The sequence below is a fragment of the Rattus norvegicus genome, chromosome 2 (genome assembly GCF_021556685.1).
Source record: "Rattus norvegicus strain SHRSP/BbbUtx chromosome 2, alternate assembly SHRSP_T2T, whole genome shotgun sequence".
NCBI lineage: Eukaryota > Metazoa > Chordata > Mammalia > Rodentia > Muridae > Rattus > Rattus norvegicus.
This window is the reverse complement of record NC_141535.1, coordinates 193,381,133-193,452,398: the sequence shown is the minus strand read 5'-3', so window position 1 is coordinate 193,452,398 and position 71,266 is coordinate 193,381,133. Positions and strand designations below refer to the sequence as shown.

At 42.9% G+C, this 71,266-nt stretch overlaps 4 protein-coding genes and 1 long non-coding RNA gene across 28 annotated transcripts in view; 1 reads left to right on the top strand and 4 right to left on the bottom strand.

Moving 5' to 3' along the window:
• The window catches only part of Ptpn22 (protein tyrosine phosphatase, non-receptor type 22), a 47,862-nt gene extending 42,755 nt beyond the window's left edge, over window positions 1-5,107 (bottom strand). For 5 of the 6 annotated variants that reach the window (XR_015661428.1, XR_015661429.1, XM_087620041.1 and 2 more), the window contains exon 1: window positions 4,897-5,107. Coding sequence is in view for 4 of the 6 variants with exons in the window: in XM_087620041.1 (XP_087476167.1) it covers window positions 4,897-4,983 (87 nt within the window). In the remaining 2 variants the exon portion in view is untranslated. 6 annotated transcript variants of the gene reach the window in all.
• A 22,661-nt stretch (window positions 5,108-27,768) lies between these two features.
• Window positions 27,769-32,901, bottom strand: Bcl2l15 (Bcl2-like 15). Its single transcript, NM_001106459.1, is given in 4 exon segments — window positions 27,769-27,879; window positions 29,257-29,481; window positions 32,016-32,137; window positions 32,510-32,901. Coding segments are annotated over 4 exon segments (501 nt in total). The 5' UTR covers window positions 32,646-32,901; the 3' UTR covers window positions 27,769-27,861.
• An 8,429-nt stretch (window positions 32,902-41,330) lies between these two features.
• On the bottom strand, window positions 41,331-53,339 carry Ap4b1 (adaptor related protein complex 4 subunit beta 1). 13 transcript variants are annotated; one of them, NM_001439510.1, is given in 11 exon segments: window positions 41,331-42,062; window positions 42,440-42,721; window positions 42,923-43,130; window positions 44,823-44,926; window positions 45,589-45,672; window positions 47,523-48,019; window positions 49,493-49,640; window positions 49,994-50,124; window positions 50,584-50,808; window positions 52,765-52,954; window positions 53,224-53,339. In NM_001439510.1, coding segments are annotated over 10 exon segments (2,220 nt in total). In that variant the 5' UTR covers window positions 52,878-52,954; window positions 53,224-53,339; the 3' UTR covers window positions 41,331-41,634.
• Window positions 53,340-53,413: 74 nt separating this feature from the next.
• Window positions 53,414-61,903, top strand: Dclre1b (DNA cross-link repair 1B). Of its 7 annotated transcripts, none has more exons than XM_087624542.1 (5): window positions 53,414-53,484; window positions 53,608-53,910; window positions 54,600-54,765; window positions 55,243-55,425; window positions 58,341-58,558. In XM_087624542.1, exons 2-5 carry the CDS (start codon window positions 53,722-53,724, stop codon window positions 58,412-58,414), a joined length of 612 nt encoding a protein of 203 aa, XP_087480668.1. In that variant the 5' UTR covers window positions 53,414-53,484; window positions 53,608-53,721; the 3' UTR covers window positions 58,415-58,558.
• A 299-nt stretch (window positions 61,904-62,202) lies between these two features.
• On the bottom strand, window positions 62,203-64,073 carry LOC147996470 (uncharacterized). Its single transcript, XR_015676700.1, has 2 exons — window positions 63,974-64,073; window positions 62,203-62,687 (listed from the first exon to the last, which is right to left on the bottom strand). It is a non-coding gene; the product is annotated as an uncharacterized LOC147996470 (long non-coding RNA).
• Window positions 64,074-71,266: the final 7,193 nt, after the last annotated feature.

The following is a 71,266-nucleotide window of genomic DNA, read 5'->3' as shown; positions in this document are numbered from 1 at the left end:
CAAATCTGAAAGGCATTTTCTTGATTAATGATTGTTGGCAAAGGCCCCAGTGCATTATGGATAATGCCACACCTGAGCAGGTGGTCGTGAGTACACCATAAGAGCAAGAAAGTAACAGTGTCTTCCCTGGCCTCTGACTCAGTTCCTGCCTTGAATTCCTGACCGGCCTTCCCTGAATGACGGCTGTGACATGGAAGCTCAGTCTAGGTAAACCCTTTCCTCCCCAAGTTGCTTTGGTCAGTTTTATTATAGAGACAGGAAAGCTAATTAGAACAGCCAGTAACAATACTCTATGATCACAAAAAGAATCACATCTATGGGAGCAGAGACTGAAGAACCTGCCCCACTTGGGGCCCATATATATACCGCCACCAAAACTAGATAAGATGGATGAAGCTAAGAAGTGCAGGCCGACAGGAACCAGAGATAGATCTTTCTTGAGAGACACGGCCAGAGCATGTCAAATAGAGAGGTCAATGCTAGCAGCAAATCACTGAACTGAGAACAGGAACCCCGTTGGAGGAATTAGAGGAGGGATTGAAGGAACTGAAGGGGCCTGCAACCCCATAAGAACAGCAATGCCAACCAACCAGAGCTTCCAGGGACTAAACCACTACCACAGACTATACATGGACTGACCCAGGGCTCCAACTGCATATGTAGTAGTGAATAGCCTTGTTGGGGCACCAGTGGAAGGGGAAGCCCTTGGTCCTGCCAAGGTTAGGCCCCCAGTGTAGGAGATTGTTTGGGGGGGCAGTAATGGAGGGTGGATGAGGAAGGGAATACCTATATAGAAGGGGAGGGGGAGTGGTTAGGGGGCTGAAAAAAAGAAATGTAAATAAAGAAATATATCTAATTATAAAAAAGAAAAAAATCACATCTATGGAACTTTGACAGAATTCACAACAACGACTAGAAAAAAACATGAGATCCAACTGCATGCAACAAAATCGAATAGCTTTTCAAATCAGACACAAAACACGACACAATTTCATCTGCATGTAGTTAAAAAAAACAGGTTTTAAAGCTATTGTTTAGTATAATAAGCAAAGCAATGCAGAAAAACCAAAAGGTATACAGATAGTGTTGACTTCTGTCTTTTGGGGAGAGGGGTGGGGTGGAGGTCAGGGCATTATTATTAGGAAGAATACCCAGGGGCTGTCTGTGCAGCGTGTGTGTGTGTGTGTGTGTGTGTGTGTGTGTGTGTGTCCGTCCAGGCATCTCATGAACACCAGGCTGAGAATAAGCTTGAACCCCTGATCCTGCTGAGTGCTGGGAACGCAGATTTGTACCACCAAGCCTGTTCTGTGGATTAATCCAGGGCCTCCTGTGTGATATGCAGTCAATGGACCAACCATGTGAGCACCATCTATAGCCCAACAATCCTATTTCTTGATCTAGGGGTACATAAGCCTGCTTTATTACTATTTATGAAGTTGATGTCTACGTTTAAAGCATTTGTTGTTTCTATGTTATATTTTAAATTTTTTCCAAAAGTTTAAAGCATTAAGGCCAGTTGATCAAATAGAGGCAGGAGGCGACAAGTAACAAGGGCAGGGGTTGTGATACTAGCTGGTGTATTGTTTGAACTTTTAGTTCTATGACTGTGAGCTGTGTGGCTTTCTTTTTTGTGAGTGTGCGGTGCTAGAGAGTTGAGTTCGGGGCCTCGAGTGTGCTAGTCAGGCACTGATATATGTCCTCTGACCTCCATGCATGAGCCATGGCATACATACCTTACCCCCTACTGACTAAACAGATGCATAAGTGTAATTTAGAACATTCTGAAGGGAACTCAATCTCCCAAGGTGTTCTCTGACTTTCACACTCTCGCTGTGGCACCTACATGTGTGTGAACACACACACACACACACACACACACACACACACACACACATTTAAAAATATAAAAATAAAGAAAGGTCTGGAAAGATGGTTCAGTAGATGGCTCACTTGCTGCTTAAAGCTGAGGTCCTAGACTCAGTTCGCAGCATCCACCCAGTGATTCACAACACCAGTTCCAAGGCATCCAGCTCCATCTTCTGGCCTCCACTAACTCCATGCTATACACATGCAGGCAAAACAATACGTATATACACACAAAATGCAAATCTGTCTTTAAGGGAGCATAGTACGCTTGGTGGCACGTGCCTTTAATTCTGTCACATAGGAGGCAGAGGCAGGCAGATTTCTGAGAGTTTGAAGCCAGCCTAGTCTACAGAGTGAGTTCCAGGGCAGCCAGAGCCACATAATGAAAACTCAACAACAACAAAAGTCAGGACAGGAAATCTACATTTAAGTGTAAATGCTGTATGGTAATTGCCACTAAGGCAGTTACCAGTGCCCTTACGTCACAGAATTCATTCTGAAATCTCATACACACAAGGGCTTCAAGTAGACTGGAGGCAGAAGTCAAGTGGGAACCTTCCAGTGGGATGGCGGCATTTCCCTGGCCAATAGCTCCTCTCTCTGAAAGCTATTTTTCTTGTGTCTCAGTTGAGCCTTTAGGTGGGGCTTTAGGGTAAAACTCTTTGTTTTTTCCACTGGAGGACATGAGTCAGTGAACAGTGAGGTTCCACTTAATCACCTCCCCAAAAGAAGGTTCTTAAACATAAGGAACTAGAAGGGCAAGGAAATGATTAGTATAAAACCAGGACAGTGATTTACCCTTGAGTCGGGTGGGGTGAGGGTGAGGTGGGTGGAGAAGCCATCTGTAGAAGGGACAGTCGGGAATCTCTCGGAGTTAGACAGTACTGCAATTATTTTTAATCTGGGCAGTGACTACATTGGCAATGGTTCCTTTATAACTTCATTCACACATTTCATGTAGTTTTCTAAATATATATCGTAGTTCACAATTACAAGCAGCTAGAAAATACAAGCTATAAAAGGTTCTTTTAAGCTGAGACCAATATAACCGGATTTATGTTATTAAAAAAACCACTTTGGAGCCTGGCGTGGTGGTGTACCCCTTTAATCTCAGCACTCAGGAGGCAACAGTAGGTGGATCTCTGAGTTCAAGGCTAGTCTGGTCGGCATAGTGTGTTCCAGACCAGCTCTGACTACATAGTGAGACCTTGTCTAAGAAATTAACTAAGGTGGGACAAGGCTAGAAAGAGAGGCAGGAGGTAGCTGCCGGTTTGGTAAGAAACTATCATGACATCTACAAGTGGTTAAAATATTAGAGATATAGTCTGCTCTGTTTTGAAAAATACAATCAAAATAAGACAAAGCGGGCACTGCCTCTCAGCTCCCGTTCCCCTCTGTATCTTATAAATTGTCACAAGAATGTCTCAATAATACAGTAAACAGGCATGTTTGTATCTAAGCAGACACATTGGCAACTCTACCCTGTGGCTAATCTAACCTGAGAACTTGTGGCAGAAAGAAAAGATTTTAATGACACCATGACCTTATGCAAGTTGAGCTGGCATAACATTTTAGCATCGAAGTTGAACCACTATACACTAGCCTGCTGTGATATCTAATCACACTATCTGTTCAGTGAAAGCATCTCGTCTAATTTATCTGGTGCTGGAACGTTAGCGCTGGAAAGCAAAGACATTTTGTTTACTATTGTATCTTAGCGTGAAGAAACAAAGTTGGTACACAGTAAGTGCTCAGTAAATATTATGGAATGATCCCTTTTTTGAGACAAGTCCCTCTAAGCTGCCTGGGCTAGCCTTGAACTCAAGATTTAACCCACCTCAGCTTTCCAAGTAAATGGGTCTCTAGGCGTCTCCATAGTACTCATTTAATTATTATAATTATTGATATGTAATCATCACAACAATCCAAAATGAGGGTAGATAGGACATAAATTATTATCCTTATTTTTTAAAAGCTAGAAAACAAAGATTTAGGATGATTTGGGAACATGTTAAATACTTGATATTTGGATGATGGCCAAGTCAATTTGCTTCATTTTTCTCAATTCAAGGCTGAAGGGCTAAGGCTTAACATTCTTATAGTTCTGAAATACCAATTAGAAGCATTTTAAAACACAAAAGGCCGGTGTGGTAGATGCCTTTGATCCCAGCATTCTGAGGCAGAGGCAGGAGGATCTTTGAGTTCAAGGCCAAACCTAATCTACATAGTGATTTGTAAGCCGGGCAGAGCTAGGTACCGATACAAACAAACAAAACAAGCAAACCCAAAAACCAAAAGCACGACTGGTATGCCAGTCATCACGCTATCCCGCACGCCTGACTTGGACGGAGCATGGCCTACCCAGCTTCATTGCACTGTCAACTATGGCTCCCTCCAAGTGGATTCATTGTTCTGGGTAATCAAGTCCTCCTGCTCCCAGGCTGCCTTGCTCTCCGTGTCCCTCACTCCTCTCTACTCCCTACTCTACCCAGTCCACTTCTCCAGACAGTATACGTTAAAGAAACCCAGTTACTGTAAAAAAGGAAAATGCCCGTTCTGATAATCAACTTGTTACAAAAGGGAAAGGAGGAAAAGTGGCAAAGGATAGTTTGGGTGATTTTTCAAAAGCCTGTTATACCAACGATATCCTACCAGGAAGCTAAAAATAACACTTAACATGAAAAGTTACTCTTTCTTTTTAGTATCAATTAAAATTAGTAATTTGAAGCATAAATCACAATGCAAATGCTTTCTCCAGATGCTCAGAAAGCATGAATACTCATATATCTGTCTGGACCTTCTATAGGATTGTTACACTCAAAGAACACGCAAACCCCGCATTAACACCAGCATACCTGGAGAAAACCCTGAACACACAGATACAACAAAACCCAGAGAGGTTATGTCTTTAGTTCACCTTCCTCCCTTCTGTGTTCATGTTGTCTCTCCAGCAACTGAGTCTAGGCAAGCTCCATCCCAGCAGACTGTTACAGTTTATCCAACTGCTCTTAAGAGCATTACAGAACTCACCAGAAATTCATTGGCAAACTCCTCCCTGTTAATTTTCTTTTTCTGGGCCTCTTTCAGTAGCTGCTGCAGAATTTCTCTTTGGTCCATGCCGTAGAGCAAGAGTCTGTGAGTGGGTTAAGGGAGGGCATGTCAAATATGTGTCATGGCCAAGACACCACCAAGAAGCCACCACTGCTGCATGAGCCGGGCGTGCTGGAGGCTGTGGTTAACTGACTTCATCACAAGCCCTAGAGGAAATTAGTACAAAACTAGCTTCTGTGGTCACACAACAAAGCCATCCTCTCCCTGCAGGGCCCTAGCGCCTTCCTTTCTCAACAAAGAAACTTGGCTACTGTTCAAATGTAACAAACAAGAGGCTAACCAGAACACAAACTGTGGTCTGCTTAGCTCAGAGTCTGTTCCACTCTGTCACTCAGACAGCTCTCAGCTCTCCTTCGATTCCCAGAGGAGAGGCAGAAAGTACAGTTCCAACCTGGGAGTTCGGCCTTCCACGTTCCCCCAGTGAGCAAAGGCCTGGGTGACACCCGTGCCTTGTTGCTGGAAAGGAGACAGACTCTGGAGTTACCTATCTTCTACCTGGACGATTATCCCCAAAGTCTCTGGTAGATATGATCATGGCAGACCTCTTGCTTATCAAGTGGGCATTTTTATTTCAGAACTTGTCGAGCCTCCATTATAAACCTCACATTTTCTTTTAGAGGAAGCAAAGTCCACTGCTTCTGACAGGTCGTCTCACCCATGTCTGGGGAAGTAAGTACTGGCCTCCATTAAGGGAAGTGTTGGTCTCTGTACCTCTTCAGACCTCCAGTAGCTTTGTAAACATAGAGAGCACTGCTTTCGGTAGGATGGGAAGCACCCGGCAGGCAGTTAGCACAGTACCCCCAGAACGCACTGCAAGTAAACAGCGAAGGAACAAAAACTAACTAAAGCTAAAATCTACCTTGCTGAGAATCTACAGTTTCTAGGCCAGCCTGCCTCGAGAGAATTGAGGAGAGCGGTGCAGTCTGGAGTCCCAGCTACTCAGGACTGTCTCAGCTGCAGGGGCACTTGAGTCTAGGAGTTTGAGATACCAGGGAAACAAAGGGATCTCTCTCTCTCTCTCTCTCTCTCTCTCTCTCTCTCTCTCTCTCTCTCTCTCTCTCTCTCCGAAACTGAAGAGGGAAAGAGAGGGGAGGAAGAATGAAAGAAAGAGAGAAAGCCTTTTTGACATTTTGATCCTACAGCCCCTGTCTTGGAAAAGACCCCGTTTCAGGGAGCCATCCATATTTGTGGCATTTGTGCCTTGACAAGGCAGGTTGTTCCAGAGAGCACTTCCACATCTCGGTTTGCATAAATCCTCTCCTCAATGGTTGCATATCAACCCACCCAAGATCTGATTCAGTGTGAAAATGCCCGCAAATGAGGAAGTTGAACAAACGATATGTTACAAAATTAGTTTCAAGTTTAAAAAAAAAAAAAAAAAAACCTGGGAAAGGTGTAGTTTGGATACAAACTTCCTCTGTTTAAGATATTAGCAATCCTTTCTGGTATTGCACTATTCAAACTCCCTTCAGAAAATCATGATTTTGAACACAAAACGCACTGTACCCTCTTCATTGAGCCCTTGGTAGGCAACTTGAAGTTAATATTCCACATAAAGAATTTCAATTGTGGTTCACATAAATTAAAATTAACCATAATTCTCTAGCAATATTTCCTGAGAATAAAACAATATCTCTGAGATTATCCTCATCTAGCATTAAAAGGAAATGTATTGCTACTGTAAATAATGCAATATCTGACTATTTTAAAACATACAAAATATGGGGAAACTTTATTTTTAAAAAGAATACAACATTCTTCAGGGCATACTGGCATATATGTGTAACACTAGCACTCAGGAGGCTAAGATAGGAGAATTGCTACAAATTCCAGGCCTATCTGGGCTACATACCAAAACAATCTCAAAAATAAAATAAAATACTTTAAAAATCCTAAGTTAACTATAAATAAAATTATATAAAAATATGAAATTTAAGCCAGACTCAGGAAGGCAAGTTTTACATGTTTTTGTTCCTCAAACAGGGAATCTAGGTTTAAATGTGTGTGTGTGTGTGTGTGTGTGTGTGTGTGTGTGTGTGTGATGAAACTAGAAAGAGGAACACTGTTATCATATATTAGTCACACATAATGGATTACATGACATTTTCATATTGTAGTTAATGCATTCTGACCACACTCTCTACACATTCGGCCTGTCCTCCCTTGGCCCTCCTCACACTTAACTCCTCTCCTCTTTCCAACTATCTCTCTCCTGCCCTCCATTTTCATGTCCTTTTTAGTTTTCAGTCCCAGTGAGCTTCATTAGGGTTGTTTAGGGGAGCATGCTTCCCAGAGTCTGCATACTGAAGACAATGTCTCTCCCTTCCCTACCAACCATTAACTGCATAGAAGTCTTCAGGCTGGGGTGGGGCTGCACGAATCCCTTGCCCTCCGTGACAGAGTGTTGGCATCCTCAGGTTTGTGTGGGTCCTGTGCAAGCAACACAGCATCTGTGAGCTCGAGAATGCAATGCCCAAGTCCCACTCAGAGATCAGCATCCCTACCTCTTCAACCGCCTGCGCCTGACTTTAAATCCTCTCTGTCCCTTCTCTGGGGGTGCACCCTGAGTTTTGGGGTGGGGAGAGGTGGTGTAGATGTCATTTATTCCTGAGCACTCCCCAGTCCTTTATTCTCAGAACTCTGATCGGTGGTCTCTATAGTCACTGCCAACCCCTGCAGAAAGAACATTCTCTGACCAAAATTGAAAGCGCCACACTCTGTGGACAAAAAGGTATGCAGAAGGCAATTAGACAGGCACATCACGTCCATTTAGCAAAACGACAGCAGTGGGTGCTCTGCAAGGGCTGTGACCGCCCAGCCAGAGCCTTTGACCAGATTCATAGAACCATGGATATGGCCGGGGCATTACATCCAATCAGAAAGCTGCTGTTCACCGGCTTCAGAGACCTTCAGAGACCTGCTGCTGCTATTGCACCGGGGCTCACACTGCCCGGCCAGTGGGTATTACTGCATACAATGTCCACAGCGTGTCTACAGCTAAATGACAGTGTTGGTCACAAACCTCCCCCAGCAGCCTGCAGAGCACCAGTTAGCCACCAGGAAGGAAGCTTCCTAGCACCAACCTGATTCAGAATGTCCTGCAACCAAAACATATGTCACCTTTGGCAGCAAGGTCTTCGTTCTGATGGAAACCCAGCAACATTGGCGATTGCTTGAAGTGTGTGTGTGCGTGTGTGTGTGTGTGGTGAGGGTCAGAGGCCTACCTATCCTCCTACCTAGAGGTAGACTACTCCTACCTCTGACACTGGGATTTTCATCTAATAGCCTATGGTTTTGGGGGATGGCTTTAGTCACCCCGGTAGTCATATCTGTTCAAACTATTTTATTTTATTATTTGTTTTCCTTATGACTTTTTTTATACATTCTTGGCTTTAAAAAATGTTTATTTCGGGGTTGGGGATTTAGCTCAGTGGTAGAGCACTTGCCTAGCAAGCGCAAGGCCCTGGGTTCGGTCCCCAGCTCCGAAAAAAAGAAAAAAATGTTTATTTCAAAGGAATATAAGCCTTTAAATCCCAGCACTCAGACAGACAGGCAGATTTCTGTGAGTTTTAAGGCCAGTCTGGTCTACATAGTAAAATTCTGTCTAAAAAAGAAAAAAGTTAAAAGAAAAAGTAAATAAGTAAAAATAAATAATTTTGTTGGTGTTAAAGGTATTTTCTTTAATTTTATGGAAATGGATGTTTTGCCTACAAGTATATGTCTGTATGTAAACCATATGGACACGTGGTATACAGAGAAGCCAGAAATGGCTCTGGATCTCCTAGAACAGGAGTTACAGATGGGCTGGGCAGTGGTGGTACATGCCTTTAACCCCAGCACTCAGAAGGTAGAGGCAGGCAGATCTCTGTGAGTTCAAGGTCAGCCTGATCCACATAGTGAGTTCTAGGACATTGAGGGCTACATAGTGAGACCCTGCCCTGAAAACAAACACACAAGAATCACAGATAGGTGGAGGGAATTGAACCTGAGTGTCCTTCTGCTGAGCCACCCCTGTAGCACACTCTTTGTCACTTTCTGGTGGTTCTCCTCTCCCCTCCCTTCTGCCACCTCCCTGCCCTTCCCAACCCCTGCTTAAGTGGCCCCACACCCACTTCATGCATTCTGCTCCTCCCTACGTCTCAGAGAAGATTTTCACGGTCTCCTGGACCCTGTCTAGCCTCCCGAACTCTGAGCACTCACTCCCACATAAGTAATAATTAAAAGCTGACAGCTGCGTATGAGAGAGAACATACAATATTTGTCTTTCTGAGTCTGAACTACCTCACTTAATACAATGGTTCCCGGTCCCTCTTCCTGCAAATGGCACTGTTTCATTTTTCTTTGTAGCTGAATGAAACTCCATTGAGCTGCTCATTCACCAGCTGGTAGCGTCTAAGGCGGTCTCATGCCCTTGCCATTGTGGATCCAGTAGCATTAAGCATAGATGTGCAAACCTCTGTGCGGCAGGACATCCAGTCTTCTAGGCATATAACTAGGAGCAGTATAGCTGGGTCACAAACCAGTTCTATTTTTTAATATTTTGAAAAACCTCTACACAGATTTCCACAATGCCTGCACAGTTTACGCTTCAACCAACAGTGGGTACCTTTCCCTTCCCCGCATCCCTGCCAGCACTTGTTCTCTGGATGACAGAGATTCGAACTGGGCTGAGACAAAACTGCAAAGCAGTTTTACTTTATATTTTCCTGACGCCTAAGGATGTTGACCATGTTTTAAAATATTTATTGTCTACTTGTATGTCTTTTGAGAACACATTGTTCAGTTCCTTAGTCCATTTTTGACAACTGAGTTATTGTTTCATTGTTGTTTAGCGTTTCAAGTTCTTTGTATCTTGTGGATTTTATATCTTCTGTCGGATATATGGTTGATAAAGTGTTCCTCCCATTCTATAGGCTGTCTCTTCACTCAAATAACCATTTACTTTGCTATACAGAAGTTTTTAATCTTATGACATCTCATTTATTGATTGTTAGCTTTTTTTTTCTGGAAAACTAGAGTCCTATTCCAAAATACTTTACCTATGCATATATTTTTCTAAAACTTTGTTGTTGTTGTTGTTGTTGTTATTATTATTATTATTTTATGTGTCATGATGTCTGTGTGTCTGTCTGTGTGTGTGTGTGCGTGTGCAAGCACATGGGTGTGAAGGCCACATTAAGTACGTGAAGGTCAGAAAACATCTTTTATGGTCTTGGTCTTCTCTTGGGATCAAACTCAGGTCACCACGTTTATGTGGGCAAGCACCTTTACCACTAAGCTGTCTCACCAACCTCCAAAGCCTAGATCTTGAAGTGTTTTTCTTGTTTCTTTAGTCTGATACTTTCAGAGCATCAGATCTTATGTATACTACTGTTTTCCGACACCCAAGGAGTCTTTTCTCCTTCCTCGTTGTCCCTGTCTCGGGACCTGTGCTCTATACACACTCACTCCTACATAAATGTAAATATTAGAGTTTAAAGGCTGAAACCCACATATGAGAGAGAACACATGCTATTTGTCTTTCTGAGTTTGAAATATCACATAATATAAGGCCTTTGACTCATTTGAAGCTGATTTTTGTGCTGGGTGAGAAATAGGATCTGGTTTCATTTTTCTACAAGTAGGTATTCAATTTCCCCAGCACTAACTGTGAATGTGCATGTATTGGTCTCTCTGTAAACACTCAGGTGGCTGTTGCTGTTTGGGATCATGCCTCTATTTGACTCCGTTAGTCTGTGTGTCTGTGTGTCTGTCTGTGTGCCAGTCCCAAGCTGTTTTGCTTTGTTTAGTTTAGTGTGTCTCTGCTGATGAGCCCTCCAGCACGATTCTTTCTAACTGGGACTGCTTGGGATACCAAGATCGTATGGCATTCATGAAAACACAGTAGAAGATCACTTGGGGAGAGGAAGGAGACAGACAGAAGGGGGCATGGCAGGTAGGAAACGCAGCAGTGAAAAGGGTGGATGAGAACAAAGTCACATGACATGGGTATAAAAATGCCTCAGTGAAGCCCATTGCTGTGCATACTAAATTAAAATATCCAATTAAAAACAAGGTAGGATCAAGGAGCTATAATTTATATTACTTTAATGAGGAAAAAAAAAACAATAAAATCCAATTTGTTCAACAGAGTTACCTACCACCTACAACGTACAAAGCGATAGGCTAGGGATTGGATTTACCACGTAAGGGAGCCAGAGTATGGTGCGAACCCTGGGGAAGCTACTAAAGCATCTCAGAACGAAACAGGTAGACGTGAATATTGGTTTTTTAAAAAACATTCTAAACTAACTTGCTTAATGTAGAATAAGAAAACAAGGTTCTAAAAGGAAGATTATTTTCTGTGTTTGTATCAGCGAGAGATAAGGTTTCAAATGCCTCTGGTTCTTTAGAATGGCCTCAAACTATCTACACAAAACCTTTGTTAGTTTATCAACTAACAAAAAATTCCACCCCACCCTAATTCTATCTTACCACTATTTTTCTCTTATTCTAAATCCCTAAAATATACATGTTTAGCCTGGGAAAATATCTAATAATGCTTAAATCTATTTTCCTCAGCCACAGAGTGTATCTCACTAACTTTTTCAGCTCTTCCCAGGGAAGGAGCTATAAATAAATACATAAGATAAAACTGGATTAGAGAGATGGCTTAGCACTTAGCAGAGTCCAGTTCTCAGCACTCACATCAATTCGCCCACACCTGCCTGTAACTCCAGCTCCAAGGGGGATCTGAAGCCTTGGCCTCTATGGGCACCTATACTCACCTACACATACACAGACACATATACATACACAGACACAGACACATATACAGACACAGACACAGTCACAGTCACAGACACAGACACATACACAGACACATATACAGACACAGATACAGTCACAGTCACAGACACAGTCACAGACACAGACACAGACACAGACACAGACACATACACAGACACATATACAGACACAGACACAGTCACAGACACAGTCACAGACACAGACACATACACAGACACATATACAGACACAGACACAGACACAGTCACAGACACAGACACAGTCACAGACACAGACACAGTCACAGAATTTAAAAAATATTTTTTTAAGAAAGCAAAACTTTCTCAGATGGTGTAATATCTTTTACCAAAAACCTAAATATTTGTAAATAATGCCCTATTATAACTTCATAATTGTTTAAATTAAAATATAATTATATCACCCACCCATTCTCTTTCCTTCCTCTAACCCCACCACTCGCTCTCAAATTCCTGTACACACACACACACACACACACACACAGACACACACACACACACACATACATACATAAATACAACTGACTGAGTTAATTTAGTGTTGCTTGTATGCATGTGATTTGGGGGCTGCCCACTTGGTATAGAATAACCTATTAGGATGCTTGTCCTCACACTACTTCCTCAGCTCTCATCACCCCTTAGTTGCCTAGAGTTCTGATCTAGGGATAGGTCCTGTGAGACTTCACATTTCCAGGTTAGCCTGCCTGTTGGTGTTGCCATTGTTCAGGTCTTGTTTGAGCACAACCATGTTGTTGAAGAATCATGGGGGCAGCTTCCCTGTCACTTCTCAGAGACACAGTTTCACAGTAGATTTCCTGATCCTCTGACTCTTACAATCTTCCTGCCCCCCTCTTCCATAATGTTCCCTGCACCTTAGGTGCAAGAGTTGTGCTGTAATGTATCCGCTGTGGCTGGATATCGCATGATCAGTTGTAGAAGTACAAACTTTTTTAAAAAATAAACATCAATCTCAAAAGTTTGCTCTCCTGAAAAATCTAAAGATGTAGAAATACTGTAAGAAAATGAAACCTCACTTAGCTATAAACAGTTTCCTGAGAAGACCACTTGAGCAAGCAGAAATCAAACAGAAGGAGAAAAAAAATCTTGTTTAATTTTAAACAAATCTACTTAATTTCCACAGGGCATACTGCTACTGGATCAAAGTAATGTCGATTCACAGGAAAAGTGTGAGCTGGAGAAGGGAGCAAAGGTCACACAGAAAGAAAAGGTCAGCAAGTATTTAAGAGTTTATGAACTTGCCACGAAATACTTAAACCAGGGTGGCATAAACCCTGAGTGATTACAGCAATTCCAAGCAACAAAAGACTCACAAACACCATGAAAAAAAAGTGTCAGGAGTGAGCACCTAAGAAAGGAAAAGTCATAGTTCACCACTATCTCTCATGTTCAAAGGAATCAGCTAAAGAGAAACTTCAGTGTGGTGAAGATTAGGGAGTACACACACACACACACACACACACACACACACACACACACACACACACATACACACACACCTCTTTTGGGATGAGGACTAGGGCAGGATAAAACAATGTAAGAAAAGCAGGTACTTCAGCTCATCAGAACCACATTCTCTCTCTCTCTCTGAGGGGGTGTGAGTTTACCCTGGAAAATTCATTCATTCAATTTTAGCTTTTGTTTCACTCTTCCTGTCTTCTCCTGGGCCAGGTGGACTTTGCGTTGTGTTACACAGTCCTTAGTAAACATTCTTTTGGTCATCGGGTCAACTCGCTCCTTTCTTGTTAGTGTCTTTGTCATTCCCGGGTCACCCCCCATTCCCAGTTCCACCTCTGTTTTGTGGCACTGATGAGCTCATGGGTTATCTTTGTCTACCTACGCATCTCCCCTGCTATAGCGTCTAGCAGCAAACGCTGGGTTGAAGTGATTTAAATGTTGCTTTAATGCTTTAATACAGAACCAAAATGCAGGGCGAGGGAGATGATTTAGGTGATGCAGTACTCGTTGCACAAGGGTGAAGACTTGCGTTTGGATCCCCAGCACCGGGTTAAAGGCTGGATACCGTGGCCTGGGCCTGTGCTCTTAGCACAGGGAGGGTGGAAGAAATGCATGGATCCCTGGCTCTCACCTGCTCTAGCTGAGTGGGTGAGCTCTCTAGGATCAGTGAGAAACCCCTGGGGTGGAAGGTGATAGAAGAGGATGTCTGATGCCAACTTCTGTAGTCATATACACAAGCATGATTATATACATGCGTATGCAACACACAGACACACACAGACACACACACACACACACACACACACACACACGCGCGCGCGCGCGCGCGCGCATCTTTTGTAAAGAATGAGAATAATTAATAAGCTATGGGAACAACTGGAAATAAATCTGCTGAGCTTATCAGTATCAGCTGCCGTCCTCAGCAGCCGGCCTCACCCGAACTACCCGACCACATCACCACAGACTGTTCCGTTCCACTGCCACTTCTTTTGCTGTTTTTACCCATACCCCCAATTTTCACCAAGAAGAAAATAAAGCCATTACGCCTACTACTTTTTCTTCAAAACTCTTTCCTGTACCGTCTTGCCACCATCTTCTGAGTCTGACGTTCTGTAATATAATTGCGTTCCAGCTACATACATGTTCTGAGTTTCTTCATCTTTCTTATTCCTCCTAAGTCTGAGAGTTTATCCCAAAGAGAGCATATAAAGCAGACCGTGTACTTCTTGCTTCTCAGAGGCAGGGACGCTGTCTTCTAGGCATTTGTGAAACACGGTATTCAGCATGGTTTTGAGTCTACCTACAAGACTGAGTGATAGAGTGAGTGCCACACCAGTGTCCGAGCTCCGCCACCTGGTACATCTATATTTGTACCTTCTGGGTAGGCATTTTCACTGTGCCAAGAGCAGATGGACCCTCGCTGTAGGGAGGCCCTGGGAACCAGGCAAACAGTAACTTCCTCCCTGAGAGCCCAAGCAGCGGTACTGTTGTAGAGGGAACGATGTCCCTGATAGTGTTCAGAGTCCTACTCAAAAAGGCCACCACAGACACAAAGTCCTTATGCCTCCTTTCTTATACCTATACTACTGTCTCCTTTTAGAAACATGCAGAAGAGGCTTCTAAAATCCCACCGGTGAAGCTTGTGTGATGCGTCATGTCTTCATCAGTTTCTCGTTTCTACAATATTCTGAGACCTCATCAAGCTGTTCGGTTACTACTGCAGACTTTCAGTTGGTTACCCTCCCCCACTTACTCCGCAGACAGTCACAGTTTGCCTTTGGTTTCAGAATACTAATAGGCAAAGGTCAGCTGGTAAGTTCTTATAGTTGAAGCAATTTACCCTTTTCTTAAGAGAAAGCGTCCTTCGTGAGGCTTGGGTCAAAGGAAACTGGAACTCGTTCACTTATTCACTCAATAAATGTTCATGCTTTCCTCAGCCATGCAAGAGAATCAGAGGGAGGCCAGGGACATGAACAACAGCCACAGATGTTAAGAATTCTTCAGCTGGGGATAAGCAAACTGACAGCTATGACTTAAGAGAACTCATGGCAAGAACCACAAAAGGAATAAAAAAAAAAAAAATTCTAGGAAAAAAAGCTTAGAATGGCTATAATGACCCCAAGTCTCACTTAGGGATTTTAAGAACATGGCAATCAAAACAATGGTTTTAGAAAGTGTTTTTCGATTTCTTCTGACTTCTTTTAAAAAGAGTAAATGCTGGCTTGAGGGTGGTGGCTCAGTGGGGAAAGGCATTTACAGCCAAGTCTGATGACCTGCATTCAATTCCTGGGACCCACAACTTGTTCTTGCAAGTTGCTCTCTGACTTCCACGGGTAGGTCGTAGTACACTTGTGGACACACACACACACACACACACACACACACACACACACACACAAATATATATTTTAAAAGGAATAAATGTTCCTTTTGATAACTTTTCTCAAAAGTGTCATAATATCGATGCTAAACTTTAAAGGGATTGGTGATGCTATGAGGGAGAGATGACTGGGCAGTTAGGATTACTTGCTGCTCTCTCCCAGGGGAGAGCCAAAGTTGCCAGCATCCGCTTAGGTGGCTCTCAACTACCTGTAACTCCAGCTCCAGGAAACCCAGTGCCCTCTTCTGGCTTCTGTGAACACTTACACCACACATGACATGTAGACATAGATATACAGAAATACAAGTAATCCTTTCTAAAAGTCAATTACAATCCTAACACTTAGATGACTGAGGTAGAAGGATTTAGTTTGAAGCTAGCCTTATCTACAAAGACCCGAGAGAGAGAGAGAGAGAGAGAGAGAGAGAGAGAGAGAGAGAGAGAGAGAGAAATGTGTGTATAGAAATGAAACAATGGGGCTGGAGAGATGGCTCAGTGGTTAAGAGCACTGACTGCTCTTCCAAAGGTCCTGAGTTCAACTCCCAGCAACTATATGGTGGCTCACAGCCATCTGTAATAAGATCTGATGCCCTCTTCTGGTGTGTCTGAAGACAGCGATAGAGTACTCATATACAAAATTTTAAAAAAAATGAAGTGATGGATAAAGAAGCTTTTTTTCAACCTCATGGTAATAGATATGACCAGCTGGAATAGGGCGGGACAACGCTGGAGAAGAGAAATCAGCCAGGGCCACTGAGGCTTCACCAGGAGCCAGACAGGTGTCAATAAAACGCTAGGAATCTGGGTGGTGGTGGTGGTGGTGGTGGTGGTGGTGGTGGTGGTGGTGGTGGTGGCGGCGGCAGCTCACACTTTTAATCCCAGCACTCTGGAGGCAGAGGCAGGCAGATATCTCCGTGAGTTTGAAGCCAGTCTGATCCATAGAGTGAGTTCTAGGACATCCAGGGCTACACAGAGAAACCCTGACTGGAAAAACAAACAAACAAACAACAACAACAACAACTAAAATGTCTAGCAAGCATTGAAACAACAAGGAAGAAATAAATGACAATGATAATTGAATGACTGTGATTACAGGAAAAGGATAAAATAAAACTAAACAAATTAAAAGGCTGTGGTTTTGCTGTCAGAACGGCAATCTGCAAGACTAGGAAATAAACAGTACACAGAAATGAGCAGGAGTGGGAGAGGCAGGAGGTGTCAGCCATGTCTAACAACATGAGTTGCACCAGAAGTATAATGTTTCATTTACTTTCTCAACAGCCCTGTGGCTACTCTTTTAAAGTCTCTTTTAAAGAAGTGGAGACGAAAGAACAGAGAAACTAGGTCTTTTGTCCAATACTACATCATTAACCTATAGAGAAACCAGATTGTTAAAATCAGGCAGTCCAAATGATTTCCACCCAAGGGGTAAAAATACGGAAAAGCTCACCACCCTGAATTTGTAGTAATGTAAGGGACAAAGAAGCACATCGGTCATCTTAAATATTGGCAAACGCGCTAACTTCTACCACAGAGTAACAAGAATCTCACTTCTGGATTACTAGCCTCTGGTGATCTGTCGAGGCATCCCGGAAATCAGCCTAGGCTGATAAACTATTCCAGCAGCAGCACCTACTCACGCTCTGCAGATGGCTGACCCAGGGAGGGGAAGTTGTCAGCCTTGTTCGGCTTCAGCTAAAAGTCACAGTGCTTTACTTCTTAACACTCAGGGGAGTGCTCTCTTAGGAATCTTGGTTGCTGCCTTCTGATTTGCCAGGTTATTGAGGACACGATGAGATACGCAGATCACAGTAACTTTACGCTTTGCTTCCTGTCACTCTTACTTGTAAGACTGGTAAAATACATACTCTCCATTAACTGCTCAGGACTCAGAGGTTTCTGACTGGCTGCAGACTCCTGAGGAAGCATGGACTGTATAAGAAACAATTCTCCAAAACTAAGCTCTGATAGAAGGAGTTAGGTATGAGGTGGCTCAGTGGGTAGAGGTGCTGGCCTCACCTCCAAGCATGACCACCCGAGTTCAGTCCCTGGAGTGCCCTTTGACTTCCACATGTGTACCGTGGTATGTGCCCACTCCCCGTAATTAAATATAATTTTTAGAAATGTAAAGGCTTTAGTATCTTTAAACCTAAACCCTATTACTATCTTACAGAAATTGTCAACATTATAATAGAATTTTGGATGTTAAATTTTGCTTTAGATCCAGCGACTGAAGGAACGGCTATTCAGAACCTGCCCCACAAGTGGCCCATGTAACCCATATATATACAGCCATCAAAACTAGATAAGATGGATGAAGCTAAAAAGTGCAAGCTGAAAGGGACCGGATATAGATCCCTCCTGAGAGACACATCCAGAGCATACCCAAGACAGAGGTCAATGCTAGCAGCAAACCACCGAACTGAAAACAGGACCCCCTTTGGGGGAATTAGAGGAGGGATTGAAAGAGCTGAAGGAGCTTGCAATCCCATAAGAACAGCAATGCCAACCAACCAGAGCTTCCAGGGACTAAACCACTACCACAGACTATACATGGACTGACCCAGGGCTCCAACTGCATATGTAGCAGAGAATAGACTTGTTGGGGCCCCAGTGGAAGGGGAAACCCTTGGTCCTACCAAAGTTGGACCTCCAGTGCAGGGGAATGTTGGGGGGAGGGGGAAGGAAGTGAATGGGGGGAACAACCATATGGGGGAGAGGGAGGTGATGGGGGGCCTTATGAACAGGAAACCGGGAAAGGGAATAACATTTGAAATGTAAGTAAAAAAATATATCTAATAAGAAAAGAAAGAAAAATTTTGCTTTAGATCAGGGATCAGCAACTGTGTCCACAGAAGGACAGGTGACAAATATTTTAGACCTGATCGGTCATATGCTATGTACTATGATGATATTCAACTCTGCTGTTGCAGTGTAAAGACAGTTAGGAATAACTGAATATTGCTGCATTCCAGTAAATTTTTATTTACAAAAACAGAAAATAAGAGCTGAGGAGACAGTTCAGTGGGTAAAAGTGCTTGATGTGAAAGACTAGGATCTGAGTTCAAATCTCAAGAACCACTAAAAGGCAAGCAATAGATGTAAGTGCTTACCTGTAAACCCAGGATTGGGGGGCCGAGGAGGGTAGGGCCCTAGAAGCTTGAGTGAGAGATCTTGTCTCAGAAAACAAGGTGGGGAGTGATAAAAAGATAATCAACCTATCCCTCTATCCCCACTGTGTGTTCAGGGGTACCCACTCAGTGCATCCACCATACACACAACAGACAACAGGCCAGATGTAGTCTGCGGTGCATAATGCATGAACTCCTGCTCTAAAGAGATGTTCTCACATTGTATGTATCCGACTTATCTGTGCGGTTGAAAATGTAGGTTCCTAGGCTCTAATTAGCCTTAGAAAACCAGTCTCTAAGGATATGTTCTGGCAATGAGAAGTTCACTGAAGTCCACGGGCGGTGTGCAAACCATACTTCAGAAAGAGTTTTATTGTGGGAAATCCACCAAAATAGACTGCTTTGCTACGGGTTAAAGCCCCATGTCTGGCCAGTGACTACACTGGGTGTTCAGGTACAAGGAATCTTCGCTCTAGCTGCCTTGAGAGGCATGTGCCAGATTTTTCAGATTAGAGTCTATGGCTCCTGGGGCACTGTGAGCCTTTCAGTTCCTGAGAAACTGAGTCGCTCCCTTAGGCAGTGAAGTATTCAGGCCACCCACGTTTCTGTGTTCCCTAGAAGTCAGCAAAGCATGAGATCTGACAGGACAATTAGTCTTAGATATTAATCTTGTATACCCTGTATAGCTTGTAAATGCCATATTATCTTGACAACTACAGTGGTGTTAGTCCTGGCAATTTCCACTGTATTCTGTTACTGATACAGTATAAAAAGTCTGATTGCTTGCAATAAAATTGTTTCAGCCATAGTCCATGGTTTTTGATTTCTTACCCAGCATATCAGGAAACACTGGCTTGGTAAGTAAGTGCTGCTACTTACATTCAGGATCCCAGTGTAGCACCAAGCCTTTCTCAGGGTGAGCTTTTAAGCACAACACAAAACACATTCTGAGCTGGCATATGTACTAGCTAGTTTTATGTCAACTTGACACAAGCTAAAATCATCAGAGAGGAGAGAGCCTCAATGAGAACAAGTCTCTGTAAGATTTGACTATAAGGTATTTTCCTAACTAGTAATCAATGGGGAAAAGCTCAGTCCATTGTAGGCAGTACCATCCCCGAGCTGTGGTCCTGGGTTCTATAAGAAAGCAGGCTGAGCCATCCAAAGATAAGAAAGTCAGTAAACAGCACCCTCCATGGCCTCCATCAGCTCCTGCCTCCAGATTCCTGTCCTCACTGCTTTTGATAATCAACTGTTGTATGGAATTGTGAACAAACAAATCTTTCTTCTAAAAGTGGTGTTTCATGACAGCAATTGTAACCCTGAAAACAACATATGTTGGGGAGCAAGAACAGTTAGCCAGAAGTGGAACTACCAAAGTAGCTTACCAAAAAGCAAGGTAAGAACATTTAGAGACTTTCCCAGAGCTACGGACTTTGATGGACTAGGTGTTTGTTTTCATTTTGGCAGATGATACTGTCTACATGCTGACTTTTATGGCTGAATGGTACTTCCCATGGAACCAGTTATGTTACTACTACACCCCCACTGGTGAATCAGACAAATTGGCTCATCTTGCTATGAAGAGGTGTAGTTCATCCTAAGGACCATTACTTTCACTGACCCGAAGATACATAATTGATCACATAGTTTAAGATGAGGACCCCGATATTAATGCAGCTAGAATGAGAATTAAAGGTCCAGCCAGTGCTGATAGCAGAGTAACTAGCCATAGGGACCAGGAGTCTAGAGGTTGGTACCAATTGTTTGACTTATGTCTTTGTCTTGTTCTCTTTGTTTTAGTTTTTCAAATTAGCTCAAAAACAAATTTCTCCTAAAACCAGACATAGTCCCTTTTCGTCTCATGAGAAGTCTAAGCTTCTTTTGTAGGACTATTTCTGTAAGGAAATCAACTGTTGCTTTAATTTAGAAACTGAAACCTTTAATACTTCTAGGTCCTGGCCAACCTGTCTATTTATTTTGGAAAACATCAGAAAAGGTGCATTTAGTCAAACTATTAGTACATGTTCACTGAGTAGTGTTAGGACTTCAGTAATATTGCTGAATAAGGCAGAACAGCAGATGTCAGAATATGTGGAAGTGTATAGTTAAAAGCTCTAGATATTAGAAAAGTTTCAGCCCTCTGTAGGTCCTCTAACATTAATTTGGGCTGCCCCCAGTTACACTGAATTTTGTCAGTCAATGGGGTTTGGTTAGTTCCTACCCCTATGTAGTTAGGGGGCCAGGGATCTAAGTAAAACCAGCAATCTGGCCAATTTATAACTGGGAATAATTAATCAAGTGGTGGATCTTCTCAAAAGTGGAAAGTAGAATTGGGATCTCTCAGCTTTCTGGACATCAGTGGGTGGGACTCTGACCCTGACTTTGTTTAGGATCCACGATAAAGGTCTGAGGACCTGGCAGGGGGAGCAGTTTCTAGTAAATCTATCCAAAGTCCCTCCCTATGACATAGAGTCTGATTCTCCAGGTTTTCCTTGTTTCTCAAACATCAGAAAAATTATTAAAAAAAATTTCCGTGAAACCTGTTTCACAACCCCAGTTTTTGCAATAGAAACTCTTTTGTTCCTAGCAAGAGGCCCAGCCATAAGACATGCAATTATAAATTCTGTATTCTTATCTCAAAAAGATAAACTCTCATATCTTTCCTTTCCCCAATATAATCATACATTTAAAGTAGGCATTAGTGAGCAGAGGTCAAGATGAATATGAGTTTCTGGTCTGTAGTCACGCTAGGTAATACCTTCCCTGTATCTGTCTTCTTCAGTTCCCAGGTCCAGGCCTGAGAGTAGTGGTGGGTGGACCATAACTCTGTATTCATAGCAAACAAAAACCTCAGGAAGAGAGGAAGGGGCAGACAACTGAAGGGCCTGGTGCCCAATAAAGCCTTGACTTTAGTGGCCCCATAGTCGGCAGACAGTTCATTTGGCAGCAGCGACTGTGGCCTCTGCAGTTTCTGCTTTCTTGACCTGGGTGTGATGATCTGTGGATCCGTCTACTTTCACAGCCATAAGCATGGAGAGGATTACCATATGGTCTCCTTTCCAGGTTGGTTCCAGCTGCCCTTTGGCTAGATACCAACTCAGACGATACACTGGGCTTGAACAGGGGAAACCAGTGGTAGATTTGGAGGTTGGCTGAGTCTCTCAGAGAGTCCAATGAGCCTGTGTGGAGAATTAGAGGGCCTGCTGCGACTTGAGAAAAGAATGTTTAGAGAATTCTACTAATTGCTGATGTTAGCCTGGGAAGTCTTCCAAACATAATCTCATAGTGGGTAAATCCCTTCCTACATGGGGTACAGCAGGCCTGAAGCACAACAAAGGAAAGACATCTGTTGACTCTAGTGAGAATTTTATCAGGGTTTTTTAAAATGTCCTATTTTGTTGTGGTGGTGGTTATGTTGTGCTGTTTTTAAGCTGCCCAGAACTCTGAGGTCTATATGCACAATGACATTTTCAATCTGTGTCTAAAGCTATTGAGAGGTTTTGGCTATGAATGTTGGACTCAATTGCTAGGGGAAGGCCAAATTATGGGACCAGCTCCTGGAGGAGCTATTAAGCTACAGTTTGAGCAGTTTCAGTTCAGGCAGGAAAAGGCATCTATGAAAACTAGCAAGAAGTGTTAGTTACCCTCTTCTTGCAGGCCAGATCTTGGTCAAGTCAGTTTTCCCAAAGTTTGCCTCTGGTTTGGACCCCTTCTTGGATAAGGGCTCTCTGCTTTAGATTTACTTGAGCACCACCCTGGCACCTGGCTGAGACATGCCATTCATGGTCGTATAACATAGGTGTAGCTAATATGTATTTATAGGCTAGGCATGACATACCTTGGTCTGAGCAACTCAGAAAGTTTTGTGGATAAGTAGCCTGGTGAAGGTCAGTTACCATGAAACCAGAGTCCTGCCGGTTGTTTCTAGGAGAATGGTCTTTCCCTCTGGCATCCCCCACCAACCTGTGGTTCAAGCTGTCCATTGAGTTCCTCTTGGTTATGCCATAGAGTCTCAGGCAGCCCAGGTTGGGATATGTCATCTGTCAGCAGCCAACAAGCTAATAACTAGCAGGTAATCTTCCTGAGATGAGTCCATCATGGATTAATAAACCAGGAGAGATTCCGGTTATTAATATGCTTTTCCTGTTATTATTAAATACATATTACAATCACTATGTACTAGCCCACCCTTTTGAGTAGATCTCTGCAGAACAATGAAGATGTATTGTCTTGTAGTGAAGCTATATAGACAAGTAGATGACTTCTCAATTCTTAATGATGATCCTATAAGAATTCCTAAAATTTTATCAGTATTTATTAAGTTCTTTTAGAGTGGGACTGCTATTAGACCCTTTTCTGCTAGTCAAAACTGCAATGAGAACTCTGTCTGTCTCCCATATGTTACCAGTTAATTGCTTCTAGATAGTAGTCAAACTTTTATTACTCAGAGCACATCCTAAGAGGTTGTAAAACAATTGACCAAAGGTCATAAAAAGGGGACTAATGATTTATTACAGGTGCTAGGACAGAAGATAAAATATTGACTGGGGTTATCTATACAAAACTTCACTAATCACTTAGCTATGGTTTTTAATTCTCCAGGAAACTGTTAAGCTTGGGACAGACAATGAATGTTTAGGCAAATAATTACTCCTAATGGATACAAATGTAAACATTCTCTGTTGTAAACGTTTTATTCAATATATGGCTTGAATTTATGTATAAAGTTGTATTGAACTTTTTACCATGTGGTCATGTATTCAAAAGGATATATAAGTGCTGAGGACAAGACGAGGACACAGTCTCTCCCCTTATCCCCCTTTTCTTAGAGAGTTTTCATAGGAGAAAATTTTTACAACTTAGAAATAGATGTTAAAATCACTTTTCAAAGTGTCCCTTTTTCTTCTGGTGACTTCAACCAGCAGGCTGAAAGTTAGAGCTGCACAGTCCCTGCTGAGATAGAGTAAAGGCCACACTACTTCATCCCCTGCTGTAAGGCTACAGATGTCAATCATCTAAGCCAGCAGCTTTTAACCCTCAGAAAGAGCAAGAAAGCTTTTAGGACCTTTTAGAAGTTATCATCAGCATTCAGTATAGTTAGAGAGCTAAAAATGTCCAGAGCCCGTCAGTCTTTAAAGCCACACCTGAGTCCTACTCTGTGTCTCATTTCAACCTGCTCCAGACCATGTGAAGCCCCTGGAGTTATCAGACTATCAGTAAGCCCCACTGGTCTTAGGGCCTTTTGTCAGACAGCCAAGCCAGTGAGTGCCCCTGTCACCTCTTGTAGGAGTTTCCTTTTTTATGTCCTTGAAGTAGACCAGTAGTTGATAAGGGAAGATTTATAAGAGAAGCCAAATAGACTCTGTCTGGGTGTGTGGGGCAAGATTTTCTTTTTGCTTTTAATATTCTTCCCCCCAGTAGTGAGAAGCTCTCTCTTTCTCTGTATGCATGCACAGTAGTAAAAACATAACAACTGTCTGTGTGTAGTAGTGCACTCTTCTTTTCTCCCTTCTGAGAGCCCAGGTAAGATCAATCAGTTCTGCTTTCTAGACTAAGATCCCTGGCTCGGGCCCACATTGCTTCAGTTAAAGTAACATCTTTATCCCCCATGTGTCTTATTTTATTCCTCATCTCATGACATTCATGGATAAGCACTTACAGGTCATCAACAGGCAAGAAGACAGGATGGATGGCAGTGGGTTTCTCAAAAAGCACTCCAGGGTGGTCCAGGAGGGGGACAGGTACTGGGTCACACAGGCATCACACAGCCAGCACTCTGGTGTTCCTCAGAGGAAGGCCTCAATGGCATGGTACGTGAGTATAAGATCTTGACTGAGAGGTAACATTTTTCATTAGACTAGTGGTAGCTGCCACAGCTCTTAGATAGGTGGGCAACCTTGTGCTACAGGGTCTAGTCTTTTCTACAGGTTGTCACAGGGTGTTTCCATAGCCCCAAAGTTTGGATCAAAACTCCTTTTGTAATGTCTTGTTTCTTACACAAACAAGAGACCCCTGTAAGTTCTAGGTCTAGAGCTGAAGTCAGAGCTGTTTTTAAAGCCTCAAATACCTTATGTTTAGTCTCAGATGAGAGGCTCAGTGCCCTGCTCTGTGCTGGTGTATAGAGGCCTTACTATTCTACAGACTCTGGTATCTAGAAGCAGCAATATCTAGCTGCACCCAGGAACTCTAAAACCTGTCCCTTAAGTCTTTGGAGGTGGGATCTGAAGGCTGGCAGTGATCCTACTGTGAGACAGACTCCTTTTGCCTCCCCTCAGCTGGTAACCAAGATAGGTAGCCTCTGATGTACAAGTTGGGCTTTTTAGCCAATACTTCATAGCCCAGAGTCTATAATTCTTGCAGCAGTCCCTCAGTGGCCCTTATAATCTATGTCTAATCAATCAGAAAACCTCTGATGAAAGATAGGAGGCCAGCATTTAGTGTCTCATCAAAGTTTTAGATCCAAGGGAGTATACAGCTATTTCTCTGGAAGAATTAGACTCATGGAATCAAAGGCCCCACATTTCTTCACAAGCAGGAGAGTAGTATTCCAGGGTGACTGGCACTAGGCTGCCTATCTCTCTAAGCCAGGCAATGAGGATGCAATTTTCCTTTTTGTTTAATCTAGACTTGGGTAACTAAACTGGTTAGTTGAACAACTATAGGAACTTTTGTTGGACCAGTGGTTTCTGCCCATTCCCCCAGGTATCTTTGTTGTCAATGTGATAGTCCAAATGTATTTTATTTTAAATTGTGGGTAGGACTTTCAATGAGGAGATAAGACACCAACATTTACTGGTAAATCTAACTGTGTCCCATATCAGAGAAGGTGATGGTGGCTTTCAGTTTATGCAAAAAGTCTCATTTTACTCAGTTCTCTGTTGTGAAACACCTTTTGACCTACCTCCAGCAACTGGAACTTACATATACCTGTCAACATTTTTAAATTTTAATTTTTTTAACTTTTATAATTTTTTAATATCTGGGGCAGACTGGATAACAAAGGGAACTTTCTTCAGCAGCTATCTTTAATTCTTATAAAAGGGACCTAGTGAAAACTGTTCAAACTCTCCTTGGTCAGTGTTGGACAGAAGAGAAACTCTGTTCTGTCCAGGCTGCACTGTTCGTCAATGACCACCACTCCCCCAGTCAGAGGACAGTTTTCCTAGATTTTTTTTTTCAAAAAAATTTTGAGTTTTTCAATTATATGTATAACTGGTTGAAAAGGAGACAAAAATTATGGAAGGAGGAGGAGGAGGGGGAGGAACAGAAGAAAGAGGAAGAGGAGGAAGAGGAGGAAGAAGAGGAGGAAGAGGAGGAGGAGGAAGAGGAGGAAGAGGAGGAAGAAGAGGAGGAAGAGGAGGAGGAGGAAGATGAGGAGGAGGAGGAAGATGAGGAGGAGGAGGAGGAGAAGGAAGAAGAAGAGGAGGAGGAGGAAGATGAGGAGGAGGAGGAGGAAGATGAGGAGGAGGAGGAGGAGAAGAAGAAGAAGAGGAGGAGAAGGAAGCGGCGGCGGCAGCGGCAGCAGCTGTGCTTCCCCTCCTTTGCCCTTCTGTGGGGCTTCTCAGAGCAGACGGGGAGCAGAGGGAATGCACACGGCAGGAACTGCTTAGATGCCAGGGGCCCAGGATAAAAGGTCGGCTGCTCTGACTCTACACAGCCTGGTCCCTGTGATTGGGAGTCAAGCGACAAAACACAAGAGCATTCAGAGTGGGACAGGCAGGGGTTGGGGGAGCCCCTGTGACCTGGCAAAGGCAAAGGGAATCAGATCCGGAGCAGTTTCTCAGCCTAGGGAAAGCCACTGGTTAATAAAGGAACACAGAACTGGCAGAAACACACAGGAAGGCACACAGTAGAACAGCCAGGGGTGGCCTCCATACATTCATGGATTCTGCACACTAGATCAGTGGCCATGGGACCTCTCCAATGTGTCTAAATGGAAGGTGCCTTAACCAGACTTACCTCCAGAAGTAACAGACCAGCAGACTTTCTAATTTGTTTCCTTTTGAGGTACAGTTATCAGACCTCTCTGAAGTGTTAGGCAATGACAATCAAAGAGAGTCCTGGAACTCAAGTTCCACACCTCCTAGGAGCTGCTTCACTACTCTGCTCTTCCTGCTACTCCAAGGGGTCTGAGACTCCTGGTGTCTCAAGGTCTGATCTCTGGGGATCCCAGTAGGACCTCTGGAAATGTGGGGTATCCACCAAAAGGGACTGCTTGAGCATGGGTTTACGCCAATAGAAAGTCTTTATTAGTGGGCCAGTGACTGCAATGGGTGTTTGGGATCCCAGTGTAGCACAGAGCCTTTCTCAAGGTGAGATTTTAAGCACAAAAACCATATTCTGGGTTGACATACTTCTATAAACAAGAGTAGTCAGCTAGAAGTGGAACTTCAATCATGGAGTCAGTTGTACTAAAATCTGGGGGTCTACTAAGGCCTGGAGCCTTGTTTCAGTGTGAAATTAGCCTTGGCCATGCTGGGATGAACCAATTTGGGTTCTGCGCGTGGACCAGGACTTCCGTGTCTGACGATAAAGCACAGCAGCTGCCTCATCTCTCTTTGTATTTCTAGTAGGAAGGTAAACAAGAAAGCTGCTAACTTTGCCCTCAACTTCCTAGAGTGGATGGGTAAATTCTGCTCAGGAGAAAGAAATGAGAAACCTAGGGTAGAAGTGAAAGAAAATCCTTTACTTGAAGGAACAAGACTTAAACTAAAACTCCTGATATCCTTCTGATTCCAAAATCACTGGCAGATGAAATCCTCACCAAAAGACAAGTCTAAACCTAAAGAAAACGTTTCTGATGTGCTGTTTCCTTCCAGATATCTCCAGCAAAGATCGGACCTGGTGCTTGAAATTTTACTACTAAGAAATTACTTTCTCAGGAGGTCTTGGTTTCGACAAACTCTTACTAAAACTCACATGAGGCGAGAAAGTATAATGTCACTGTAGGCTCCTGGAAGCTGCTTCCAAAGTCAATGATCAATAGAAAGGACACTGGCGGACTTGAAAACAGCATGTTTTAATTGTCAGAAAACAGCCACCCGATCTGCCAGAAGAAGTATGCTCAGTCCGGGGAGAACCCTCTTCTTCAGCCCTCCAGGTTTCCCTAGAAGAAGAGTGAGAATCCTAATCAAAAGGATGGTCCTTAGCAACTCTGAGAACCCAGAGAATTACCTGAAGATACCTTCAGGGACTACAACTTTTATTGATCCCAGAAATGGAAAGGAGTATCCTAAGACAGTGGAAACATTACAAATTATTAAGATACAGGCTTAGTGTACCCAACTTCTCTCTCTCTGTCTCTCTCTCTCTCTCTCTCTCTCTCTCTCTCTCTCTCTCTCTCTCTCTCAAACAAAAACCAAGAAGCATGTACATGTGCATGCATGTGCACATGCAAACACACACAAATACACACACACAATCCCCCCCAAACCACAACAGTAAAAACCAAATATATAATTAAAAAACCAATCAGAGGAAAAAAATGCCTAAACAAAGCAAAATGAGACTTAAAGTCAATAAAATACTTTTTTTGTATTTGTTTTGTATTATCCATCTATTCTTGGATGTGGGGACTACCCTCAATACTCAGTGAGACTCCACTGGAAAAAAGTAAATTTTACTTTGCCAGCAGGTACCAGTTCCAATTAGCTTCTTAGTTGGGGGTTGGGAGCCTATGTCCATTTTCCTGTCTCAGTGCTGGGATTAACTTGCCTTGAACCCAACGCATGCTGTCACAGTCTCTGTGAATTGCTATGTGCATCAGTCCTGTTGTGTCTGCTTCACAAACTGTTTTTGGTTAGGTAATAATAAGATTATTCTGGGGGCTAGGAAATGGCTTGGTGGGTAAAGTGCTTACCACAACCACAAGCATGAGGATATGAGCACAAGGGGGTAGTGCTCATCTGTAATCCCAGTGCTCCTACATCACAATGGGAGGCAGAGACACTAGCCCGCAGGAGCTCATGGCCCAGCCAGCCTCACATATGCAGCAGAACTGCAAAGAGACTGTAACGAACATAGTGAGAAACTGGGACTGACAACCAGGGTTGTTCTCTGGCCTCCACATATGAACTGTGACTAAACTCAGAAGCATATGCATGTATATATCACAGACCACACACACACACACACACACACACACACACACACACACACACAATTATTCTAAATTTCCTCAACACATATTAAATATGTCAAGGAATAAAGATTCAGAAATTCACCAGGAAGCAGATAAAGCCAGGCTGAGATAGGAATGGCCCCACAGCACACTTCGTAGCTGATTCTGCAGACATGGCAGAGCTTAGCTGTATAGCCAGCAGTCAGCATCTCAGGCAGCATTGTCCAACCCTCAAAGGTTGAGCTTCTATTTCCTTTTTCCATGGCAACTTACCATGGTAACTCTCATAATTAAGAGTCCTACTTACTAAAACCAAAACAGCACCAATGCCTGACAAAAGTGTGGGGCTTAACAGATACTTACCCATCCTCCCAGGTCCTGGATAAACTGGCGAATGGTTGTGTCCCCGTTGATCATGCCTGTCATGCAGGCAGCCACCTGGGATGCCATTTCAGGAGCCTTACGGGCCACATATTCAAGAAGTTTGACTGACACTGCCAAAAAGGCTGTTTCAAAAGCTAAGGTAGGGTTCTGAGTACACCAGGTTTTGCTGAGAGACTGCACTGTGTCCTTGAGTACAGTTCCTGCCTGAGGAGGGAGAATGGCTCTGTTAGTTATGACTCAGACAGTCCCGGAGGTCTCAGAAGTGCTCAGAGGTGGCAAATGTACCGTGACAGCATGGGGTAATATTAGAGGGCAGATGGACAGATTTCATCTTAAGATTGTTATTTTGATATTAGAAAGACATTAAATAACCTACCGAGCTCATACTTTTGGAAATTATTAGATAGGATAAACAACTTACTTTGAAAGAAAGCTATTAAGGGCCTGACAGTGAGCAAATCAGACTATGAAGGGATTATCTCCATGATTAGGACATGTGCAGCAAGATCTAATGTTAAAATAAATCACAACAAAAATGTCTTCTTTTCCTCCCTCAAGTAAATTGGTACAAAAGCTATTAAATGGAGTCAAGGTAGATCTTTGAGTTATAAAGGGGCCCAGTACTGTCTGAGCATCAGAGCAGAGTGTAAAGTCCAAAAAACAAACCTAATAAGAAAAAATTAAGCTTTGGAAGATATCTGAGGGGATTTTGTTTGTTTTTATATGTCTGTATTTGCTTACTCTGTGTGTGTGTGTGTGTGTGTGTGTGTGTGTGTCTGTGTCTGTGTCTGTGTCTGTGTCTGTGCATGTGCACCTATGCCATAGAGCATATGTGTCAGTCAGAGAACAATTTACAGGAGGCAATTCTTTCCTTCCACATGTGTATCCTGAGGATTGAACTCAAGTTGTCACAGCAGCAGTTAGCAATTTCACCCATGGCGTCTTCTCACTGGTGCTATATCTTAGTTTTTAAGTGTTATTTTTCCTTGAAAGAAACCAGAGTTCCCTGGGGAATAACTGACTCCCAGCTAGTAGAAGGCCTTTGCTAGAAAGTAAATGAATATGAAACATGACAAAGAGACAGAGCTCTTTCAACAAGACAGGACAAACTCAAGTTTGTTCAGGGATATTCAACATTTCCCATCATCTTCAAATTTCAAGGTCATAAAATACAATAAAAGACTAAGGGACCAATACGGACTGGAAAAGACCAAGAAACATAACTAAATGCTTGTTACCTATGAATTTGGCTTGAATAGGTTTTGACTTTGGGTATAATATAAATTATATTGTTGGGACAAGTGACAAAAATTGAGTGAACAACAAAGATTAGATACTACTTACTGTATCACTGTAATTTCCTGGGTTTGACGGTTACATTGTGATTTTATTAAAAAAAATTCTTACTTGAAGGAAGTATGAAAGTATTAAAGAGTAAAGGAACTATCACATTAGCTATTCTCAAATGTCTGGAGAAATTCTTTATACCATATTTCCAACTTGCGTTTGAAATTGTTTCAAATGTCTTCCCTCCCTGACCCCACCCAGGGATGTTGGTTTGTTGTGTTGTTTTGTTTGTTATCGTCCAAAATAAAGAAGAAAAATTAGACCCAGCTACCAGCCATTTATGACAGCCTCAGGACCAGTATCTGGAAGTAAGATTATGTCTGAATGCAACACAGACGCACACCCCAAGCTGTTCATAAGAAAGAATAACGTGTGCTTGTGAAATAAGTGTGGGTTCGAAACCTATCTTCAACATTTGTAGAGTAAATTTCTTATTTGTTTCCTTATGCCTCTATTTATTTTATGTGCTTAAGTGGCATGGAGTCAGGAAGTACACACGGCAGGCCTATTGTGCATAAGACACAATTCAAAATTTTATGAAAACTGCAGGCTTGGTATTTGCTCATGATGTTACTTGCTGATTCAGAGATTCTAAGAGTAGCAGTCTCTATAATAATTTGCACTCAAGTATAATGATTAAACGATGAAATGCAATCATGCGAAGTAATAAGAACTTGCTGTCATTGGTATAATCAGCAGCATCTACTGGACCACGGTTTTATGATCTTCAGAGCTAACACAAAGTCCAAGTGCTGCTGCCAGAAATCCGGGTTCTTGTTCCTTAAGAAGTTAACTCTGATTGCGTCAGATTTCTAAACTATCCAATATGTCTGAATCCTACTGCTGAACCCTGGGATAAGGGGAAAAGCCCACTCCCAACAAAATTAAGCACTAAAACTATGAATAATGGGGTTGTTAAGTTAGCTTAACAATTCAAGATACTCGCCATACTAGCCTGGTGACCCAAGTTCAATCCCTGAAACCTACACAAAGGTGGAAGGGGAGAATTCCACAAAATTGTCCTCTGGCCTCCACAGACATGCAGTGGCACATACTTCCCCCTCTCCACATCACGCAATAATAGTAGTAATTAATAATAATAAATATATATACATTTATTTTCAAAGAATAATGAACTATGAGCATGATCTGTGCACACGAAGGGCAGCTCTGATAAAGCCTATGAGTTCCTTCTATATATTGGGTTTTTATTAATGTCTGAGGAATTAGCAATCACATTTCCTTTTATAGCTTCTTGAACAAACATATACACCAAACCCTCACAGAATATTTCTATTCCTAGTATTCAGAAATGGAAAAGGAAGGAAGGAGAAAATTAAAGTTTGAAATAGAACAGAACAGCAAACAACATTAAAAAGCAAAACTCTGACCTGTCCTCGAATGGTTTCTGCAATGATATTATTGACAGAAGCTTCCAGCTCTCCGTTGAACTTGTCACCCAGCATTCGAAGTCGGCCAGCAACGATAGCCACATCAAAAGAGTAATCCTCTCCTAAGATAGGGAAAACATTTTCACCACGCCTGAAGGGACGGAAAGTCTCCTGAATCTGGGCAAAAGAGAGATGGTCTCTTGCTTTTGTTTTGTTTGTTTGTTTGAGAGAGGGTTTCCAGGTACCCCTGGCTGTCCTAGAACTCACTCTGTAGACCAGGCTAGTTCCTGCTGCGTTCTCAATTCTTTTAAACAGTTTTGGCATTGTTTATTCTCAGTAGTAACAGTCAGACAATCTCTCCTATTGAAAAGATATTTTTTTCAAAAGTTGCTAAAAATGTCGGATTTGCCTTTTAAAACTTGAAAGGAAATAGAGGAAGCAGATTCTGATTCTATTACCCACCTGTAATCACTGCCTCTGACTAGGAGCCTTACCTGAACATGGTTCGTCTGCATCAGGAAGGTTCCTGTTAGCAGCCTGGAATGTTGGGGTCAAGAAGTCTGTGAGTAGAGTATTCATGATGCATTCTGTTTGCTCCTCAAAAGTCCGAGGGTTTTTCATTTTAGACATTTTAGACACTCTGCACAAAGCAAGTGGTTTTCAGCTCATCAGGAAGTTAGAGGACCTGGCAAACCAGTTGTGCCGGCCTACCTCTTATAGCTTCCTAATTGGATATGTCCTAGAACCTAGCTTTCCAAAGCTTATTGCTCAAAAGGGTGTGACTTCTCTCAAGACAAAGACTTCAGTTTCTTATCTCACAGCCACACCCTGGCTAGGCTGTAAGAGTAGAGAATAGCTCTTATAGATAAACAATCTATATAGCTGAGAGAGAATTGAGGTAGATTCTCTCGAGTAATTTAATTAAGAAATACTTCCTGTTAGGTTCTGTATCTGATATAATCTAAAGGGAGGTGAGAGACCAGCGTTCAACTTCTGACTTGGGCAATCCTTTGGCGCAATTAGACAAGGATTATTTACTGAGCACTTGTGTGTAGAAGACTAGAGTTGGCACTATAGACGACACAGAAAATGACACGCGCATGGTTCCTTGGGAAGCGTACACTTCAGCAGAAATGACGGCTACTGACAAATTACACAGCTTCTTGTGCTCTGGAGGTCCAGCAGATTAGGAGAAGCATAAAGCCTGTGGGCCGAGAAGACTTCCTTAGAGTAGTAACATCTGAGGTTAGCTCTGAAAGGTAAGTAGGGATTTATCAGGCAAAGCTAAGATAAAATTAAATAAAGGAATAAGACTGTCTTGGAAGGCCAGCAAAGATAAAGACTAGGACTGTGGAGGGAAAAGCCTGCTAGGATGTTTGAGTAATCAGAGTGACAAGATATTTCAAAGGGAAATTATACAAATTAAGATAACACTATCTGAAACGATCTGAGACTGTCTGGTATGTGGTAAATGGTAAATATCCTTTGTTTAGCCCGAGGCTTAGTGATCAGGAGACAGAGATTCATTCTTTAACAAGAAGTCTGTCCTGAAATATTAAACTTGGTAGTTTTAGGAGCTCTCAGGATTGAACGCTGGCCTGCAGTGACTGTCTGGTCTACAGAGTGAGTTCCAGGACAGCCAGGGCTACATGCAGGAACCTTGCCTCAAAAAAAAAAAAAAAAATTAAGATTTGAAAATATTTCTCTTTTGCCCAGATTCCCACCCCTTCAAGCACAGTGGTGCTCTATTCTCAAATCTGGCTTTAGCTTTATTTAGAAGGCAGCCTACAGCTGGAGAGAAGGCCTTGAGGTCTGGGTCTCAGATGCATCATTCTAACCTATCAGCAAACGTAACACCCAAATTTCTCCTTTCCAGTTAAATAGTTTCAACTGTAATTATGAGAAATTCAAGCATAAACAGCAGGCCAGTTATTCAGAATGGGATTTCTATCCAACAACATAATCAGAGGAAATATTCTATTTTCTGCCCATTCTAAAACAAACGAATGAATAACAATCAAAAGAATACACACATAAATCACCACAATGAACGGCCACAATGCAGAATGGAGCACCACCAAATGCTGCAAAGGACGTAAAGCGGCGGGAGCGCTCACTTACTCCTTGTGGGAATGTGAAGTCGCACAGATACTTTGGAAGAGTCCGGCAGTTTCTAAACGAAAGAAAGAAAGAAAGAAAGAAAGAAAGAAAGAAAGAAAGAAAGAAAGAAAGAAAGAAAGAAAGAAAGAGGGGGGGGGGGAGGGAAAGAAAGGAAGAAACAAAGAGAGCTATAGCATTTTATTACCATATAATACAGAAATCGCACTCCTTGGCTCTAATGTAAAGAAATGAAAATTTACAAGCAAACAGAAAGCTGCTTGCAGACATTTATGAAAGCTTTGCTTATTTTTGAGGTAGGTTCTCATGTAGCCTGGGCTAGCCTCTAAGATACTATGTAACCAACAATTACCTTATTCTTTTATCCTATAGTCTCCACCTCCCCAAATGCCAGAATTGTATCTATCATCTCTGGTTTATGGGTGGGAAGACACCCAGAATTTCATGCAGACTACGCCACTGAGTTACATCCCCAGCCCTGTTTATGGAAGTGTCAGTGGAAGAATGGATAAATCAACCTCAGTACATCCAGACAATGACATTATTCAACCTTAAAATGATAAGCAAATTAGTCATGAGAAGAAAGGAGGAATTTAAGTAACCGGACTTTTGCTGCATGATGTAAGCTCAGCAATTATAACAAATGTTCCACTCTGACTGGGGATGTTAAGAATGCATCTGGTATTCTCAACATCTCACACTGGGTTAGGCCCTCCCACACCAATCATTAATCAAGAAAACAACCTACACACACCCACAGGCCAATCTGATGGAGGGGATTCCTTTGTTGAAGTTTCCTCATCCCAGATGACTCTATTTTGTGTCAGGTTGACAAAAACTACCCAGGACAGTCAATTACCATTAAGTTGTTTCCATACCTTTAACATCAGTTCTTCATGGTTTCAGTATCTGAATCAGTGAGTCATGGTGGCTTTGATATGTGGAATATGGATATGAAGTGAAAGCTCTAAGTGTACATTGTGGGGCTAATGTGTTTCCAACTAAGAAAAGTTAACTCATTGAACCTTTTTCTTGTGTTAAGTGTATTAATAAATTAGAATACCAAGTTGACTATACTAAAAAAAAAAAAACTTTGTTCTGACTCCTTTATTTAACAAGGAGAGGGAGAGGAAGTGGGGAGAGGGAGAGGGAGAGAAATACCATGAGCACACATATACTACCCTCCGGGGAAATTCTAGGACATAATTCTCTTCACAGTAGAGCCAGCCATGAAAAACTTGAGGATTCTATTGAGTACATTTATGACTCCCAAAAAAGTACTAAGTACAAAAATGGGGGCTGGAGAGGCAGCTCAGCTGTCGAAAGCACGTGTTGCTCTTGAGGGGGACACACATTCAAGTCCCATCACCCACTTGGTGGCTTACAATTCGGTTCCAGGTGACCTGGCACCCTCTCCTGGTCCCCACAGGCACCAAGCACACATGCATTGCACATATATAAATCTGAGCAGCACATTCATAGCCATTAAATAAAAATAAATCTGTTTTTACAAGGAAAATGCGTAGGAACAACCAGCTAGTGTTAAAAAAACAAACAAGTTCATGTATTAGAAATGGAAGAATCATTTTCTCGTTTTTGTTTTTTGTTCTGTTTTGTTTTGTTTCTTTGTTTTTGAGACAGAATTTTTCTGTGTAGCCCTTGCTGTCCTGGAACTCCCTCTGCAGAGAGGCTGGCCTTGAATTCTTTAGCGCTGGGATAAAGGCATGCGCTACTACTGCTGGGCTAGAATAGAAATTTAAATCAGGTCTGGTCTGGACAGAGGCTTAGCAGTTAAGAGTACTTTCTGCTCTTGTAGAGGACTCAGTGTCAGTTCCCATCATTCACATGGCAGTTAAGAATTTCCTATTACTCCAGCTCCAGAGGATTAGACACCCTCTTCTGACCTCTATGGGTTCTGTATAAACATGATGCACAGACATACATAAACGTTAATCTTTTTATTACTTTTATGTAAATGAGTATTTTGCCTGCATATATGTCTGCACCATGTACATGTCCAATGCCTGAGGAGGCCAGAGGATGAGGATGCCAGATCTTCTGCAACTGGAGTTAATAAATTTAATAAATCTTCCAAAATAAAAGTAGCAGAATAGGAATTTGAGGGGCCAGAGAAATGGCTCAGCAGTTAAGAGCACTAGCTGCTCTTCCAGAGAACCACGTGGCACCTTACAACTGTATTTCAGGGGATCCAACACTCTCACACAGACTTATATACAGGCAAAACACCAATGCATATAAAATAAAAATAAAACTTTAAGTTAAAAAGAACTGAAATCAGGTCCGAGTCTGGAGAGATGGCTCGGACTGTAAAGCACCTGCGGCTCACCACGAGAGCTGGAGCCTGATCCCGAGCAGGTATAAAATGCTGGGCATGGCATGCCCCTGTCACCCCAGCACTGCAGAGGCAGAGACAAAGGCGATCACCACGGCTTGCCGGCCAGCCACTTTAGATGAGTCAGTGAGCTCTAGGTTGTGTGAGAGACTGTTTAAAAACTAAGGTGGAGAACAACTGAGGTAGACATCTAACATTGACAACTGACCTACACAGGTGTGCACAAATGTGCACATGCATGTGCACACATGTGCAGGTGTGCGCGCGCGCACACACACACACACACACACACACACACACACACACACACACGCACGCACACACAGTTTGTCTTACCTCAGACTCAAGCTTTTCTCACAGTAGTAAACCAACCTCCTTCCCATTTCACTGCTGATATACTTATGGGTAAATGCTATCTTTGGAAAGTAATCGCAACTTCTTTGCATTATCTTGTATATTCAATATTGTAAGGCCATAGAAACAGAGTACAGGGTCTCAGGGGTATTGTGGGATACATTTTCATGCCATATTTACTCCGTTGGCCCTTCAGTGCAAATCATCCCTTCCCTGAAGCCCGCCTCCCTTCATTCTTGCAGTCCTAATTTCAGCCTCCCAGTTCCCACTGGAAAACCAGAGGCCATAATGCTTTCACTGACATTTGGGTTTTCTTTTGTTTTATTTTGCCACACTCTAACCATAACAACTGACATCAGTCTCCTCAAAGCCTGTCTCGTTACAGTAGTGGTTCTCAACCTTCCTAATGTTGCAACCTGTAATACAGTGTTACACTCACGCTGTGGTGACTCCCAACCATAAAATTATTTCATTGCTCCTTCGTAACTGTAATTTTGCTATTGTTATGAGTCAAAATGTAAATATCTGTGTTTTCCAATGGTCTTAGATGACCCCTGTCATTTGACTACCAAAGGAGTTGTGATCCACAGGCTGCAAACCAGTGCATTATAGCATCCTGACCCAAAGCCCGTTCTTTCATCTGCCACACCAAGTGTATGTGGGGGGGTCCTCAGGTGTGGGCTCCTCCAACACAGAAGCCTCTGACTGAGGAAATAAGTCACATCCCCTCTCTCCGTCACACCCATCTGAGAAAAAAGTAATCAGAACCCCCATCCAGACAGAGGAAGAGAGAGATAAGTAACTGTCACTGGTCTGTAGCAATATATTATGGCCAATTAACATACAAATGATTACCTCTGTAATGTTTTTCAGGAGTTCTCATTTATGTGAGTTACATAATGCTTACCTGTCAACTAAGGCTGAAATTGGGCCACTGTTCTTAGAAGATGGTACCAGGTGCCCTCAGGATGTTAAAAGATAAGCAAGCAGCTATTCGTGTTGCATCATTAAGTCACATATTCACGGAAGCTAAAGGAGTTCCTGAGGTAAAGAATATTGGAATAAGCTCATGCTACACATGAACATTGGTCATGATGCTATGTAGCAAGATCTCGTTTCCAAAAACCAAAATAAATAATAAAAATACATCTTTCAAAAGCAATTTCCAAAGGTGAGGAAGATGGCTCAGAGGTTAAGAGCACTTTGTTCTCTGCAGAGGAGCTGGGTTTGATTCCTAGCATGCACAGGGTGTTTAAAAACCATCCACAAGTCCCATTTCAGGTCATCTAATGCCCTCTTCTAACCTCCAAAAGCACCAAGCATACATGTGATATACTGACATGCGCACAGACAAAACACACAAAATAAAATGAATAAGTATAATTTTAAAAGATTTAAAAAGAAACTCCACTCACACTCTACCACATACAAGATGCAATAAAGTAGAACTTAATCTTAAAGATCCAAGTTGGGGTCAGCTTAGTAACATTAGGGGTGAGCCATGCTTAATGTCTTAGGTTGCTATTTCAGTTTTAGTCTTTAATTTTTTCAAGTCAACCAATTTGCCGAATCTTAATACCTGCATCCCATATCCTCATACTTTAAACGGACAGAACTGTACTTTTAGAATTTTCTTCAGTCCCTATGTGTACAATTCATACTTTAACTAAATAAAAATATAAAGAAAAGTCAATCTCCTACTTTTCAAAAGCTCTCGTACTTTCTTTGACAGTTCCTGGAGATACATAATCTAAATGTGTGGTCTCTCAAATAGGGATACTTTTTGCCTACCATGTGGTCCTTTGAAAATGTCTCCATATTTCTAGTTGTTATGTGGGGTGTATACTGGCATTTCTCAGATGGAGACCAGCTATGCTGCTAATAACCTTCTTACAATCTACAGGAAAAGCTTCCCACAACAAAGACAGAACTTCTGTCCCAGTTGCCTTCTGTTGCTTTGATAAACCACGACCAAGAGCAACCTGAGAAAGCAAAGGTTTATTTTAACTTACAGGTTTCCGTCTTTGAGGGAAGCCAAGGTAGGAGCTCATTTCAGGAGCCTAAAGCAGAAACTCCAGAATGCTGCTTACCGACACGACTTGCTTTCTCTGGCTTGTTCGGCCACCTAATGCAGCTTAGGCCCATTTGCCTAGGAATGGTACTGCCCATAGTGGGCTGAGCCCTCTGCATCAATGAGCAATCATGAAAGGCTCATGGACACACCCACAGGCTAATCTGATGGAGGCAGTTCTTCAACTGTCGTTTCCCTTTTCCAAGAACATCAAATTGACAACCAAGATTAGTTATCATCTCTCCCAAAAGTTTATATTGCCACTTTTAAGAAATCCTGGTCCACCAGGCATGATGGCATATGACTTTAATCCCAGCACTCTGAAGACAGAAGCAGATGGTGGATCTCTGAGTTCAAGGCCAGCCTGGTCTACATAGTGACTTTCAGGGCAGCCAGAGCTACACAGTAGACTGTCTCAAAAAAAAACAAAAACAGAAGAAAGAAAGGAAGGAAGAAGAAAGAAAGAATCCTGGCCTAGATGGAATTCCACTATTTTCTGAATAGTTAATAGAATATAATAAAACATACTTCAAACATCAATCACAGAATATGATTAGTCTAGGGACCAGCAAGTTGGCCCAGTGAGTAAAGCCGTTTGCTGCCAAGCCTGATGTCCTGACTTCAATTCTCATTACCCACATAGTGGAAGGCAAGAATTGACTCCCATAGGTTGTCTTAACTTTTAAACATACCCTGGCACTCATACATGCCCATACATATATGTACAGAATAAACACTTTTAAGACCTAATTCTTCGGGCTGGAGAGATGGCTCAGTGGTTAAGAGCATCCGACTGCTCTTCTGAGGTCATGAGTTCAATTCCCAGCAACCACATGGTGGCTCACAACCATCTGTAAAGAGATCTGATGCCCTCTTCTGGTGTTGTCTGAAGACAGCTACAGTGTACTTATAAATAAATAAATCTTTAAAAAAAAAAAAAAAAAGAAATTCTTTACTAATCTCCCACAGGATTCCGTCCTATCACTTCATGTCATCCATGAATTACATGTACATTTCTTTTACAAATTAAGCTCTGCTCGCAAGGCTGGAGAGATGGCTGAGTGGTCAAAGGCAATTACTACCAACACTGAAGATACACAGAACCCACGAGCAAATTGTCCTCTGACCTCCACACAGTACACACATACACACACACACACACACACACACGAACACACAAAAATCCTAATGTAGTAAGAATTTAAAAACAACTCTGATGACAAAGCAATGCTTCCCTTCGTTGACCAACCATTCACTTACAAAGCTAACTCGGAAGCTAATGTGTCAGCATCATACTCTGAACATTTATGTCCCCATCCTGACCCGTGTGGGATAACTTGTAACTTGCTGTCTTTCTGTTGCATCTACAGCATTGGTGGTATCACTGTATAAAATACAGTCAAGCATAAGTAAGAACTGAGCAATAAGAAACGATGGCAGCAGAACTGCTAGAACTGTGCCTAGCTACTTTGTTTTCTTACATTTATTATCTATTTGGGGGAGGGGTGCACACACTTGACATGGCACATGAGTGGAGGTCAGACAATAACCTTTGGGAACCAGTTCTCTCCTGGGGATTGATTTCAGGTAATCAGGCTGGGTTATAGCTGCTTTACCACTAAGCGATCGTGCCAGACCATTTAAAAACACCTTTTTAAAATATCTATTTATTGCATGTGGTGGAACATACTTTGTGCACATCCATGGCATACATGTGGATGTATATCAGAGAATAACATGTGGAAGTCGTTCTCTCCTTCAATGTGGGTCAATGGGATCCAACTCAGGTTTGCAAGCTTGGCAGCAAGAGCCTTACCTACTAAGCCATCTTGTCAGGACCCTTTTTTCTTGAGTGTAGCCCAAACCGGCCTCAAACACCTTATTGTAGCTCATACTGATTTTGAACTTCCAGTCACCCTGTGTCCACCCCTCCTGAGCACAGGACTATAGGCATGCACCACTAGACCCTATTTTCTGCTGTGGTGTAGATAACCTGGGCCTATGCATGTTGATCAAGTACACTACCTACAGGGTTACGTCCTCAGCCTCTGCATGGCAGCTCTGACTGCTTCAAGATCTGGAGTGAAGGCAGTGAGTGTCACAGGAAAACGTCCTCAAAGAGCTCCCAACTGAGACACACACACTGTGTGAGGCATGAGGGTGAGGAACAGTGAAGAGACAGAGGCCAGGGCCTGGGTATGAAAGAGCACTGAGGGAGCGGCAGCAAGCCAGTGACCTGTTCTCTTTGGCACACTGCTGCGTCAGAACAGAGGGCTTCAGGAGTGGTGAGCCACGGCAGGGAGAAGGTACCTTAGATGACACACGAGGCACTTTTGGATCTCAACCTAAAAGGCATGCCTGGAAATCCAAGAACAGTTTGCTGAAGAAAAGGTCTCTCAAAAATGATGACAGCTACCAATTTCCACAAATGCCAGGCATTATTTAATAAATATTACAGCCCTTAAAATGAACAGAGAAATATCCCCGGTCTATCTTCACCCCAATCTTTCCCCTACCAATACTACAGTATACATTCTCCTTTTAAAATGGGATCAATTCCTGACAGGTTGAAAGGAACAAGGTAGGAAACTGGGTAAACATAAGAGCCGGGATTCCCAGACTTCCCTTCTCTTTCGAAGCTGATCCAAGGACTCACAAGCAGCTGTTTAAGACAATGAGGGCTCTGATGCTTTCCATCTCACCCAAGGCAAGAGCAGACTCTGTTATGATTTTATGTCTCCAACCGTTCCAATCACAGTTTCCAGGACAGAGACGAAACCACGCAGGGCTTCAGTCCTGGCCTCACTCTGCTTCACAGAGATTTGCACTTCTGAGTTCTCAGGCTTCAACAGCAATTCCGTTAAGAAGAGACCACCAGTACCGTCCTGAGCACTGAGGTAGGCTTTCCAGGGCTGTGCCCCAGGCTTGCTCATTGCGATGGTCTGAATGTTCACTACTTTTAGAGCCATTTGTAGAGTGTCGGGCTGGACTTCTCCCTGCCAAGGAAGCACCTGATGGTAAGAAACTGTGAGGCTAAGCCATGTTTTCTCAAAACACTCAGCGGTAAGCTGGAGATTGGGAACCAGCACGAGAGCTCCAGAGTCCGGAGGTTCTTGTGCTCCTTCTTTGTTCTCTTCAGCAATCAAGTGTCCTAAAAGAGTGAGAAGACTTTATAAGAGATGCTCTTAATCAGCACCTTAACTTTACAGCCCGCACTGCTCCCAGTACTCACGGTGGAGGGCACTGAAAGCAAGAGAATCAAGCAAGAGAAGCCTTGGGCACACAGCCAGCCAGCTCCAGGCCATACTGGCTGTCTCATAAACATCAAAAACGAAACACATTTATACTGTGTCTTTCTTTAGATAAATGGCTTATATGAGCCATGATGAATTCCCCTCATGCCCAGAAAGGATTCTAACTCAGGCAACGGTCTGAAGTTTAACTACAGAATTTTACTTCCCACCAGTCACCACAAGGGGCGGTAGAAAGCGTCACCATGAAAAGATGTCAGGTAAACACTGTTTTTACCTGATGTGGCAAAGGATGCATTGTGGGGAAGCTCAAGGCGATGAGGCTCTATCTTCTGGCATTTAGAGATAGTTGCCCAGTGGGCTTTGCCATACACTGGCGCCAGCGTATTGAAGTCTGAAGCCCAGCTATTCACTGGTCGTTCTGGTTGATCCTCCAAAAGTCCAAGAGAAGGGTCAGACTTAGGACTACACAGGATCTGCTTAGTTTTATCAATGCCAACCAAGAGGAGGCGATAATAGAAGAGACCCCGGTCTCGTACAGCCATATCCTTTTCTTCCTCTGAGAAAAAAGGATGGATTGAGTTAAACCTCATTGGGTTTTATTGAATAAAACACCCTACTCTCTTCTACCCTCTGTGCTAGCCATAAGGCGACAAAGAAAAGAAGAAGGTGAGATAATTCACAAAGTATCATTTTCTCCTTAAGTCCCAAACAATGAAAGCTGTGGGTCTCAGCGCATGCCATCCTCTGAGAGACCTACCTATGCAGTAAAGCAACAGACGTCCCAGCACGTCCTGGCACTCAGCAGGGCGTGAGAGGAAAAGGCGCATCAGAGCCGTCAGCAGCTCCATCTTAACAGCAGGAAAAGTCTCCGACTTCACACTTTCTACAAAGTCCTCCAACACATAAGGAGCATTGGGGATTTTTTCCCCGTGGACCCCAAGTAACCAGATAAGTGCCTGTTTCCCCTAGGAATAAGAAAATAATGGATGCTTAACATGTGGCTGCCCAGAAGAGGGCATGTTGGACAGACACCAGTCTGGCTCTTCCCTACAGCCAGCAGATAAACTATCCCCTTCCGTTGCTGTAACCTGTACCGTGTGACCCACCCCACTGCTCTAAAACAAACAAGAATGAACTTCCACTGCACACAGACTTGGGCTAGGGAAGGGCAGTCGGCAGGATGTTGACTTAGCAGACATGAGGCCCTGAGTTTGATGTCCAGTGTTACACACAAAACACCTGAGGGTGATGGGCCACATCTATAACACCCTCAAAGTCAGCTACATAGTGACTTCGAGGACAACCTGGAGTTTGTGACAGTGTCTTTAAAAAGAAACAAACAAAAACAAAACAAAATGTCCTAATATATAAAGGAAAACTCAAACTTTTGTTAGCCAATGTTGATTAGGCAACAAATTAGGTTTTCTTAATTTGGGGGTCTTTTGTTCAATTTAAGGTTTACTATTTCTTTTCTCGTTTGCTTTGCTTTGGTCTTTTTCCAACTGTGCAGCCCTGGTTGCTCTCCAATTCAGAGCTCTACCAGTCTTTGCTCCCAAGTGTTGGGATCAAAGGTGTGTGCCGGAGTTAACATCCTTTACAATCTATATTTCATCTCTGCTACCCTAGACCCAACTGGGGAAGTGGCCACTAGAGCCATTTACGAGAATTCTTACATGGCTGGTCTGTCCTATGCCCCTCTCATGGTAATTCTGCTCCTTCCTCTCCTTTCTCTCCCAAGCCCAGGAATCCTAAAGACTCACCTCTGTCTGTTCTGCCCAGTCATTGGCTGCTGGCATCTTTATTTATCAATCAGAACCAACTAGGCAGGGTCCCTCAGTGTCTTCTGTGCAGACACTTGTGTAAGCAGTTTTGGGGACCAAAATTAATCCGAGTTACACTGAGGACCAGGTTGCCTCCTGTGACTTCAACAGCAACTCCCACTCTTCTACCTTTGATGCTGGGCTGGCATTGCTCTCAATGACAACTTTGTAAAGCTCATTTCCTGGTAGGGTGGTGGGCTCATGGCCTACATGGTCTCCAAGGAGTAAGAAACCCTGGACCACCCACCCCACCCCAGCAAGGATACTGAGAACAAGAGGGGCCCTCAGTTGCTGAGGAGTCCCCATCCCAACTCGGCCCCCAACACTGAGCATCTCCCTCACAAATTTCCATTCCAGACACCCATAAAAACAGAAGGGGCCTAAGGAGCCCTCCTTACTCTCTTGAATACCATTAATAAAGTTTGATGCACCCCCCATCCAAAAAAAAATATTGTAACACAAGCAGCAGCACTAGGACAAACCCACTTCACCTATCTCGAAAATTAGCAAACAAAAGAACTGCCACCAACATAAAGCCCCACGGTGTAAATCTGACCCATAATTACTCAGAAGGACGCTGGATTCAAAGAATTTGTAACTGAAACTATAGATAAGTCTTCTTTTTATAACTTATGTGCTGTTTATGTCCCAGAGAACATCAGGATTTTAAAGAGAAGTTAGGTTCCATTTCAGGGCTAGAGAATAGCTCAGGTGTACAAGTGTTTACCTAGTGAAAGTTTGATCCTCGGCACCACAAACTAAACCAAATACAGATTTCATTTCAGAAGGCAGGGTCCTATAATCCATTCTATGATTAGAAGTAAAAAGAGATTCTACCTCACTGTCTTGAATGTTCTCCTCACAGCCGGGCAGGGCCTGACACACAGCTTCAGTACACTGAGGGCATAACCAGACAAGGTCTCGGAAAGTCTGCACCACCACTACAATACAGCCCAGGACACAAGAGAAAAAGTTAGAGACTCCATGCCGAAAAGAATCTCAGGAAAAGTTGTGTATTCAGATTAGGTTCTGACTGAATTTCTGTAAAACAGGTTTTGAAGCGGGTTATTAATTAATTGAAAAATGGGCAATCCACTGAATTTCACACACAGCGGGTTGACATGAAGGTAGGTAAATATATACAGGAGCATTTTGTGAATATAATGCTGGGGACAAAGGTGGGGCAGAGTTGCCGACTGACACTGAACACAGCATCTACATCAGCCTCAGGAAAAGGCACTCCTACACTTCATATTCTACTAGCCTTCCTTGCCTCGCTTCAGCCCAGCCTTGGAAGATGGATGAAGCAAAAGGGGGAGAGAGAAGTGAGCTGAGCTTCCTAGTAACTTCATTACCCACAGCACAGCCTCTCATCACTCCTAACAGCCACAAGTCTGCCCTTTTAAATATACAGAGCCCACGCTTCTCTGAGAGCAATAGATGATTCGAGGACACGGTTCAGCCTATATGTGGGAAATTCATTGAACAAAAAGATTTCTTTAAACAACTACTATGAGCTAAGTACTTACAAAATAAGAAAAAGAAAGAAGGAAAGAAGGAAGGAAGAGGGGGGAGGAAAAAATTCTAGGAAGGCATTCATTACCTGTAGTGATATGTTCTTGTCGAAGTCCCAGCAACTCTGTTAGAATCTGCACACATTGGTCTGTGTAAGTCTTGGCAATATTACCTATGGAGGAAGGAAAGGTGAAGTTCTAGCATGTCATTCTAAAATCATTCCCCATTAGCCAAAGACAAAGTTGCACACCTGTAATCCTAGCATTGAGAGAATGCAGCAGGAGGATCACAAGTTAGAGGCATGTCTGGACTAAATAGCAAGACTATGTTTTAAAAATGAATAACGGGCTGGAGAGATGGCTCAATGGTTAAGAGCACTGACTGCTCTTCCAGAGGTCCTGAGTTCAATTCCTAGCAACCATGTAATGGCTCACAGCCATCTGTAATGGGATCTGATGCCCTCTTCTGGTGTGTCTGAGGACAGCTACAGTGTGCTCACAAACGTAAGTTTAACTGAGTAGTGGTGATGCAGAGGCAGGCAGATCTCTGTGAGTTCAAGGCCAGCCTGGTCTACAGAGCTACTTCCAGGACAGCCTGGGCTACACAGAGAAACCCTGTTTGGTTAAAAAGACAAAGATGTCTGTGACGGTTAATCTTCACTCTGGTCTTGACTGGATTGACCACCATCATGGAAACCTGCTTCTAGATAAGTCTGTAAGAGTGTTCCTACAAAGGTTTATCTGAAAAGAGGGGACCCATCTTGAATGTGGAAGGCACCATCATGTGGTTTTGGGATCCTAGCATAAATAAAAAGGGAAAAGTGAGCTTATCCCCGGCATTAACCCTTCTCTGCTCTGAATGAAGATGCAATGTGACCTCACACTCCGACCACTGCTGACTGTATCCCTCCACCGTAAGCCAACACAAACTCTTCTATCCTTAAGTAGCTTCTGATCAGGTACTGTGGTCAGGGGACAAGAAAAATAACTAATACATTGACCAAAGATACCTTTAAAAGAAAAAAAAAAAAACAAATTACAATTAAGAAAGAATCTAAGTCTGCAGCACTGGGAATAATGTTTAAAATAAACCCAAGGGTATTTTTCACTTGATCAAAAGAAACTTCCTGGGGGGAAACAATTCCTACAGCAGAAGGCTGAGTTCTGAGAAAAGTATGGGATGTAAGTTTTGGTTCATTTATTAAAGACAAGGTCTTGCTGCCTTACTAGGATGGCCTTGAACTTGGGATTTTCCTGCTTCAGTCTCTTGGGTGCTGATCACAGGCTTGTACCATATTCGACTGAGGCACCCTTCTAGAAGCAACACACCGGAATAGGAATTTCCTGCTGCAGATACCTGAGGGCAATCTTTTAAGTTTAAGAACCTTTATTGTCTTCTTTGTCCCTAGTAATTTGTGAGGATTCCTCATCCTCGACAGTTAAGTCTTAGCCCTCTCAATCTCAGTTCGCCAGCCACTTTCATGTTTTGAATGTTTCTAGCCTTTGAAGTTCCAAACTGAGCAGTCAGAAAGTCTCTAAAATTAAGGAATTACTCTATGTTGGTCTAACTTAACACTATACGAAGCCTGCAGTAGAAGAAGCAAAGGATTTTTAGTTACGACAGCTGGGTTCCACTCAATTTGGAAACTATCTGATCTTTTGTCCTCTTAGTAACCTTTTTGTAGCTAAGTTTCTTCATCTTTAAAATACCCACTATTACTGCCTTACAAGACCGTAAGATAATACACATGAAAACGGTATAGAAGGTAATAGAGTAAATACTTGTTGTTCGATGTTCAAATTATCTATACTGTCTACCTAGAGAAACGAAACAACTTGATTAAAACAAAACAACTTTTTTCCTATGCTTGTAATCACTGACACAAGACACGAATCAGCCCAAAGCATGAGATACTTTGTCTTTGAAACAGGGTTCATTTCCTACTGTCTCCTGTGGACTCCCTGGCCTCCGCTCTAGCTGGCTGACCTGATGCCCTAAGAAACAAAAGTATCAGGTATTTACCTATAGCAAAGATGGCAGCCTGTGCAAAGTCAGCAGACACATCAGTGCAGTACCCTCGCAGCTCTTCAAGCACCTGCTGCACGTTCTCATCGTTCACCAGCTCGCACAGCACCTCCACCTTCTGCAGCTTGATATAGTGGGGCTCCGAGTAAGAGCAAAAAAACTTTTTGTAGTGACTGCTAAAGTGACCTGGCAAACTATGCAAGACCTGGCGGACATGGCAGAGAGCAGCAAAGCAGAGCTCTCGGCTCTCTGAAGAACAGGCAGCCAGCAAGGGTCCCTTGACTCGTACAAGCACATCAGTTTGTACGTGGGGGAACTTTTTTGCCAAAATCAGAAAAAGTTTGGTGGCTCCCATCACCACACCAGTGCTGCTGCTCTTGAGATAGCTGTCCAACAAATTGAGGATATCAAACAGTTCCTCCTCACTGCGGGGTTGGTAGCGGAGCAGAAAGTTCAGTACTTCAGCCTGGCCCCACTGGTCCAGTTTTGACATTCTGTCCAAAAACCAAGACAAAAGCACCATTTTAATACCAAATGGAACATTCTACATACAACTGTCATGAAACAAATCATAACAAGAGAGGGAGGGGATTCTTAAAAATAGACTATGCCAAAATCAAATTCCTTTTACGTTAAAAAGTGGGCTTTACATTCCACACCAAGGACTATAGAGATGATCTGTGGAGAAACACATTTGCTGTCAAGCCTGTTGACCTGAGTTCAATCTCCAGGGCTCACATGGTGGAAGAAATGATTACCAAAAGCTATCCTCTGGCTTCAACACATATGCCGTGGCCTATGCTTGCATGGAACACGCACACACGCACACAGGATGCACACACATACATGTGCCCTCATGCACATAAAATAATTTAATTCTATGAAGCTAGAAGAGCATGTACTACTCTTCCACAGGATCAGAGTTTGATCCCAGCAACCAACCACATCAGGTGGCTGTCAACCACCTATAACTTCCACTCCAGGAGGATCCGACCCCTCTGGGCTTTGGGGGCTCATGCTATGTGTGAATCTACACACACACACACACACACACACACACACACACACACTTAAAAATAAAAAATTAATTTTAAAAAGAAATTCTAAGACGAGGTGATGGTACAAGTCGATATCTATTTAAAGCTAAAGATATGATCAATATAAATCAGATACGAATTCTCTACATTAATTATTTTCTAGCAATGGAGACTGAACCAGGTCTCATAGATGCTATCAAGTATTTACTGCTAAACTATATTATACCTCTAGGGGCAGGTTTTCTATTATTTTTCCCAAGATTTACTTATTTTTATTTCATTTGTTTGAGTATTTTACCTACATTTAAATGTACTATGTGCAGCCTGGTACCCTAGGCCAGAAGAGGGTACCGGATCCCCTGAAACTAGAGTTAAAGGCAGTTGTGAGTCATCACATGGATGGTGAGAACTGAAACCTGGTCCTCCTCTGAAGAGCAGCAAGTACTCTTAACCTCTGAGCCACCTCCCCAAGACTCCAGATTTTCTAACTTTTAAGATAAATAACTGGCTTAGCTTGGGGAACATAACAGGTACTGGAGAACAAACGTATCTGCACAGCACATTTCTACTATATTTACAAATCAAGAAAAAGTAAGTCGAATGAAAATAATCCTCTCAGTGAAATACAAGTCAACTGATAATTGTGGTAAGCTTGAAGTTACTTCTGGGCCAGTAAGATGGTTCAGTGGGTTAAACTGCTTGCTGTGTAAGCTTAACAATTTGAGATCTATTTCTGGAACCCACTTAAAAGTGGAAAGAGAGAACCAACTCCTCTAAGTTGTCTCCTGACCTTATGCTGAGGCACATGTAGACCTAAATCCTTATCACCACCACTCCATCATACACAATAATAAAGGAGGACTTTGTTTAATACATCAACAAAATCCTACCATGATTCATATCTCATAAAAAAAAAAAGAGCATCCAAACCTATTTAAGAGATGGTGGGCAATGGGCTTATTAATGACAACACCTCCTTCCTGTTTTAAAATTTCCTCTAGAGATCTCAGACAGTTCACAACCACAATTGGATCCTGGTCACGCAGAAGACTGTATAACTCATTGACTAGAGCACCATCTAAAACAAAGATCAAAGATTACAGATAAAGAACACCTTGAGTCATACTGATAGAACCAGAGTAATAGCTCTGGCCAGACAAAACTACATCTCTGCTAAAAGAAACAACAAAGGCAGTACCAACTAACATCATTCTGCATGTGAGAGGGAACGTATAAGTCAAGAAGCAAACTTCTTTCAAAGACTGAAAATAGGAGCCAAAAATAAAACAAACACGCATGCATACTATTTAGAGACATGCAAAATAGTGCAGACACATTATTATTTTCTACCAAGCAGCATAGTTTTTTCCCCCCCAAATTATATACATACTAGAGACACAAATAAAGACTGAGCATGATGGATGAGCTTACCTACTTCAGAGTCTCCATGAAGATTATGCATCTTGGCACAGCCAAGGACGGCCACTCTTCTGACATATGAAGCTTTGTCCCGCAGACCATTGACAACAGGCTGCTGGATATACTCCTGTACACCAGGCATCCTAAGAAACATCCAGATCTTGAAATACCAGTTTTGACAAAATTAAGTTCTTCTTCAATCATCAGAGGTTTAGTTTAAAGACGACTTAAAGTTCATGTTTGAATGTATATCTGTCTACTAGATCATAAGAAATTGGAAAAAGCCTCTCTCAAATTTAATAAGGCATAATTTGACTCTTCATTTGGAATAATGCAGCATACCCAGCACAAATTGTTACAGTAGTGGCTCATTAAACATCTTTAACCAAAACTCAGAGCTCTTTTAGTAAGATAGAGGAAAATCACCTTTAAGAAAACCATAAGATTCAGTACGGAAAGTCAAAGTAATGGCTGAGGATCTGAGTTCAAAGTAGACTGGTGCTTGCTGTAGTATTCAGGAACTTAAGCTGTCCTCCCTACAAACCTGCTCCACAGCCTCTTATATTCACCAGCCCTGAGGACCAGGGAAGCAAAGCCCTCACCTGAGGCTACACATGCTCCGTAGTGCCAGTCCTCGCACCATTGGGTTGGGGTCTGAGCAGTCTTTGCAGAGTGTATTGATAGCCAAGAGCGCTAGATCAGGTTTTAAAGGTGCATATGTGCCCATATACAGATAAACCAACTTTTTCTGAACGATATCTACAGTGGCGCTGGCCTTCACCATTTCCATGAAAACATCAGACATGTCCAAGCCCTGAGTCATGTGCCTGTGACAAACATACAAAGCAGACAGAAGTAAAACACACAATTCCCAATCTGTAAGGAGAGTTTTATTTACATATTTTCTGGCTATCTAACTAAACTATGAGTTCTTAGAGAAATACAACTGGACCTACTTCACATTACCCAAAACTTACTATTATGGGCCTGCGACTGCTGCTCTTTCTTTTCTTTTTTTTTTTTTTTTTTTTTTTTCCTGGAGCTGGGGACCAAACCCAGGGCCTTGCGCTTCCTAGGCAAGCGCTCTACCACTGAGCTAAATCCCCAGCCCCCACTGTTCTTTATTTTCAACACTGTTGAATCCTTGGTACATTTCAATGACATGATATGGCAACAGCATACTCAATGTTAACACCCCAGAGTTATGATATAGGGACATCATCTATAAGACGGTACATGCTAGAGAGAGAGAGCTCAATGGTTAAAGAAGCATTTTGTTGCTCTTGCAAGAGAGCTGGGTTCAATTCCCAGCACCCATATGATAGTTCACAACCATTGCTAACTATAGCTCCAGGAGATCTGATGCCTTCTTCTGACATGCACAGACACCAGGTATGAGGCATACTTGTGGTACACCTACACATGCAGGCAAAATGCTCATAAACATTAAAAAAAAAGCTGGGCATGGTGAACCACACCTTTAACCCCAGCACTTCAGGTGGGTGGATCTTTGTGAGTTCAAAGCCATCGTGGTCTACAAAGTAAGTTCCCAGGATAGCTAGGGCTGTCTCAAAACAAAAACATAAAAACAGAGTAGATATAGGAACAGGTGTTTAGGAACTCAAGATCAACTAAGAAACCAGCCAAAAATCCTGTGTAAGAACTTGAAGTAATGCACAAGACACAAACCAAGAAGATCCATACCCACATGCCACTATGGAAGTCAGAAAAAGCTTCTTCTTCACAGAATACTTTTTAGCTACATGATCAGCTCACTAGGCAAATGTGACACCTTTAACGATACATGCTATGAGGCACAAGCAAGAACTGAATATTCTTTTTGTTCCTTGGGTGACAAGATAAAAGTTTAGCTCTGATTCCACTGATTTGTTGTTGAACCAAACCACTACAAACAGCTGAGATGTTTGTTTACAAAAAAGGTCCTGGATTCTATCCCATCCTAATGAAATCTGAACCGATCCCTGGATTTTAAAAAAAGCACCCCAAGGGACTTTTGTGTTCTACCTACATTCTTGAGCTAATATAGATTAGTATAGATTAGTTTGGTGTTCAAACATATATAATAGAAAAAAATCCTAACTGAAGTGAGGAGACGAGGCTACTTATTAATAAACTACCACAACAGGATTTGGTAACGGCAGCCTGAGCCAATGCTACAGCTTTAGTGACAAAGAATAGATATTTTGAATTTTTCATGCCACCTGACAGTAGACAATGTCTTCAAGGTTGACTAGCATGCTTGGTAGGGTGCCTGGTGACATTCCTCACGCAAATACAGCCAGAATAGTAGGTTTAACGAGGAAAACTACCCAAGTAGAAATGCCAAGCAAGCAGAGAGATATACAGGTCTGAATCTAGGGGGACAAAAAAGAACTGTACTGTGTAAGTCATTGAACCAGAAGTCAGCAGCAACTGCCTGTGGTATGAGGGAAACCTCTCAACTGGGTAAGTCTTCCACATGGGAGACTGAGATGACAATCAAGAAATGCAACCTCGGGGGCTGGGGATTTAGCTCAGTGGTAGAGCGCTTACCTAGGAAGCGCAAGGCCCTGGGTTCGGTCCCCAGCTCCGAAAAAAAGAACCAAAAAAAAAAAAAAAAAAAAGGAATGCAACCTCAAAGCCAAGAGGTAAAAGTGCCATGTATGAAGCTTCATTGACTTTTTTAGAATGACTGCAGGTGGAGTCTCGAAGAGGATTAAAAGTGGGGCAGGATGGGGGAAGGTAGGGGTGGGAGTTAGCATTCTATGGTAGGTTGGTGATACCTAATAACTCGCTGGATGACATTCCGGTAGCGCAGCCTATCAGCCTGAATATGAGGGTTACACAGAGCCTTCTTCAGTTCCTTCACCACGTCCTCAGAGCCAAGATATGGCATCTTCACCAACAGTCACGGGACAGTTTCCACAGACCCGTAGGGAACTCGTGGGCTCCTTCTAATTTCGATGTGGGAGCCTGAATAAAGGAAATGTAGTCAGTGAAAACACTGAAGGCAAGATGTCACTCTGCGGTCCCCGCCCCAGGGCCGAACACTTACTTCACCCCTCCGCCCTTGGGCAAGCCCCGACCCTAGATCCGCAGGCCGTTCGCTCTGCCCAGCAGATCTTTTCAAGTATCTCTGGGCCCAGTTACGTATTCTATACTCGACCAGCTAAAGGCCAAAGACGTAGCACAGTCTGCTCCCCGGAATCTAGTTTTAGTGGCCGAGGCCATCACACAACAACCTAGCCAGCTTCCTGCGGAAATCCCGCCCCGTCACCCTGAAACATTCCGAGGCGCTTTCCAGTCGCTCCGAGCGCCGAGCACAGGCGGGACCGACCCTAGGACGCCCTTCCCCCACACTCTCTCCCGCTCGGCGCAGGCGCGCAGCTCGTTGTGCCGGAGTCGCGGCCAGCCATCGGAAATCAGCTACTAGAGTCTGTCTCCCCGCCGCCGCGCGCGCTTTGACAAAGTTGCGGACTGGGCCTAAGCTCCCGCGCACGGGTGTGAGTAATGCTCTCCGGGCTTCTTCCGCGTTGGGCGCTTCCACCCTGGCTGTCCCGAGCGCGGCCACCCTCTTTTTCTTCACCCTGTCTACTTCTTCCATTTCTGGGATGGTTTTCCTTTAGGGCTTCTGGCCTTGTTCTTGAATCCACATGTCGTTGGGACGCTGTCGTGGAAGCCTCACCCAGGAGTGCAGTTCCCGCGAAGACCCCACTGGGTGACTCCTCAACTCTGCCACCATGAACGGGGTCGTAATCCCCCAAACACCCATCGCTGTGGATTTTTGGAGCCTGCGCCGTGCTGGTACCGCGCGGCTCTTCTTCTTATCCCACATGCACTGTGACCACACGGTGGGCCTGTCTAGCACTTGGGCACGGCCCCTCTACTGCTCTCCCATCACTGCCCACCTCTTGCATCGTCGCCTGCAGGTATTGGGACTGGATTTGGTCTCTGAAACCTAGTCCAGGAATCTGGGTGGGGACTTCTGATCTCTCACAGCTTGGGGGTCACCGAGTGGGAGACATAAGGACTGATTTTTACAAATGTGGGAGCCAGAATAAGACTGGCTTCTTAGCTAACTGACTGGAGATTTTTATCTGTAAGTTTATACCAGGAAAATAACTCCTATCTTTTCATAAACACTAAAGTTTTCCTAATTTGCTTTTAAAAATGTACCAGACTGAGGATGTAATTCACTGATGGAGCACTTGTTTAATGTGTACAAAAACCCTAAGTTAGATCCCCAACACTCATCACCCACCCCCAATAATTCATCTACTGTACTAGATAAAAGCACATATTGTCTAACATCTCATCTTGTCTGAGTCAGAAGAAGTGGTTGGTATGAGACCGGAATTTTTTCTGACAGTTGTTTCCCACCCATGGCGCTGAGGTTGTGATAGAAAGTTTGAGAATCTTTATTTAGACTGTTTCCAGAATCTGAGTTTAAATCTATACAAAGGGTGGGAGACAGAAGAGGAAGGAGAGATTCCTTGGGAATTCTTATAACTGCTACATGAGAGTGGTTCAGAACTTGGTCAGCTTTCCTTGATGAATGTTAGTCCCTGATCCAGGAGAGGAGTCTACGGTTACTAGGGTGACCAACTGTTTTCCTCAGGTGTCTAAGCAGTGGATCCGAGCTCTGGAGATTGGTGAGAGCCATGTATTACCTCTAGATGAAATTGGACAAGAAACCATGACTGTAACCCTCATAGATGCCAATCACTGTCCTGGTTCTGTCATGTTTCTCTTTGAAGGATACTTTGGAACAATTCTCTACACAGGTGAGCCTCCCAAGGCGTCCCTCACACTTTCTAGCTACCTTTACCCAGAAAGATAGCTTTATCCCATACAGGCACAGTAACCCTTTCCAACTGATTTCCTACTCGTTGACCATCCAACCTTTGTTAAGTAAAATCCCAAGAGCAAGAGAGGCATGTTGGCGCACACCTTTAATCCCAGTACTTGGAAGGCAGAGGCAGACTGATCTCTATAAGTTCAAGGCCAGCCTGGTCTGCTCAGTGAGTTCCAGGATACCCAACCTATGTAGAGAAACCCTGTCTCTTAACAGTAAACAAACAAGCTCCCCAGGAGTAGGATAGAGACATTTTCACAAAGAAGCTAAACTGTACAGTTCAGAGCCAGGACACAGTTTTTGCATAACTAGTAACCAATGCCCATCTGTTACTGAAGGTAGGAGAGGCTTATCTTCTAGCCTTTGTTTTTGCCCACTTCTCACACGCCATATATTGTTCTTTCAGGTGATTTTCGATATACACCGTCCATGCTGAAGGAGCCTGCTCTGACACTAGGGAAACAGATTCATACTTTATATCTAGACAACACCAATTGCAACCCAGCCCTTGTTCTTCCTTCCCGACAGGAAGCTACTCAACAGATTATCCAGCTAATCCGACAGTTCCCCCAACACAACATAAAGATTGGTGAGCCCTTTTTCTTCCATTCATGCTTAGTGAATCTAAATTCTTGGAAGGTCTTCACTATTTTCAAGTCTTTGTGCAGGTCTCACCTTTCTTGCAAAACCTACAATGATTATCTTATTCAAAATTGAACCTCCCAGCTGGTTTGGTGGCCCACACCTTTTATTCCAGCATGCAGGAGGCAGAAGCAGCTTGGTCCACTATCACATCCCAGTGTATTCTGTACATTTTAAAATATGCCATTGCTTATGTCCGTCATAATGTACACACACACACACACACACACACACACACACACAAATGTGAACTCCTAAACAAACTCCTAAAGAACCCCTTAAGGTTTGGGCAGTGGTGTCTCATCCCTTTAATCTCAGCACTCCAGAGGCAGGCAGAGTGAGTTCCAGGACAGCCAAGGCTACACAGAAACCTTGTCTTGAAAAACAAAACAAAACAAAACAGAAAACAAAAATTCTTAAGAGGGCTGGAGGGGACGGCTCAGTGGTTAAGAACACAGGCTTTGGGGTTGGGGATTTAGCTCAGTGGTAGAGCGCTTGCCTAGCAAGCGCAAGGCCCTGGGTTTGGTCCCCAGCTCCGAAAAAAAGAAAAAAGAAAAAAAGAACACAGGCTTTTCTTCAGCAGGACCCGGGTTTAATTCCCAGCACCTACAAGGAGGTTTGCAACCATCTATAACTTCAGTTCCAGGGGATTCAATGCCTCTTCTCACCTCTGAGGGCTCCTGAACATATGTGGTACACATATATACTCAGGCTCACACACATACATATACAATAAAGTAAATAAATATTTTTAAGAGGAAAAGTAGGAGGAGGCTTTGTCAGAAGCAGCAGCCAGTGTGACAGGTGCATAGTATGCAAGGAGACTGGAAAGGCAGTGGGGTTGAGTGGTATTGAGCTATTTTGAACTTGATTCTAATCTCAATAAAGAGCTGTTGAATGGTTTTAAGTGGAAGAGGAACAATATTCCACTTAATTGTCTCTTAATACAGATTTCACAGTTTCCATGTTTATTCCTTTTAATTTACTGTTTTCTGCTAGAATGTAGGTCCTACCATAATGGGGCTCTTTATTTCTTAGGGCTCTATCTCAAGTGCCTATGTAATGCCTGGAAAAGAAGTACTTAATAAATATTTGCTAAGTGAATTTATGATTGCTATGCTTTAAATAGGAGCATTAAAAAAAATAGCTGTTTGCTTGTTCTGAGTCCACAGTAGTATACCATATTTTTGGGACTCTTTTGAAGTTGCTTTTTAAGAGATAGTTTATAAAAATTAGCTTTTCTTATAAGAAATGTAACAGATTTTGCTCTAAATAAGTTCTTTGCTTGTTCCTAAAATTAAAGATCCTTAAAAAAGGAAAATGAATATTTTAAAGCATGTATCCCAACTCTGAAAGGAGTTTCAAATTTGGCCTTAAATAAAAATAATAAAAAAGTTATGTACCTTCCAAGGTAACTACCAAACTGATTGAGAAATATTCCCTACCCTCAGGATTGCATAACTATTCATGAAGAAATACTGTTGCTGACTATTCTTGAAGTTTAACATGCAGAATTTTCTCAAGAGCAGCACAGCCTGTGGTAGGGATTGATTAATTTTGCAAAAATATAATAAGCCCTGTAAAAATGTACCACATATCTAGTAGGTGGTAGGGCTATAAATCTGAACAAAATATGGTGTCTGACTTTGAGGGCTTCCTGTAAGGAAGGACCCAAAGAAGGAAGATGATGTATAGAAAGTAGAAAACCAACTACATTTTTGTCTCAATCATAATCAAAGGGAGTAGAGGTAAAACAAACATTTTTGTAAGGAGTTAACAATTTAATTGTGAAACAGTAAAGTCTGAGAGCAGCTATTAAATAGCAGCTCCCATATCCGTCACCAAGCCATTGCTGAAGCTCAGGTCTGCATTTCTTTCTATGTGAGTACCTTTCGGTGGAACCTCTACTTCTGACTTCCCATCCAGGCCTTTGACAATCCAACTGTATTATTTTTTTATAAAGTCATAGTATTCTGATGATTAAAATTTATCACTTTCCTACCTCATTCTGTTCATCAACCTCCACTTCATCTACAGAATTTTCAGTATTTGAAAGGTCCACTAACAAAAGATCTTGGCTTGCCCCTCTAGTGATATATCTCACTATTTATCTTTACTTTAGTGACACTCAGGCGGGTCCTCTTACAGTGCTTTCCACTGTACCCTGTTTCTGCTGATTAACACTGATCCATCCTATAAGAAATAGCTTGGCTTCCTTTCAGCCAGAATCATCTTCTATTAATATGCAAAAATGACAAGCACAAAGGGAGCGAGGAAACATACCTGATGTATGAGCCTCTCTAAGCCTGTTGGAAAGCATGGAGTATTTCCTTTGGCATGTCTATACTTGAATGTTCAGGCAGGGAGAAGTGTTACAATGGCAGAACTAAAGAGTCTGTCGTGTTACCCAGCATGCTGCTGGCATTGTTGTAAACACCAAGGTAAAGATAAGATTCTTGCTAAGAGAATTGATACATATTGAGCACATAAAGCACTGTATGGAGTGAGACAACATACAGAACAGGTGAAGGAAAATGATCAGAAAAATAAAAGCCAGAGCGGAAAGGAGCTGGCTTCAGTCAGCTACCCACCTGTGCTGCCCAGAGAAGCACCCTGTGGGAGCCCACGGAAAGCCTGAGCTGACCCAGGACTTCATGGCTTAGTAGATATAGATAAATAAATAGCCTCTAGATTGTACATCTTCAACCAGATGGAAGTGTGGTGTTCTTTACCCCAAAGGAGTACGTAAGCTTTTCCTCACCATCCACAAAAGTGGACGCGGCTCAGTTGTCATCTGCCATTGTACAGAAGTTTTTCCTAATTTCCTCACCTGCAGCTGTTCTTCTGTGCCTTTTATGACAGTGTGCCTGTGTGTGAAGTTACCCTGCACTGCCTTGTTTCTGAGTCTGCAGTTGGATGGGACCCTGGAGAGCTGAAGCCTTAATCTGTTTCCACAGTGCCTGGTGCTTAGTACATGCTTTCTCTTGATGAACTGAAAAAATTAGGTGGATTCCTGGGTGCCATACAGGCTTCTGCTGTATATCTTAAATGCATCGATAAACTTCTTGGATTGCCACATAGATTTTATGTATTTTTGCTAAACATTTGGTTGATCAAGAGTCTTTAATAGCTTCATTCTCTTCTTTCTCTTCTCTCAACCCTCTGAACAAAATTTAGGCCTCTATAGTCTAGGAAAAGAATCACTGCTGGAGCAGCTAGCCCTTGAGTTTCAGACCTGGGTGGTATTGAGTCCTCAACGCCTGGAGTTGGTACAGCTGCTGGGCCTGGCAGACGTGTTCACAGTGGAGGAAGAAGCTGGGCGAATCCACGCTGTGGACCACATGGAAATCTGCCATTCGGCCATGCTTCAGTGGAACCAGACCCACCCCACCATTGCTATTTTCCCCACAAGCCGGAAAATACGAAGCCCTCACCCCAGCATCTACAGCATCCCTTACTCTGACCATTCATCCTACTCTGAGCTTCGAGCATTTGTTGCAGCTCTGAGGCCTTGCCAGGTGGTGCCCATAGTCCGTGAACAGCCTTGTGGAGAGTTTTTTCAGGATAGCTTGAGTCCTAGACTCTCTATGCCTCTGATTCCACACTCTGTGCAACAATACATGAGTTCCTCCTCGAGGAAAACAAATGTGTTTTGGCAGTTAGAAAGGAGGCTAAAGAGGCCAAGAACCCAGGGTGTTGTGTTTGAATCCCCTGAGGAGAAAGCTGATCAGGTTAAAGTTGACAGAGACTCAAAGAAACACAAAAAAGAAAGCCTCTCCCCCTGGGCTGGGTGCCTTTCGAGGCTTTGCCCCCATCCTCTGCAGGCCAGGAAGCAGTTGTTCCCAGATTTCTGCAGAAAAGAAGGTGATGAGCCAGTTCTTTTCTGTGACTCCAACAAGATGGCGACTGTGTTGACTGCCCCATTGGAACTTTCAGTGCAGTTACAGCCTGTAGATGAGTTTCCCTTTCCAGAAACCAGGGAGGAAATTGGCTTAGGGTCCCCATTGTGGTCAGGGGGAGGCAGTGGCTCACCAACGAGAGGGAAGCAAAGCAATGGCATGAGCTGTGGTTCTCCCCCAACTCACATTAGCAGAACCACTCATCTAACTCCTGAGTCCGGGGGCCTGGCATTAAAATACCTTCTTACTCCAGTGGATTTCCTCCAAGCAGGGTTCTCCTCCAGGAACTTTGACCAGCAAGTGGAAAAACACCAGAGAGTGCAGTGTAACAATCCTGCAGTTATGAACACAGTGGATGATGTCTAGTGGCAAGAGTTGGCTTGGTGTCTTCCTTTACAGAATCCTGTGGCTCACTCTGAGTGGCTCTTCTAAAGCTTTTTATGAAGTCCTGGTGCCTAAGAAACCCTTAGTTTTATAGTACATTTATTGCTTAATTTTATTATATTTAAGAAACAGTTTTCATTATATAAACTATTCAGTGTTCATAAGCACATTGAAAGTTCTTAGAAGTTCCATAGCAATTTAATTTGTTCCACTTGGTTTAACCCAGTTTTTCTCAACCCTTTATCAGCATCAAGTTTGTTTGTTTTTTTGTTTTGTTAGAGTCTGAATCAAAAAGAATCAGGCTTGTCCCGTTGTCATTTCCTTTGTTATATCCCAGTCCCCAAGTTCCCATCACCCTTTTTCCAGATAAAAGTCTACATTATTTATTTTCAGACTGTAATTTATAGTGCTGGAGGATAAAGTGGGGGTGCAGAGCAGCATGTTCTAACCCTGACTGTCACTGACTCGCTGTGACATGACCCTACCCAAGTAACTTCCTGTCTCTGCCTCTTGGAGTGAACAGGAAACCATGAAAAGGCATTGAAACAGTGTTAGGAAAATAACACCTTCCTCCTGCGTGAAGGGGTTTAGTAACTGTCATGAGACCTCCATCTGGAACATAGCCGTTTGGAGGTTAGACACCACGCACCATGGTGGCGCATGGGACAAGCTGAACATTAAGGTTTAGAACATGTCAGTGCTACTGGATGCTTGCAGACACTGCTTTGTTAAAGCTACAGAAGATCAAATGTGCTGCCAGATATCCTCTGATGGTTCACATAGCTGGGATTTTCCCCCCACCCCCACAAGTTTGAATTAGGGAGCCAGAGCACAGAGCTTGTTTGTTTTAGTATCCAGGGGAGAGAGACCAAGGAGCCAGCTGGCTGGAACGGGTCAGAGTATGCAGTTCTACCCTGCCCTGCTCATAACCTGACAAAATGCCAAACCAATAAGCAAGACAGCTGATAGCAGAGCCATGAGGAAATGTGCTCTGGGAGGGTGCAGGCAAGGAGCAGCTTAGGCCTGGAACCATGAGCAGTAACAATAAAGAAAGTCGCCTCACCCTTGGGAAGGAGGGAGGAGCTCTGCTACTTTGGGAGGGAGAAGTGGAGTTTATTGAGCAAAATAAGACTTTGCTCTCGGACACACTGTACTCAGTTCTGTTTTTGTCAGTGACCTTCCTATAAACCTCTAAGGGCTTCATAGGAACTGCAGCAGGTGAGGCATGTGGTTCAACAGGAAACCTAGACATTGGCTGGAATCCAGGGCACATGGCAAATTGTTTGAATAGATGAGCCTTACTCAGCTGCAATGTGGGGGCTGAGATATCTACCTCCCATGATTGCTATGCAGACTATTGGTAAAATTCCCTAGCTCATTGCCTGGCACATGACAGTATTTCAAATATTGGTTTTCGTAGCTAAAAGTCTAGCTCTGGTAGGATGGGTGCTTAGCAAACTGAAATTCTGGATTCTATCCTGAGTGCCAAAAAAAAGAGGCAATCTTCAAAACAATTTTCTATGAAAACACAAAGTTAAATGTTTTCCACGTAGACTAGTTGATGAGCATTTTTCTAGTCTTTCTGAGGATATGTGTAAAATCTGTACATTTTCAGAAGTAGGATATTTCACACATGTGCACACACACAAAGGGTGCAGAACAGATGGCCAAGTGGTTAAGAGCTCTTAATGTGCTGCTCTTGAAGACCTGACTTTGGTTCCCAGCACCTTCATTGGGTTGACCATAACTCAAGTTCCAGGGGTCTTTCACCTTCTGACCTCTGTGAATAACTGCACAAAAACTTGTATGGTCTCACACAATACACATAAATAAAAATTTTTAAATAATGTTTTGAAGGGGGCCAGGGAGATGGCTCAGTGGGTAAAAGCACTTGTCACACAAACTGGTGAACTAGATTCAATCCCCAGAACCCACATAAAAGTGAAGGAGAACTGAGTCAATAAAGCTGTCCTCCAGCTGGTTGCCATGCTTGCCTATGAACAATACTAAAAGGGGGGCCATAAGATAACACTGTATATGATTCCTTAATTCCTTAATTGGAACTCAAAGTGCCATTATAAAAAATGCTTTGTTAATAGGATGTAACTACATGTTAATAAATCATTCTCATATTATTCAACATTCATGTAGTGTTTATTTTTTAAAGTCTTTTTTAGGTTTACTTAAATGGTTTTCCCTCTGTGTATGTTATGTGCTGTACATGCATGACTGATGCCCCTGGAAATCAACATAGAGTGTTGAATCCCCTGGAATTGGTGTTATGGATGGCTATGAACTGCCATATGTGTACTGGAAACAACGTGGGGATCCTCTCCAAGAGCAACAAATGTTTTTAACTGCTGAGCCATCTCCAGCCCCTTTAAACTATTCTTTTTTTTTTTTTTTTTTTTTTTTTTTGGTTCTTTTTTTTCCGGAGCTGGGGACCGAACCCAGGGCCTTGCGCTTCCTAGGTAAGCGCTCTACCACTGAGCTAAATCCCCAGCCCCCCCTTTAAACTATTCTTGATTACTCGTATTACAATGATCTTCTGACCGTACTGGGGATTAAACTCCAGAGCACTGAGCATGACAGGCAGATCCCCTGCCAGTGAGCCACAGTTCCAACCTACTATGAACATATTTATGCATCTATGTTGCATTTTAATTTATATCCTTAGAGTAAATTATTATTGGAATTAAAGAATTACTGTTTTCCATTCTTGATGCAAATCGTGACAAAACCATCCAGAAAAATTTCCATTATTTCTGCAGAAGGTAGCAAGTTCAGACAAAATCACTAAGATGACAGACACGTTAACACACAAGTCCATTTGTTTTGTCGACATGTTTGGGAATAAGTAATGTTTCCTGCTTACACTTCTCTAAAGCTTCTTTAGGTCTCTCACTTCTGCTTGAGCCACAGGTGCCTGGAAGAGATAAAGGAGGTCCTAGCATCAGGGCCACCATACTGTTATCTTCTAGCAGCAAAGGGGCCTACCCATTTTTAGTACATGCTGTGTCATACATGTTCCTTGGAAACGCATCCATACGAATGCAGGTGGGAGCAGAAGGAACGGCTTTGAGGAATTAGTTTGGGGTATTATTTTTATGCTTTAATGATGAGAAAATACGGTACCATTTTACTAAAATAAAAAGGTCTGACATAATAGAAACAGGCAATTGCTTTGATTTCTCAGAACTCTCACATTTAACAACACTGTGTCCCATCTATCTGTAAGTCACCAATTAAAATTTTCTTATTTTTAGAGTCTAAGAATGACCCATCCTCCCCACCCCCAGATACATGACAATCCTACAATTAGACTGGAAGGTGCCTGGGGCAGCGGGGGAGGGGGGGGTGCACCACAAAACAATTCCCTACAGATTCGTTAGTGTCTTGCTTCATGATCAGTGGGAGAACTTGTATTTTTCCACAGGCTCAACTTCCTTTACAGGGAGAAAAGAAATCTTCCTGGTAGGCTTTGAAGGACCATCTCTCACTACTGACCTAGACTGCCCTTCATGGTAGGAAATAGGATACATGCCAGTTGGCTTGTTGCTCTCTTGTTTTTTAGAAAAGTGGTTCTGACTTGGGTTCTCCAAAGGCAGCTCCCAGGGAGATAGTTCTGCATTTTTTAAGTTTATATTATTATTCTGTGTATGAGTGTTTTGCCTGCATGTATGTCCATTCATCACATGTGTGCCTAGTACCTGAGTGTCTTGGTTAGGGTTTTACTGCTGTGAAGAGACCCCATGACCATGGCAAGTCATGGCAAGGACAGCATTTAATTGGGACTGGCTTACAGGCTTAGGGGCTCAGTCCATTATCATCAAGGCAGGAACATGGCAACATCTAGGCAGGCAATGGTGCAGGCAGAGCTGAGAGTTCTACATCTTCATCTGAAGACTGCTAGTGGAAGACTGACTGACTTCCAGGCGGCTAGGGTGGTGAAGGTCTTAAGCCCATTACCACAGTGACACACCCACTCCAACAGGGGCACACCTGGGGCCGAGTATATACAACATTACATTCTCCTCCCTGGTTCCCATAGGCTTGTCCAAACATATGAGTCTATGGGGGTCATACCTAAACATAGCATAATGCAAAATACATTTAGTCCAACTTTAAAAGTCCTCATTGTCTATAGCAGTCTCCACAATGTTAAAAATTCAAAGTTCAAAGTCTCTTCTGAGATTCATCCAATCACTTAACTGTAATCCCCAGGGCAAGACAGGAAACCAGCAAACTCCAAACTCTGCATCTCCATGGCTGATGTCAAAGTGGCCTTCAGATCTCCAGTTCCTTTTTTATCTTTGTTGACTGCAACAAACTTCTTTCTCCTGGGGTGGGTCCACTCACTGTTAGCAGCTTTCCTCAGCAGATAGCCCAGGGCTCTGGCATCTCAAACATCTTGGAATCTCCAAGGCAACTTCAGTGTTACAGCTTCTTGTTTCAATGTCTGGAATCCACACATAATCTGGGCTTCTCCAAAGGACTGATGTCACTTCTCTAGCTCTGCCCTTTGTAGCACTCTAAGCTCAGGTTGATCCACTCCACTGCTGCTGCTGTTCTGGGTGATCATTCCATCGCACTGGCATCTTCAATACACTAGGGTCTTCTGTTGCAACTAGGCTTCACCAATAGCCTCTCATAGGCTCTCTTCTTGGTTCCAAGCCTCAAATTCTTTGCATGACCCCTTTAATCCTAGGCAGTCAACTGCAACTAAGGCTGCACCTTCACCAATGGCCTTCCATGGCCTCTCACAGTGCCAAGCCTCAGCTGCTCTTCATGACCCCTTCATGCCTTCAAAACCAGTACCACCTGGGTAACTCTTACACCTTACCAAGTACAGCTGCAGCACGAATTACAACCTTGGCTCTCTCTGGAACACAGCTTTTTGTGCTTTCAGAAAACACTTCCCAGAGGATTTCACCTCAGTGATGCTGGTCTCTTCTTAATGACCACTAATTTCTAAGCTCCAGCTAACCAGCATCAATTGTCCCGGTAGTAGCTTTTTTCACTCTAAAGCCAGAACCACATGGTGGAAGCTTCTGTGTTCTGCTACTCTCTGGGACTGGAACACAGCCCCCTTGTTCTATTACATTATCACTAGCTTCCTATTTTCTAACTCCTTCACTGTCTAAACTCAGCTGTCCTGGATTTTGATCTGTAGGTTGAATTCAGAGATCTGCATGGCTCTGTCTCCTGTAATGCTGGGATTAAAGTCATGTTCCACCATGCCTGGATCTAAATTTAGCTGGGAAGCTAAATCCCTCAATCTGCTATCTCCTTGACACAGGATTCAGCTCCATTTCACTTCCTGGTGCCCCTTTAATTCTCAAACCACATTTTATCTTTCCTTTCTCTGCTTGCTCTGCTTGTTTAAAATGCTCTTCATGAGACTCAACCACATAACAAAATCTATGATGGGCATTTCTGAGATTTCCTTTGTCAATGCAATTAATCTGAGTCTCCTCAGGCAGACTCTTCAGACAAGGACAAAAAGTAGTCACATTCTTAACCAAAATACCACAAAAGCAGTCTCTAGGCTACATGCTAAAGTTTTTCTCCACTGAAATCTCTTGGGCTGGGTCTGCCCAGTTCAAATCACTCACAGCAACGAAGCCTTCCATATTCCTACTAGGATAGCTCATTAATCCCCACTTAAAACATTCCATGGCTTTCCAAATCCAAAGTCCCCAAATCCAAAATCTTCCAAACAAAACCAAGGTCAGGCCTATCACAGCAATACCTGAATCCCTGGTTCTAATTTCTGTCTTAGGGTTTTACTGCTGTGAAGAGACACCATGACCATGGCAAGTCTTTTTTTTTTTTTTTTTTTTTTTTTTTTTGGTTCTTTTTTTCGGAGCTGGGGACCGAACCCAGGGCCTTGCGCTTCCTAGGCAAGTGCTCTACCACTGAGCTAAATCCCCAACCCCGACCATGGCAAGTCTTATAAAGGACAACATTTAATTGGGGCTGGCTTACAGGTTCAGAGGTTCAGTCCATTATCATCAAGGCAGGAGCATGGCAACATCTAAGCAGACGATGGTGCAGGCAGAGCTGAGAGTTCTACATCTTCATCTGAAGACTGCTAGTGGAAGACTGACTGACTTCCAGGCAGCTAGGGTGGTGAAGGTCTTAAGCCCATTACCACAGTGACACACCCACTCCAACATGGGCACACCTTCTAATAGTGCCACTCTCTGGGCCAAGTATATACAAACCATTACACTGAAGAAGAGGTGAACCTCCCTGTGGGTGCTGGGAATTGAATCTGGGTCCTTTGTGAGAAATGCAAGTGCTTTTAACCTTTGAGCCAACCCTCTAGCCCTACTTTTTGCACTCTTGATGAGGTTTATAGGTTTGTTGGTTGGTTGGTTGGTTGGTTTTTTGGGTTTTTGTTTGTTTAGTTGGTTGGTTTTTTTCAAGTCAGTGTTTCTCTCTATAGCCCTGACTGTCCTGGGACACAAGGGTGGCCTCTGAGATCCACCTGCCTCAATCAGCCTCCATAGCACTGGGACTAAAGGTGTGCACCACCACACATGGCTCTTGTAGTTCTGTGTGAGAATCCACATGCATGTTTTTTGCTGCTACCACTGAGTTGTCTGTTCATTGCTCGTCTCCCAAAGAACCCCACAGAAACTTCTTTGTCAGGAGTTCCTGGTGCTTTCTCTCTCTCTTCCCTAGGGCATCCCACCTGCACTGATTGTGCTTCTCTTAGTTATCCTTGTCATCAGAGTCTACACTGCCTATGAGGGGTTCTCAGAATGGTTTAGTTGCCTCTCGACCACACTATTACTAGTAATCCCCCTCTAACTTCACTCTCATTTGTGTTTGACTGTGTTTTCTTTATTATTTTAAATTATGTTTATTTTTCAGTATGTGGACACATGAGTACTTACAGAGGCCAGAGGCATTGACCTCTCTAGAACTGGGGTTACAGGGAGTTGTGAGTTGCAGAACAAAGGCTCTGGAGATGGACTGGAGTCTCCTGGAAGGGAGGCAAATGCTCATAACAGCTGAGCCATGTCTAGCCCCTGCTTTCTTGTCTCTAAACATATCCATGGTCCACTAGATCACAAGAGTTTCACCAAATCTTGACCTTGTTTCCTTTTCTGGACAGTTTATTGAATCTCTTTCAATAATAGAACATATCTGACTGCATTTAGGTTAGTCATTATAACCAGTGGGGCTGTTACCTAAAGCAGTCAAGGATTCATTTGTCCAAGTAGAAAAGGATTGGAACGATTTCAGTGTTAATATGGTGAGTAAGTTTAACTGGAAAATCCTCAGACAAAGCCAGGAGCAAACAGAACAATGGTAGGTCGGAGAGAGACCCCAAGTCTAGAGTAACCCAGAGCAGAGCAGGCCGGGATGAACATTTTAGAACAGGGATGCTTAATATGGCTCTAAGGCCTTTAGAATTTTATTATAGGGTCTTTATCATCTTTGTAAATTATTAGCTTTGAATCAGTTCTGGTTTTCTTTTTCTAACTCCTACATGAGGATGGTGCCACCACTCACCGAAGCTACACAACTAGTATCACCACAGACTTTAGCTTGTGGCACCATCAAAGCTGCTTTTAATTTCCATATGTCCTTGGTCCCTCTTTCTGTGTTCCTCAGAGCTTATTCCAAGCCTTATGACTCAAGCTCTTGCAACACATGAAGCCTTAGGAGGAAATCAAGAATACCAAGCCATGACACTCAAGCAATATCCTTGAAAAATAGAAATAAGTATGGTTGCCCACTCTCATCCAAAGTATGGCAGAATTAAATACTTCTGTACTTTCCAGCCCAACTTATAAACAGCCACCCAGAAACCCAAGTCTTTAAGGTCTTATCCTCACCTATCCCTTCTTTCACCAGACTCTCAGGTCTTACTCTGAGAAGTGGATTTTTCTGTGTCTTCAGTATCTTATAATCTCATTTACCTCCTGTACCTAAATTGCAGGACTCTCTCTGAGCACACTGCTTTCAGTCCAGCCTTTCAAAGACACGCCATTTTGCCAGATGTGGTAGAACATTCTTTGATTCCAGCACTTGAGAGGCAGAAGCAATGGGATCAAGAATTCAAGGTCATCCTCAGCCACATCCTAGGTTTGAGGCCAGCCTGACCTACATGAAGGCCAATCTTACCCTTACCTGTCTCTCACAAAATGTAGGAACCACTTTTCTCTCCCCAGAGCGTCCCTTGCTGCTTCCTGACTTCCACCTTTATATATCTTCTTCGAGTGGCTGCCTTCTGGCTAGATGACCATCCTTGCCTCTCCTTGCTTATTATGACCTGACTCACTGACTCAGACCTTTTTTCTTCATAGCGCTCATCATTCTGGATGACGCTAGTGCTGTGAATGCTCAGGTTCCTTGACTTCTTCTCTAAAGCTCTTATCTCTCTTCACCACCCTGTCATTAACAGGAATTGGTCTATACCTGGAACTTCAACTTGAAACCTTTTTTTTCTCCCAGTTGATCTGCTCAAGTACCTGCATGGTCAATGTTTTACTCTCATAACTCTACTGAAAGCCTCAATTCCTGTCTTTACTTGACTGTATCCCATGATATATCAGGATTACGCCATTCCCTTGGTTCCTCTTATAAAAATACCCTTCCCTTGAAAAAGACACTACATCTGGACAAATCATACCATCTACTCTGCCTTCACTGGAGTACCCGGATCTTTTTGGAGAAATAACTTATCCAAGCTATTTTTATTTTAAAACAAGGTCTTGGGAAATGGCTCGGTCAGTGAAGTCCTAGACATGAACCCTGAGTTTAGAACTCCAGTGCCCAAGCATGATAGAATGTGGTAACATGTGCTTGTAATCCCAGTACCAGGAAGGTGGAGACAGACAGATCTCAAGACTTGCTGGCCATCCAGTCTAGTTCCAAGTTCAGTGAAAAATCCTGTCTCAAAAATAAGATGGCAAGAAATTGAGGAAAATACCTGATATTAAACAAATGTATGTATACAGGGACACACAACAAATCTTGCCATGTGTCTCTGAACTTGCTATCTTTCTGCCTCAGACAACTGAGTGCTTAGGTTACAACTGGGTACCACCATAGCTAGCCTCAAAAAAGCCTTTCTTTCTCCTCTCCTTCCTTCCTTCTTTCCCTCCTACCTTTTTTTTTCTTCCTCCCTCCTTCCTGTCTCTCACTTTCCTTCCTTTCTTTAGTCTTTTCTTAATTTTTAAAATTTGTTATATTTATATGTGTGGGTATTTTGCCTTAACATATATATGCCTGTGCCCCAACATATGTGCTGGTGCCCTCAGAGACCAGAAGGTAGCTTTGGAACTCCTGGAACTGGAGTCTCATGTTGTGAGCCACCATGTGAATTCTTGAAATCAAACCCAGTCCTCTGCTGAGCCATCTCTCCAGCTTTCTGTGTCTGCCTTGATACAGAATCTCATCAGGCAGTTTAGGCTTGTCTCAAACTCATGATCCTCCTTCCTTAGACCCTGAGTCTGGGATTCCAGGCTTGTGCTATCAAGGCCAGTTAATGTCATAATCACACATTAAAATGGCCTTCCACACTGCTGACCAGTCCCATTATGCTTCTCTAATGGAGTCCATTTCTCATTCTTTCACTTTGTTTGTTTGTTTATTGTTTTTAGTCCAGGCAAGGTGGTGTATGCCTTTAATCCCTGTCTTCAGGAAACAGAGACATGAGGATCTCTGTGAATTCTAAGCCAGTCTGGAGTACAAATCTTTCCAAAAAAAAAAAAGTAAATAAATACGTAAAATAGTATAAATTTTTAAAAAATGTGTTTTTTTGCAGCATGTATTTATGCTTGGTGCCAGATGGGGAGCAGTAGAGGGCATTAGAGCCCCTGAAACTGGAGTTACAGATGATTGTGAGTTCCCATGTGGTTCTGGGAACTGATTCTGTGTCCTCTGCAAAAGCAAGTGCTCTTAACCATAGATTGCCATCTTTCTACCCTAGAATTCATTGAATTGTTGCTGTGCTGTTTTCATATTATTTTCAATGAGTCTCTCTGTATAATCCGGTAGCCTCAAACATGTTATGTAAATCAGGCTTGCCTTCAGCTCAACAGAGATCACCCACCTTTTCATCCTGGGTGCCAACATTAAAGGTGCGTGCCAGCCATCAGGCAAGAATTTAGTCCTTTCTCTTCCATTTCCTTTCCTACCCACACAGCCAGAAAATTCTGTGAGCTCTACTTGGAGGCAATCTTAAATCTTCCTGCTCTTACCAGTTCACCGCTACCACCCTTGTCCAAGAAACCTTGTGTCTTCACTAAGCCACAGCAGTCCTCTCCTAAGCGCTCACCCTGCTTCCACCCTTGCTCCTGTCTGCTCCCCAAACACACGGTCCAGTCCCTGCATCAGGCTCGGCTTACTTCAGATCACACTGGTTCTCTGCTGAAATGCTCTAAAGGTATCACTCAGAATAGAAGTCAAAGTTCTCTGAGTGCTCTTTTGAGACTGGATCTCACCTTGAGCTCTAGCTGACTTTGAACTTTCTGTGTAGACCAGGCTTAGCTCAAATCCACAGAGATTATCTTGTCTCTGCTTCCTGGGAAGTGACTTTTAAAAAACAACACAAAACAAAAGAGTGTTAGTTTTTGAGATTAGGTCTCAAGTAGCTTGAACTCCAGATCTTCCTAAAGCTACCTCCTAAGTGCTGAGATTACAGGCCTGTGCCACCAGGTCTGACTGGAAGTAACTTTGTACCTGAAGCACTGACTACAGGTTTTACTCCACTTTAGCCCCACTCCTCCAGCTGCTCCATTCCTGTCTGGGAAGAAACACTTGTTCTACTCCTTTCTGCAGTCTTTCCCCCACTCCACCTCACACCACATACTGCTCCTCTGATCAAGCCTCCACTTTTCAAAATCCGAGTCTACTTGCCTTACCAGTTCCATATCCAGTTAGTCCCTTTAGTGTACAGGCTGTGCTGTTTCCTCTTTAATTTCCAGCAATCTCCCTCACACGGGAGATATTGTATAATTTGTTGGATGGAAAACAGACCGTAGCTACACTAAACTTTGAAGCTTTGTTGACTGAAACATGCTTAGATATTTTCTTCTCTGATGGTCTTCTCTGACTCTATTATTCAAGTCATGTATATCTGTGTGTCATTTTTCTTCACTTTTCCCTCTAGGAGGGAAAAGACCGTATCTTACTCATCTTTGATCTGAACTGGTATCCAGGGTATCTGGCATAAAGCAGGTTGTTGGATGAATGAGTGAGTGGCATTAGTGAGGAAAAATACTAGAATTTCAAAAGTTTCCCAAAGGGGTTGGGGATTTAGCTCAGTGGTCGAGCGCTTGCCTAAGCGCAAGACCCTGGGTTTGGTCTCCAGCTCCGAAAAAAAAAAAAAAAAAAAAAGAAAGAAAGAAAAAGAAAAAAGAAAGTTCCCCGAAGACTGAGACAGATTGAAAAACTGAGTTAAGAACAAGGAAAATAGAGAGAAATTAGGTGAAGAAAAGAAAGGTTCAAATAAACAGACAGGTGACAGTGCCAATGAGAATG

Excerpts from the sequence above, each read along its gene's own strand:
- Ap4b1 (XM_087624567.1), bottom strand. The coding sequence starts at position 52,877 with ATGCCATATCTTGGCTCTGAGGACGTGGTGAAGGAACTGAAGAAGGCT. Across the intron at positions 50,125-50,583 it reads CGGAGCATGTGTAGCCTCAG|GATGCCTGGTGTACAGGAGT; the intron begins GTGAGGGCTTTG and ends GATGTTTCTTAG. Across the intron at positions 43,131-44,822 it reads AGAACATTCAAGACAGTGAG|GGGAAACAGGCACTTATCTG; the intron begins GTAGAATCTCTT and ends TCTTATTCCTAG.
- Dclre1b (XM_087624536.1), top strand. The coding sequence starts at position 53,722 with ATGAACGGGGTCGTAATCCCCCAAACACCCATCGCTGTGGATTTTTGG. Across the intron at positions 53,911-54,599 it reads TCTTGCATCGTCGCCTGCAG|GTGTCTAAGCAGTGGATCCG; the intron begins GTATTGGGACTG and ends TGTTTTCCTCAG. Across the intron at positions 54,766-58,655 it reads TGGAACAATTCTCTACACAG|GCCTCTATAGTCTAGGAAAA; the intron begins GTGAGCCTCCCA and ends AACAAAATTTAG.